We start from the raw sequence: 72,089 nt of genomic DNA on the forward strand, positions 1-72,089 counted from the left end.
TGGAGAGAGAAAGAATCCCAAGCATGCTCTGCACTGACAGCACATGAAGCCTAATGTGGGGCTCGAATCCATGAATTGCAAGATTATGACCTGAGTCGAAACCTAGAGTCTGATGCTTAACTGATTGAGCCACCCAGGTGCCCCAGCATGCTGGTTTTCTACTCAGGTGTTAAAAGACTGACAACCTCCTAATCTTGTTTTTTAGAAATTTTCATTCTTAGATGAGGTGCCTGGGTGGCTTAGTCCATTAAGTGTTCGACTTCAGCTCGGGTCATGATTTTGCGTTTCATGGGTTCAAGCAATTCATGGGTTCGAGCCCCATGTCAGGCTCTGTGCTGACAGCTCAGAGCCTGAAGCCTGCTTCCCATTCTGTGTTTCCCTCTCCTTCTGCTCCTCCACTGCTTGTGCTCTGTCTCTGTCTCTCAAAAATAAATAAATGTTAAAAACAAAAGAAATTTTCCTTCTTAGAGAGGGCAATCAATACCCATTATTGATGCAAACCACCATGTAAGATTTACCCTGAGATTATCATGCTGTGAGAAAGCCTAAGCTAGCCATGAGAGAGAATGAATGAAAAGAGAGAGATGCCCATGTAATTCCAGCTGTTCCAACCATCTTAGCCTATATAAAAGGCACATGAGTGAAGAAGCCATTTTAGACATTCCATCTCCAGGATTTGCAACATGAAGAGCTAAAGAAACCAGTTGATAGCCAAAACTGAAGCCTCAGATACATGACACTGAAGAAACTCTCCCAGCAGACTCCAAGCACATATCATCCCAGCTGAGGTCCTAGTTATCTTGGAGGAGAAACAAGCTATCTTCTCTGTTCCCTTCTCAAATTTCTGACCTGCGAAACTGTGAGCATAATAAAATATTTGTCTTTTTTGGAGAGAGAGAGTGTGTGTGTAGTTGCACGGATGCATGCACCCAAGCAGGGGAGGGACAGAAAGAGAGGGGGACAGAGGATCTGAAGTGGGCTCTGTGCTGACAGCAGAGATCCTGATGTGGGGCTTGAACTCATGAAACTTGAACTGTGAAATCATGACCTGAGCTGAAGGCTGATGCTCAACCAACTGAGCCACCCAGGCACCCCAAAATATTTTGTCTTTTTACCCCAAACAAATTTTGGGTGATTTGTTATGCAGTGATAGATAACTAGAACAGATTCTATGAGCCAGATATTTTATTTTTTTTGGACAGGGACTTTGACTATGCTGTTAATGGTATAAAGCTAAATATGTTAATCTACCCCTACACCCCTTTCTTAGGAGAAAAGAGCAGTAGAGATTGGCGCTAAGGAAGGCATTTTCCAAACATAGGACGTTATTCCTTTTTGTCCACTTAAGCTTATTATATTTGTAGTCCAACAGATAGTTGATGTTACAAGATTTATATTTAGTTTATCAATCAGTGAATTAGGATATTACTTCATTTATAACATGTTAAATGATGCATAAATGTAATACAATACAAATGAAACATAAACTAGAAACGTATATACAAATTTTATTCAATATGTTCACAGTTTCTTTTGCCCTCTGTCAGTGTGATTGCCTTTGTATAATCCATATCTCTAATTATCCTTTCCTCTGCTTTGCATATAAATAGCTAATTAGATAGTGTCCCTGTCAGCTACGAAGCATATAATATTCAAAGACATACTCCTTTAGAAATTTAATTTGGGATAACAGATTGTGCTAACCAGTTGAAAAACCACAAGATTCAAGTTTGGTGAATCATTTGATGATTTAATTTAAAGTCAGAAATGTCACATATGAATCAAAATATTTTGAAAAATTCTAAGGCTGCCTTCTCAGGTGTAAGGACTGGCAGGCTTGTTTATTAGCAGTATTGAATAAAGGCTTATATTATGTGAGGATCTTATCAAATGCTGTTTTTTATAGACACAACTCCATCCAGGAATTACTGCTTTTAAGAAATAGCTGCTCAACACGAATAGTGTAATTGGCGAGAGAATATCAAGTGATCAGTAAATTGTCAGGAGCAGTGCCATGGGAAGGCTCCAAGAATTCTAGAAATAAGAATGCACATTGTCTTTCTTTGTGGGAAGGGCCAAAGTGAGATTCTTTAATGAAAGCACACAAGCTTGGAAGCCAGCTAGATCTCATTAATGTCCAGGGTGTCCAGGGGTACAATTTGCCTTCTTGGTAACAAAATATCAGGAACTTGGTTTCATTTATTTAAGCAGAAAAGGTATTTATAAGAAGAGTTGGTGGGAAATGTTCATATTGGAAGTTTGGTAAATGAAATTTAAGTGGGAATCAAGGGAAGCCAAGCACAGTGAAACTCCAAAATCTGCTACAGAAACTATTACAGGAACTCTCACCACTGGTCACACATTGCCCTATAAAAACTAATGGACCTCAACACTCATTGCCATGCTTAAGATTTTGTGGATGAATTCCATATGACCTTAAGCCTTTGTGTGTCTACTTCACTATTCCAACTCCCTGGTAAGAGTCTACTTAGGTCATTTGACCAAATTCTAGTTACCTGCCAGGGAGAGGATCTTTTCTTCATACTTTTTAGTGAGAATCAGGACATTTTCAGCTATCAGAAATCCTCATTTCCACATACAGAGCTCAAGCAGGGTAGGGGTCCTGGGCATTTAATGAGCCCTATTCTATGCTTGGTCAAAGACTGTGCCGAATCTGATCTCTCAGCCCATTATCACTTCAGTCCTCCATTGATGAGGATCAAGAGTGACAACTGGCTTCTTCCAGAACTCTGTTCCATTATCCTGGTTACAGGGAGCATCAGGCTCCTCATATCTTTCTGTCAAGACTAATGGAACTTACTTGTTCATCCCCAGTGAAATTCTGTCTTCCATCTCTTCCTTGAATGCTCCCTTTCCCTTCTTGCTCCACCTGAATCCTGATTGCCCCTGGGGTGCTTTCCCTGCAGCCCTTCCTAACCAGCAGTGATTCATTTCCATCTGTTTTATTTCTATCCCTTTTGTCGTTGAGCCTATCTTTGGGGTTATTCTTGCCATTTCCAGAGACTTTTCTGTCTTTCTTCATTACAAATCTTCTCCTTACAATCTCAAACCTTTTAGATTATATTACCCACTATGCCTGATTATTGATATAATTCACCTGCCTTATGTCATCCCCCTTCATAATTTAACTTCTGTCTAGTCGTTTGCCTATCTGAATTTTTACTAATTTTAGTATATACATGGATGACCTTTGCAATACTTACTTCACAGTTACTTGATGTTTTTATGTTCTGATTATCTCGTTCACTACTCTGCCTAAGTCATGCACAGATTTTGTCATGTCCCCAAATTTCCACTGACTCATAATTTCAATTTTGTGCACAACCTAACCTCTCCACTCACCCCTCAATTACCCCAATTTCAAAAATACCTACACTCAATTGAAACCTTCAATCTATCTTGCCACCTCTTCTCTGTCCACTAATGTATTTCTTGATGTCCTTTCTTCTCTACTTATCTATCTTCAGTTCTGTGGCCAATCATTTTATTCATTTACTTGAGTATGCTTTTTACTCCATTGCCCTTTCTTTCAATTTTAAAACTTGACAAAATCACAGCTCTAGTAAATCCAAGTCTTTGCCAACTGTGCACCTGTACCAATGCAAATATACACGGTTGTTTAAAAACACTAAATCATGTTGATGGATCTCACTTTAGATTTATAACCACAAATGCCAAGTGGGCTCTGAATGCCGCTACACAATCATAAAATATCTTCCTGGTCAGTTCACTTCCCACTCCTTTAGAATTTCATTCATACCTTGTTTGTCCTTCCCAAACCAGTACAATTCCATCAGCTATATTCTCTAGCACTTTTCTTCGTTTATTCCTATATTGATGTTTTTATTTTTAATAGTTGATGTAGCAATGGTAGGTGATACAAATTAAAAAATAGTTTCTGCTTGTATGTAGGTACAGATCAGATTATTTTGCTTATTATTATTTAACTCAATTACTTTACTGCATCTTCTATATATTTAATAGCTGTTTATCTATTTGGAAATTTATAGAAAAAATAATAATAATATTTGGAAATATAAGTTAAATTCTTTTTGTCTCAATATTAAAAGTCTTTTCTTCTTATCATTATTTTTTAGTGGTTTGGTTGGAATGTGTCCAAAAATTGTTTGATATTTTTTGTAGAATTCTGGTAAATACCCTTTATCAAGTTAAGAAATTTTCCATCTTTATCTAGATTGACAACTTTGTTTTAACAGAAGAATTCATATCTCAGAGTACACATTTTGAAAATTAATTGGGAGGGAAAATTAATAATCTGTGTCTAGGGTGTAAATGCCCAGTTTGTACATAATAGGCAAGTTTAAATCAAACTGCATATGTAGACTTTTACTGAATCTCCAATTTTCAGGTTCTCTTAGAGTCTTGGGTCTTTGCTGGTCAATTTCTCCTGAAAAGAAACCTCTAATTTTATACCTAAAGTGATCTAGGGTAACAGCTGGATGGGATGAGAGGGTTAGATTGTGTTATATACTGGCTTTTAAATGAGTTCCCATAATTTCAGCCTTCTTTTGTAAAGAATTTCTGAATTCTACAGTATGAGATGTTGCAAGGCTTCTATAGTAAGTTATTTTCTTTGGATGTCCTCTGCAGCAGACACTCTGGTCTATGGCTTTCTCTGCAATTGTATGTCAGTTTTCACTCCTTTATTTGCTTTCCATCTTTAAAAAGTTTGTTTAAATCCCCAGTATGTAGATGACCTTGTTTCCATTCCTTTTTCTTGAGTATTGATGCCTTTTTAAAAATAAACAATTTGGTAGGGCACCTGGGTGGTTCAGTAGGTTAAGCGTCCTACTTTGGCTTGGGTCATAATCTCAGTTCATGAGTTTAAGCCCCACATCAGGCTCTGTTCTGACAGCCTGGAGCCTGCTTCATATTCTGTGTCTGCTTCTCTCTCTCTCTTCCCCTCCCCATTCATACTCACTACCTCTCAAGAATAAACATTAAAATTTTTAAAAATAAAATAAACCCTTTGGGGCTTCTGGGTGGCTCAATCAGTTAAGTGACCGACTCTGGGTTTCGGCTCAGGTCCTGATCTGAAAGTTCATGAGTTTGAACCCTGTGTTAGGCTCTGTGCTGACAATGCAGAGCTTGCTTAGGATTCTGTTTCCTTCTCTCTCTCAAAAGTAAATACATACATACTTAAATAAAAACACTTTGTGACATTGACCTTGTTTGTATGTGACTGTATAAATGACTGAATGACTGCATATGTGACTGTATCACTCTGATTATGTGTGTGTGGCAGGAGGAGGTGGGAGAGAGAATATGAAAGCATAAATAAATGAGTAAAACGATCACTAAGGATGCGTTCAGCTACAAATAATGAAGATTTCATTGCAAGTGACTTACACATAACAAGCACTCACTGGATCAAGTAATAAGATATCTAGAGGGAGAAAGTGGTTGTGTCAGATCAGTGGGACAATGGCTTTATCATGGACCTAAGGTTTGTATTTGTATTTCTAAGGATATGTGTTAAACTTGAATTTGTACTTCATTCACCTAAACCTTCTGAGTTTTAAACCTGGGATGACTTCTGTGTGAGTAGAAATATATTGGGAGGAACACCACAGAGAGGGTTGTCATCAAAATCCTTTTAAGTTCCACTGTAGACGCTATATTTCTTCTTTTCAAAACTATATGCCTTTTATTTCTTCTTTTTTTCCTTTTCAGATTTTTATTTAAACTCTAGTTAGTTCACATACAGTGCAAAATTGGTTTCATGAGTAGAATTCAGTGATTCATCACTTACACATAAGTGCCCTCCTTAATATTCATCCCCCATCTAGCCCATCTCCCACCCAACTCCTTCCATCAATCTTCAGTTTGTTCTCTATCTTTAAGAGTCTCTTATAGTTTGGGGGTGCCTGGGTGGCTCAGTCAGTTAAGCGTCCGACTTCAGCTCAGGTCATGATCTCACGGTTCGTGGGTTTGAGCCCCACATCAGGCTCTGTGCTGACAGCTAGTTCAGAGCCTGGAGCCTGCTTCAGATTCTATGTCTCCCTCTCTCTCTGACACTCCCCTGCTCATGCTGTCTCTCTCTCTTTCTCAAAAATAAATAAAATATTTTTTAAAAAAAGAGTCTCTTATGGTTTGTTTCCCTTTCTTTTTTCTTTACTGCTCCCTCATGTTCATCTGTTTATTTTCTTAAATTCCACATATGAGTGAAATAATATGGTATTTGTCTTTTTCTGACTGACTTATTTTACTTAACATAATACACTCTGGCTTCATCCACGTCACTGCAGATGGCAAGATTTCATTCCTTTTGATGGCTGAGTAATATTCCAGTGTGTGTGTGTGTGTGTGTGTATGTGTGTATATATGTATGCATGTATGTGAATGTGTGTATATATGTATGCATGTATGTATATATATGCTACATATTGTATATTCTTTATCAGTTTATCAGTTGATGAATATTTGGACTCTCTCCATAGTTTAGCTACTGTTGATAATGCTGCTATCAATAGCAGAGTGCATGTGCCCCCTCGAATCTGTATTTTTTATCCTTTAGGTAAATACCTACTAGTACAATTGCTAGATCATAGGTTAGTTCTATTTTTAACTTCATGAGTAACCTCCATACAGTTCTCCAGAGTGGTTGCACCAGTTTTCATTCCCACCAATAGGGCAGATGGGTTCTCCTTTTTCTGCATTCTTGCCAACATCTGTTGTTTCTTGTGTTGTTAGTGTTAGCCATTCTGACAGGTATGAGGTGGTATCTCATCATGGTTTTGATATGTATTTCTCTGATGATGAGTGATGTTGAGCATCTTTGCATGTGTCTGTTAGCCATCTGGATGTCTTCTTTGAAAAAGTGTCTATTCATGCCTTTTGTCCATTTCATAACTGGATTTTTTTGGGGTTATGCCTTTTATTTATTTTTCTTGCCTTATTGCACTGGATAGAACTGTAGTTCTACTAGGTTGAATATGAATGAGAGAAGACATCATTGCCTTCTTTCTAATCTTAGGGGCAAAGCATTTAGTCTTTCATCATTAAATGTAGTGTTAGCCTCAGGCTTTTTATATATGCTCTTTATCTAGTTAAGAAAGTTCTTCATTTCTATTTTTCTGAGATTAAAAAAAAAATAGTGGATGTTGAAGTTGGACAAATGCTTTTTCTGCACTGATTGATATGACCGTGTAATTTTTTTCTTCTTTAGGCTGTTTTGGTGAATTATGCTGATTAGTTTTCAACGTTAAACCAGCCTTGCATCCTTGAAATGTGAACCCTACTAGGTCACAGAATGTAATTCTTTCATGTATTACTGACTTCTGTGTGGTAATATTTTGTTAAAGAATTTTAAAATTTATATTCATTACTTATCTTTGTATGAGATAATAAATTTATCACACTTTTTAAGCCAGTTGAGTTAGGGCTATCTGTTACTTGTAGCCAAAAGCATCCTTAATGATCCATATGTAAATGAAAAGTGAGTTTTCCTCAGAGTTGAAAAATTCTGGCCCCACAATTCCCAATGACTGTCATTGGTATGAGCTGTAAAGTGTCTCTGTATTTAGTATTTATGGGATAGGAGTGGGAAGATGAATAATCTGATGCTACTGTCTGGGGAACCAGACTCCTCTGCTTACTTCAATCTCTGTGTCATCACCTGTTTCTTGAAAGTTTTACTACAACACTTTCAAATCTTCTCTCTTCCTTATTTCCACTACTCCATTACATCCTCTGTCTCTCCAAACAGATTAATTTGCCCTCTATTTCACAGAAATTGCCAGGTAGAAATTCAACATCTGCACCATTCTACCTTCTCCAGCTCTTTCCTTGCTCCCCTGTAGGGATAGATGAGCTTCCCTTTTTCTTAATTTGGTCAATGCCTGTTCCTACACCCTCTCCCATTTAATTTCTCCACAAATTATCTCTCTTTCTCTCTGTTTTAAAAAACTTCCTTCTTCAGTTCCTTCCCAGCAGCAGTCTCTCCTTTTATAAAATCCCTTTCTTTTTTTTTAAAAAAAATTTACATTTATTTATTTTTGAGAGACAGATTACAAGTGGGGGAAGGGCAGAGAGAAGGAGACACAGAATCTGAAGCAGGCTCCAGGCCCCCAGCTGTCAGCACAAAGCCCTACGTGGGGCTCGAACTCACAAACTAAGATCATGACCTGAGCTGAAGTCGGATGCCCAATCGACTGAGTCACCCATGCGCCCCTAAACTCCCTTTCTTAATCAATACTTTTCTCTCCAACTATTTCTCTATCTCTCTTTCCCACTTTCTCCACTTCCTTATGTACTGCAGTCTCCATAGTCCCTATAGTTGGCTTCTCCCCCAACCTGCAGAGCTCTACTCAATACCAACAATTTCTTTGTAGGTAAATGCTGAGATTATATCCCTAGTTCTCACCCCAGGAGAGCTCTCAGCAACATTTAACCCATTCCTCACCAACTCTGACTTATAATTCTCCTACTTTGGCTTTAGTGATATCATACTTTCCTTGTCTTTCTTCAAATTCTGGCTGCTTCTCCTCAGCCACATTTCCTAAATTTATTCTTCCCACTTCTTAGATACTGGAGCTTTTCAAGATCCTGTGCTGGCCCTCTCTTGACCATTTATATTCCCTTTGGGGTCTTCATACATTCCTATGGATTTATGGTCACATTCTTGCTGATTACTCTTGCATCAGTTTGCTAGACCTGGGTTATGCTATTGTAATAAAAGACCCTAAAATTTCAGTGTTATAATATCAAAAGTTTATCGTTCACTCATGCAATAGGACCAGCTTGGGTAGACTCAGCTACTCACTGAGATCCAGAATGATTTGGCCCTATTTAGAACATTTCTGGTCTCTGAGAAGAGAGATAAGGGTACATGGTGGACTATGTGCTAGCTCTTAAAGCTTCTGCTCAGAAATGATACATATTACTTCACTTCCGTCCCTGTTTCACTGGCCAAAAATAGTGACATAGCCAAGCCTGAGGTTAATAAGGCATAGATTTATAATTTACCCCATGAAACAGATTCCTCACTGTTGAAGATAAGAAGATAACTTGAATGATAAGGCTATCTGACATAACCTAAATTCACATCTCCAACTCTGACTTCAAAGACAAGGACAAACTAGCTTTATACTTGTGCATGAAAACCAGCTCAAATTCAGATCTAACCTGGACCACGTGATGAGCCAATAGCAACCAAAACTCTAATCCTAAAAGATTTCCTTGTCATCTTTTAAAAAAATGTTTTATTTATTTCTGAGAGAGACACACTCAGTTTGAGCAGGGGAGGGTCAGAGAGAGAGGGAGATACAGAATTGGAAGCAGGCTCTGGGCTCTCAGCCAGCTGTCAGCACACAGCCCAATGCAGGGCTCGAACCCATAAACCGTGAGATCATGACCTGAGCCACCCAGGCGCCCCACTCTTGCCATCTTCTGAACAATGATTGTTGGCTGAGATTGACCAGAGGAAAATCTCAGAAGAGCTAGCCTGCAGTGGGGAGAAGGCTGCACCATTGGGCCGCTCTCCATGGTTCTGAACACCACAGTCGGCTAGAGAAGAACAGTTTCTTTCATTCCTGGGACCTTGGTGAAACTTCTAAAGCACTTATGTGCCAGAGGCTGGCTCCAGCAGGTCCAAGGGTCCCTGAAGGATGAATGATGTCGGCGAGAGAGAGTGAGAGAGCACCGAGATTCTTTCTGATCACCAGGCAGGCATCTCTGTCCTGTCGGTTTTGGTGTCTTTCTTTAAAGGTCCAATGAAAACATGAGATCAGAAAAAGGAATTTTTATAATGGAAACCTCTTTGTGATAAGGTGCTTTGAAAAGTATACAAGAACAGGTTTTTCAGAAGTATTCTTATAGAATTACCCCAATCATAGTGAGGTTGAGAAAATCTTACAGCTAAGGAAATAACAGGATGTTCTTAGTGAAAAACAGGATGACATACATATTTGTTCTAAGTTAATAACGCTAAGATTAGGACTTACGTTAAGTTGTATATAGATAGGCTAGGAGTCATTCTGTTTGGCTCATATGATGACAAATGTTTTTGAGCTGGTTAATAAGTTGTTTGTGGAAACTTCTTTGAATTGATGCTAAATGTCTAAACACCATGGAGGCCCTAAAAGTGTCAGTCTTTGTTTTTGGATAATGTTTTAGCTACTCTTATCTATCCTTATCCCAGCTGCCAGGGTAAGGGAGCGTGTTTGTGGAAAGTAAGCCTTAGGGAAGGGACTGCCATACATCACCAGTTAGCAAAGGTAGAAGTATTAACTTAAGTTCTGCCCTTATCTGTTCCTTAACTCTAAATTTGGCTCTTTGTCTTGGGGCTAGGCTTAATTGTAACTTTTGTGTTCTTAACCCCCTTTATTATCTAAGTCTTGGATCTGAAAGGCCCATAGGAAGAGCTTTTTGACAATCATCCACAGTGCTTTCATCTAAAATCTCTTTTGAAAAGGCAGGAATATGCTTTTCCTTATGAGGTATCTGTGTGGGGAATATTGGTCTGATTTGGAATATTGTGAGGCCTGGTCAATACCTGCAGGCTCATTTCCAACATGAGCAGGTAGTAGCAGAAGGAGATACCAGTTTTTTGTTTCTCATGGCAGGAGCTGTGCAAACACTGCCATTTCCTCACTGTGACTGTCATCCAGCAAGGCCAGTGTGGCTCCCAGCACTTATGGTTGATATTTTTTTTAAATAAAATATTGTCACATTGCATATGTTGTAGAACAAATAGAACCATCTTATTTTGTATTAAATGTAGATATGTTATCACTATTTCTTTTTATTTTATATAAACTAAAAACAGTATTATGAGTTCTCTAGAGAAATGAGAGCAGGCAATTTGCCATTTTAAACTGAAATTGCTTCCATTCTATGAATTTCTTAAATGAATTATCCATATAATTTAAACTTAATTATTATAAGTTTTACTATTAATATGTTCTTTTGTCTTCTTCTTTTTTGGATTTAGTATTTGTTTTGCTGGAAAGCATACTTTAGTAATTAATCAAGAAGTAGTTTTAAGCCTCCTAATTTCTTGAATTTTGGAAAATGTATTTCTTTTGCTTTTATATTTGAATGTAATTTGGATGAGTTTAAAATATTTTCCATGAACACTTTGTAGGCATCTTTGAATGTTTTCTAAAATACTGGAAATGTTTATTTTTCTCTCACTGTCTTTCTCTCTGCCATCTTATGAAATTCTTTGTTATTGAGCATTAACAAATTCACCAGAATGTCACTGAGTGTCTTTTTCAATAATAATTTAAGCACTATCAAGTCTTCCTAATAAAATCATTCTTCAAATTAGAGATTTTAAAAATTATATTTTCTTATTACTTTGACTATTTCCCATCCATTTATCTGTTACATTTATTCACTACATCTTTTAATTTAAAAATATATTTATGGGGCACCTGGGTGGCTTAGTCGGTAAAGCATCTGATTTCAGCTCAGGTCATGATCTTGCAGTTTGTTAGTTTGAGCCCTGTGTTGAGCACTGTGCTGACAGCTCAGAGCCTGGAGCTTGCTTCAGATTCTGTGTCTCCCTCTCTCTCTCTCCCCTCCCTTACTCTCACTGTCTCTCTCTCTCTCTCTCTCAAAAGTAAATAAACATTAAAAAGTATTTTTTAATAAAATATATTTGTAATTTTTTATATTTCATGTAATTTAACACATTATTATATATAATTATTATGTACATATATATATATAATTTTCTTATTTTCTTTTGTATTTTGAGAAAATTCTTTGTCTTGACCTTTGTTTCACTAATTTCATTTTTAACAGAAGCCATTCTACTATTTGACCTTCAGTCAAGTTTCCACCTGTCTGCCTCATCCCCCATCCACCTGTGTGATTTATCATTTGCTTCATAATAAATTGCTCCAAAATCTAGGGGCTTACAGGAGGAAACACTTATTATCTCAGAGTTTCTGTGTGTCTGGAATCTAGGCATGGTTTTACTGGGCTCTTCTGCTTCGAGGTCTCATAAGACTATAGCTAAGATGTTATACAGAGCTGAAGTCTTATTTTAAGGAATATGTTAGATTGATGCAATATCTACTTTTAAGCTCACTCATGTGGTTGTTGACAAAATTCAGTTTTTCCAGGCTATTTGACAAAGGGACTTACTCAGTTCCTGACTGACTGTTGTCTGGAGGACTCTCAGTCCTTGCTATGGGGTCTTCTTTGTAGGGCAGTACACAGTGTGGCAGCTGACTTCCATCTAAGTGAGCAAGCAAGAGACAAAAAGAAGGGGAGGAAGATGGAAGACATGCTCTCTTTATAACTTAATCTTTGAAATGCTATCCATCAATTGTGTCATATTATATTTGTCAGAAGAGAATCACTAGGTCCTGTCCATACACCAAGGTAAGAAATTACTCCAGGGCATGAATATCAGAAGGTAGGGATCACTGAGAGGCATCTTAAAGTTTGCCTAACACACACACCCTACCCATTACATTGATTTTAATAACTAAAGATTGTTATTGCTGCAATAGTGATCTGTTAGTTTTTAATAAATGTGAAGTTCTCCTGAATTTCTCAGTGGATGCTAATTATAATTAATTTGAGTCTCTCTTCTGAATCCTGCAACAACTGTTTTGTGCAGTAGTCAGTTCTGATTGGTTAGTCTGTTTAGTGATTATTGCATAGCTTTTCACATTTATGATTAAAGGACTAGTTTGATCATTATTGCATGTCCCCAACATGAGAAAAAAAATCTATATTCTACTGGTAGTGAATACAGATTCTGATTTTAAGACTCTGGCTTGTGTGGTCATGCAGAGATGGGCTACGTGAAGAGTGAGTCTGGCAGGTCCATATAGCATTTGTCTCAGGAGCACAGTGAAAAAGTTATCTGAGAAACTCATCTTTTTCTCTCTAGAAGCAAACCCCGTACTGGGTCTTTTCTGCTTTAAATAGAAAAGACTCTTTGGGATTTACTCTGAAGGTAGGTACTCTAACAGGAGCCTCTCATAGCTATTCCCATGGTCTTTAATTAATTACACCAGAACTTGCCCCATGGTTCACTGCATTTTTCAACTCTAGCTGGCTTTGGTTTGAGGTTAGGTCATGGCTTTTCCAGGGAAACCTTCCTTTTTGAGGTTCTTTCTCTCTTTCCTATAGAGATTCTCAGATTGCTCTATTTGCTGTTTTATTCTGTTGAATTTCAATATACCCTCTTTTGTTAGCCAGAATTTCTGTAAATCTTGGTCTTTTAATGAAATGCTTTCTGAATTTCTAGTGACCAAGATGGTGTTAACATTCTCCTCAGCTTGACTGAGCTTTTAGATAGGCGTCTTACTCACCCACGGCTCTGAATCTCTCTTTTCTTAGAGCTTTACTTTAGAGTAGAACTCAATTAATTTTCTCTTGCCTTTCTCCACGAACTATACACACGACACTTGTATGTGGACAACATACACAATGGAAAGGTTTTACAGTAAAGCAAAACAAATACATTAAAATTTGTTAGATATTTATTTCCATGAAAGTCTTTAGATTCCTCACCAGCCCGAATTTTTCATAAGATACTTATATGTATTTTTTTAAGATTTTATTTTTAAGTAATCTCCACACCCAACATGGGGCTTGAACTCATAACCCGAAGATCAAGAGTCACATGCTGTACTGAGTGAACAAGCCAGGTGCCCCTTCATGAGAATTTAATCGTAAGTCTTCCAATTTTGGCCATTTTGTTCCACCCCACTCTGTCTCACAGTGCTTTTCATATAATTTCTGTTTTTCTAGGTCTGTATTCCTTCTAGTCAGGGTTCTACTCAATCCCCTTTCTGAGAAATTCAGCTCTCAACTCACTGTGCAGTTCCAGAATCTGTTTTGCATACCCAAGTCTCTATGGTCTCTAATCAGCCCTGCCAGCTCCCAGGCTCATCCTTAGTTAGTATGAAGAGCCAATTAAGGCTTAGACATTCTGATTTCCCATTCTACTCTTGAACACAAGCAGCTAAAAATGAACAAATCAGGAGACTATAGACGCTGGCGAGGATGTGGAGAAACGGGCACCCTCCTACACTGTTGGTGGGAATATAAGCTGGTGCAGCCCCTCTGGAAAACAGTATGGAGGTTTCTCAAAAAATTAACAATAGAACCTCCTAGGACCCAGCAGTAGCACTGTTAGGAATTTACCCAAGGGATACAGGAGTGCTGAGGCGTAGGGGCACATGGACCCCAATGTTCATAGCAGCACTCTCCACAATAGCCAAATCATGGAAAGAACCTAAGTGTCCATCAACTGATGAATAGATCAAGAAGATGTTGTATATTTATACAGTGAAATACTACATGGCCATGAGAAAGAATGAAATCTGGCCATGTGTAGCAACATGGATGGAGCTTGAGGGTGTTATGCTGAGCGAAGTAAGTCAGACAGAGAAGGATAGATACCATATGTTTACGAGTATAGGTGCATTAGGAGGAAGCTAACGGAGGGCCGTGGGGGAGAAGAAGGGGAAAAATAGTTGGGGAGAAGGAGGGAGGGAGGCAAACCATGAGGGACTCTTGAATGCTGAGAACAAACTGAGGACTGATAGGAGTTGGGGGAGAGGGGAAGGGGGGTGATGGGCATGGGGGAGGGAACTTGTTGGGATGAACACTGGGTATTATATGTAAACCAACTTGACAATAAACTATTTAAGGAGAAAAAAAGAAAAATAAACAAAATAAAAGTACCAGCAGGAAAAAAAAACAAAAAAACAAGCAGCTATAGTAAGCTTGGATTATCAGTGTTATTTCACTATGCTACAATTAAAATTGTCTAAATATTTTTATAAAATCATTTTTTAAATGCCTGGGGCTATAACTAAAGACTGGAGAATATTTCAGCTTTTGTTTTCCTGCCAGTTATTCTGTTTTTGAGTATGTCATGTTTTGATAGCATCAATATAACAGAATAGCCTACTAAATGTCCTTTCTCTCTGTATTTTTTTAAAATTTTATATGGTTATGTCCAGTAGGTCCAGTCAAATTATTTCTGCACATTTTTTCCAAGTGAAAATGTTTATTAAATATATTTAGAAATCAATCATTTCCGGGGCCCCTGGGTGGCTCAGTCAGTTGAGTGTCCACCTTTGGTTCAAGTCATGAACTCATGGTTGATGAGTTTGAACCTCACATTAGGCTCTGCACTGGTGGTGCACTGGTGGTGCAGAGCCTGCTTGGGATTCTCCTTTTCCCTGTTTTTGCCCCTTCCCCACTTGTGTACACACACACTTTCTTTCTGTCTCCCTCTCTCTCAGAATAAATAAGCTTTAAAAAATTAATTCATTTGTTACACCTTAAAATAAATGTAGGGGAAACAAGTGCCTTAAGACTGAAACAAAAATAATTCTATTATTTGAAAAGTAGAAGAATGAAAATAAATTAATTAAGCATTTATATCAGGAACTCAGGAAAGAAAAAGTACAACAAAAGAAAGCTAAGAAAAAGTAAACAAAAAAACCCTGAAACTTATAAAATAAAAAAAAGAACCAAGAGTACCCAAGGAAATAGAAGTAGAGATAAAAACTGAAAATAGTAAAAGAGGAAAAAAAGAAAAATGAATGAATTAATAAATAAACTCATAAATCTGATTCTTTTGGGAAAAATGCTAGTTGATAAATTAGCATTATTTTAATCCAGAAGAGAAAACACAGAAACATAAAATGAGAAATAGGAATGAGAATTTAATTATAGATTATAAGATGCTATTTTACTCAAATATATGCAAGTAAACTGAGTACCTGAGTGAGGGGCACCTGGGTAGCTCAGTTGGTTATGTGCCAGACCTTGGCACAGGTCAGGATCTCACAGTTCATGAGTTCGAGTTCTGCATTGGCTTCTGCACTGACAGCTCAGAGCCTGGAGCCTGCGTCAGATTCTGTGTCTCCCTCTCTCTCAATTTCTGCCCCTCCCCTATTTGTGTGCTTTCTCTTGCTCTCTCTCATAAAGAAATAAACATTTTTTTTAAAAAAAACATGAATGTAATAGATGATTTTCTAGAAAAAAAATTCTTACTTTTGAAACTTTCTCAGCAAGAAACAAATCTCTAAGGCTAAAAGGAAAATCTAAAAGGAAAATGTTGATATATTTGTCTACTTACATGTTTTTGAACAGTAGGAAAATAGGATAAAGAAATTCAAAAGACTATTGACCAATTGAAGAGAGAATACTCACAGCCAATAAAACAAACTAACAAGCAAAAACTATTTCACTGGGGGAAAAAATACTTGCAAACACAGGAAAACCTACTTCTTTTAATATATTAAAAAGTCATACAATCAGCGAGAGAAAGAATATTATCAACTAAATAGAAAATAGACAACACAAACTGGTAGCAGACAAAAAGAAAATCAATCTCACTATGAATTAAATAAATGCAATCCATTTTGTTTACAGACTGTTTATTTTTAGACAGAGATGAAGAGTATGTGTGCATGCATGAACAGAGGAGAGGCAGAGAGGGAGGGAGAGAGAGAATTCCAAGCAGACTTTGTGCTGTCAGTGCAGAGCCCGATGCAGGGCTGGATCTCACGAACCATGAGATCATGACATGACTGAAATCAAGAGTTGGATGCTCAGCTGATTGTGCCAGCCAGACACAGGCACCCCAATGCAATTCTTTTTTAATCTATGAGGTTGATAAGTAAAATAAATTAATTGACAAATCACAATTTGAAGAGGGTTTGGGAAGTAAAAACTTCAGTGAAAGGCATATGGAGGACTGTTAAATTCTCAACCTTCACTGCAGTTTGCAATACTATTTATAAAAATTTAAAAGATACTTATCCTTTGGCTACTTTCATGAGCTAACTGGTCTTCAGAGATGTTGAAGTAAAGTATCAATACAAAGTAGTTCATGGGAACATAGTAACAGAAGGGTGGTAGCAGCTTAAATGACTATAGTTGTGGAACTGATTAAATATGGAATGATATCGGGGCGCCTGGGTGGCTTAGTCGGTTAAGCGTCCGACTTTCGCTTAGGTCATGATCTCGCGGTTTGTGGGTTCGAGCCCCGCGTCGGGCTCTATGCTGACAGCTCAGAGCCTGGAGCCTGTTTCAGATTCTGTGTCTCCCTCTCTCTCTGACCCTCCCCTGCTCATGCTTTCTCTCTGTCTCTTCTAGAAATAAATAAAACATTAAAAAAAAAATATGGAATGATATCTTCATATAATGGAATATTTTACAATAATTTTAAATAGTGCATGAATATGAAATCACCTAAAGTATATTATTGAATGAAAAATACAAATTAGTGTTTGTCTAATTCTCCCATACTTGGAAAAAAATATGTCTTCAAAAACCTGTATGATTGTATAAACAGAATATCTTTGGAAGGGTACAGAAGAGATTGGAAATACCAGTTACCTTTAGAAAGGGAATTTGAAGAGGTTTTAACGGGGGCTGTAAAAATGAATAAAATAATATAAAATAACACAGAACATATTATTTTTTTTTTATTTTTTTCTTTTGAGTAATCTCTACACCCAACATGGAATTCAAACTTAAAACACAGAGATGAAGAGTGGCATGCTCTACCTACTGAGCTAACCAGGCACCCCTTAAATTTTTATTTATTTGTTTATTATTATTATTTTATTTTTTAAATATTTATTTTTGAGAGAGTGTGTGAGCAGGGGAGGGGCAGAGAGAGTAGGCAGAAGATCCAAAGCAGGCTCTTAGCTGGCAGCAGTGATCCTGATACAGAGCTCGAACTCATGAACATGAGATCATAACCTAGGGTGAAATTGGACACTTAACTGACTGAGCCACCCAGGTGCCCCTGCTTGTTTATTTTTAAGTCAGCTCTATGCCTGATATGGAGCTTGAACTCACAACCCTGAGATTAGTAATCACATGCACTACCAACTAGTCAGGTGCCCTTAACATAGAGCACATTTTACATCAAATACTTGTTCAGTGTTTAATACCAGCCATTCTGCATTTCCTAAAAACAGTAGTTAAGGACTTGTTAATCTAGCTGAGGGTGTCAAACTTCATATATGTTTTAAAAGAGAGACCCTGTAATTTGTCAGTTAGTTTTATCACTTAGGGTTTATATTATCTTAGTAATTCATTATGCTTGGGCAATGTGCTAAGGCTGGTATGTTATTATATTTTAAGTCAGGTTCAATTCATGTGGTCACATTTATTAATTCAAATGAATTTTAGGTCTGTTTGAATCCAGCATTAATAAAATTTATGAAAATATTTTAGTTCAAATGAACTTTCTAATGAGGAATATTTGGGGCTTGAATATTTGACTTCACCAATTTGAGTACAAAATGGGGTTTTATCCCTGTGAACATATGCTAATAATTTCAATATATATGAGTTCTAAGTACACTCAGAATTGGCCCTAAGCAAAATTGTGAAGTGTAGACTTTGTCCTCATCACATGGCTCATTTGCATTTCACATTTGCACTCATACATTTAGTGGAACTTCTCTAACTGTCCTAGATACTCTTTCAAATTCTATCCTCCCATCAAGTCAAACTACTAGAAAAATAGCTCACTGTAATAGTAATATCTAACTTTTATTGAACACTTCAATATATGCCAAAGGCTGCACCAGGCACATTGCCCACATTACCTTGTTTAACTACAGGAAATATTTCACTGCTGAGGGGAATATAAATTAGTATGGTCATTTTGGCAGAATATATTAAAAATAAAATGTCCTCAGCTTATGTTATATCAACCACTTTTCTTTGTTTTTATTTTAGAAAAACATTTTTATACCTGCATATTGAGACATGTTCAAGGAAGTTCTTTCAAATACAATTAAAAATAAAAAGATTCTAAATGTTTGTGATAGAACATTTGTGGATATAGAAATATGGAACAGCTAAAAAGAATAATATTTCTCTGTATGTACTTATCTGGATATAATCCTAGGAAATATGGTGAATGAAAAAGCAAGTTAAAGAAAATTACGTAAAGTAGAATACTATCTATATATTTTATTTTATTTTTTAAAATTTTTAATGTTTTATTTATTTCTGAGAGAGAGAGAGAGAGAGACAGCATGAGCAGGGGAGGGTCAGAGAGAGAGGGAGACACAGAATCTGAAACAGGCTCCAGGCTCTGAGCTGGCTGTGAGCACAGACTTCTAGCACACTGCACAGGCTTGTGTCATCACAGAAAGCTCTCAATTTCAGGGTAAATCAGACAGACTTGTGCTAGTCTCTCTTTCTCAAATGTTCTTGCTGCCCTTTGTCCATTGTCTTAAGTGATAACTCTAACTTTAATCCTTTGGTTCATGTTTAAAAGCACATGTGTTTGGAAAAGGCATCTCTTAAAGACTTCTCTTCACTTCTCTTCTCTTCCCTTCCCTTGCCTTCCCTTGCCTTCCCTTCTTTTGAGAGAGAGTGAGCAGGGTCGGGGAGGAACAGAGAGAGAAGGAGAGAGAGAATCTCAAGCAGGCTCTGTGCTGACTGAGCCAAAACCAGTAGTTGGCCATTTAACTGACTGAGCCAGTCAGGCATCCCCAAAGACATCAATTTTATGTGGTAGACAGACTCTGAGGTACTTCTCAGTGACCTTTGCCTCCTAAGTGTTCATATCTTTGTATAATTCCCTTCACTTGAGTATAGGTGGGACCTCTGACTTTCTTTTGACCAGTAGAAAATAACAAGAGTGAAGGGTTGTCACCACCATGACTGTGTTACCTTATGTAAGACTCCCATCTTGCTAGCTGACTTGCTCTCTATAGACTCTTTTTTATGGCTTGTGGAAGTAAGCAGCCGTGTTGGAGAAGTCTACATGACCAGAAACTGTGGGTGGCTTTTAGGAACTTGGGACAGCCTATAATTAACAGCCAGCAAAAAATTAGCCCTTAATCCTATGGCTACAAGGAAAAAGAATCTACAAACATACTGAGTGAACTTTTACCCAAATAAGAATGCAGTATGGCCAACACACTTGTTTTGCAGCCTTGTGAGATCTGAAAAAGAGAACCCAGTTAAGCCTAATGCCCAGAAACTGTGAGGTAATAAATGTGTATTGTTTTACGCCACTGAGTTTGTGGTAATTTGTTACACAGCAGTAGATAACTAATACAGTCAATCTTGCATAAATTACCATGAATCAGTTTGAAATCTGTGAATTAGACTTAGTAATTTTAAAGTGGAGAAGAAAGGGGAAAAGGGGTTCCCTCGGTATCTAAGATTGTGAACAGAGCTTCCCCTAAGTGAGGATAATATGTGTGGAAAGATGATAGTGACTGAAGATTTCTGGTGGCGATCATTGTTAGCTTCACAATTTTATCCAAGGCCATGTAGAGAATATTTATTGATTGGACTTCCCAATTCTATATTTGAACATGAATAAAAGCTTCTATGAAATACTTTTTCTAGGCAAGTATTAAACCTCTCAATGAGTTCAAGTCATCTGAGTAAAGATAGATGGCTAAAGGTTATAAAAGCATTTGCTTCTGAACCTGTTGTCAAGATATTACAAATCTGATATGAGTTACAATCACCAAGAGATACCATGGCCTATTGGTCAAAACTTTAATTATTTTCTCGTATCACACTGACCTCGATCATTTTATTCCATCCTTTCTAAGGTGATGTCTGTGCTCTGGGATAATTATCTGCCACTGTGGGTTTCCAGAACTGCTTCATTGAATCCCGTTCTCAGTGATGACAGGGAAATTATATTTGTATTAAGCTCTTCCCCCCTTCATTCCACAGTGTACTGCTACTGGGAGACTTTTTCCTTATCCTATGAAATGTCAGATAATCAGCTGCCTCATCCTAACAAAGCATCTCAAAGTTTAGACCCTCAGGATTCAGGGTTCCAGTTCTCTGCACTATTCCTTCAATTTTTAAGAAACACAAAAGTAATTACTGATGGATTGGGTGCAAGAAATGTTTATGTGTAATTTGCATTTAGTAAATACAAGAAGGATAGAAAGTATCATTTTTCTCTGTATGAGTCTGATCTACTAACTGAGGTAGTGTGAGGAACAAAGAACAGGGAATTTGCAGTAATGCAAACCAGGAATTGAATATTGGTCCTGCCACATGCTTTCTGGTTATAATCTCCTCAGACCTCAGTTTCCTTATATGTAAATGAAAACAATGTCAACTTCATATATTGTGAGTGAGGATTAATGCATAAATATTAATAATGTAGATGACTAGTTATAGTTCAGAAGAGGCTTTAGAATCCAACAAAAGTAAATTGAAAAGCATTGAATTACAGAAGATTCTAAAATCTCTGTCCTTTCTCTTTCTCTCTAAACCCTAAGTTGGAATTTACGTAGAGAATGCATTTTACTCAAGGCTTAATAACCATGATCCCCTTCTGGCATCTATTTAACATCCTTTAAGATGCAGACTACCTCCACATGTTATATTTTTCTTTATCTCAAAGAGGGGTTCTGATAGAAAACAGAAAGATGAAGAGTACTTATGTCATATATAAATCTGTACAACTTCACATTTTTTATGTGTATGTGTTAGATGATAGGGGAACTTAAGCACTGAAACAGTATGATAATAAGAAGTCAGGAATCTGGAATAGTTTAAGATTATAACTTAGTTGAAGATTTTTTAATGTTTATTTTTGAGAGAAAGACAGAGTGTGAGCAGGAAGATATTTTAAATCAAGGAATGGAATGTAAAATAAAATAAATCAAGGAGGAAGGGGGAGAGGAAAAGAAGGAAAGAAGGATGGAAGGAAGGAAAGAAAAAGAAAAGAAAGAAGGGAGGGAGGGAAGAAGGAGGGAGGAAGGAAGGAAGAAGGAAAGAGGAAGGAAGGCATCAAGGAACTGGCCTTGGAAAGTAAATGTGACAAACAGTTCTCTCTCTTGTGTTGAAGATTCTAGTTCCGTATTGAATGGGTGTGGGAGGGTGCATGGTTTTAAAGGTGATGGTAGGTTAAATGTGAAAGAGATAATTTTTAAAATCTCTGTTGGTTATCCTCCTTTGTCTCAGATCTGCCCTCCTCTGCCCTTTCTGTGCACTAGAGGCTAATATCCAAGGGCTGCATACGCTGGGCTCCCTGATACGGTGCTTAACACATGCTGGTCCCTTTTCCTCTCCTCTCCCGGGTCTAATTTTTTGTTGTCAGGAATAGTGCATTTTTTACAATAAAGTAACAAACTTCAGAAAAAGCAGTCTTCAGAGCTTAAAAATGAGAACCTAAAATGTGTCCAAGACTCACTTATTCACTAGCTACCACATCTGTGGTGTCACACACATGTTTCAGGTTGAGTGAGTGTTTATTTTGTACATTAACAAATAGCCTGTCATCTGAGCTTTAATGGGTTCTACATTTAAATGACAGGAGATCCAACTGACCTCTCTCTAGAAAAAGTTTAACAGGATGTAACTTAACCATATCTGATGCCATATGGCAAAACAGAACATTCATAAAAGCTGTCATGATGTGAATTGCCTTGATCTGATGTGAAGCTACATTCCAGTTGTTCCTCTTTTAAGTATTTCATCTACATCAGTTAGATTATATTATTGCCTCTTTAGATAATGAGAGATGGTGCTTCATACAAACATACAGAGACCCTGAGAAACATGGTCATGCACACACGTTTAGGGACATACAACATGTTATATAACATCAAGCAGTTGAAAAAATATTTTGTGTCTGATACCGTCCAAGCAATTTTAAGTGTGGGTGATTTAGTTCTCCTGACAACACTCAAAACTAAGTATTGTTTTCTGTTTTTCCAGATAAGGGGATAAATGTTAGGGAGGCAAAATGATTTAGCCACATAGTACACATGCAGAAGGGCTCATATCTGAATTCATGTCCTCTGACTCACTGCCCATTGCTTTTAATACAGCACTCATCTGCTCCCAGAGCTCTAAATAACCACCCACCTACATCCTTAAGATTCACAATAGGTTTGGGGGTTATTCATTATCTTCCTTGCTCTGATAATGATATCTTTGGAAGGCAATAATTACCCTCACTCACAGAGTCCTCATAACTTCTGTAATCAGAGAGTAGCTAGATGTAAATCTAATGAGAATGAACAGGTTGATTTAAAAACTGCCCAGGAAGGGGACAGGAAATAATCTATCTGTCTAGATTTGTCACCAGAGATAATAGAAAGAACCCAAAGAGCTGGGTTCAAGTTCTGGATTAGTTACTATAGTCACTCCTTGTGGGTCAGAGTGAGGCTCCCCAGAACATATACATGGAAAATATAGTTGTACTGAAAATTCAACTGCAAAACAAATATAGAAGCTATGAAAGTAAAATATATATATATAAAGTTAAAGACAGAAAGTGTCAGTGACTGAGATTTGGTGGCAACCTGTTGGTTGGGGATTAATCAGCCATGGGATGTGGATAAAAGAAAGTGAGAAGGTATATATTAGGTATCTGGATACCTACTCAGTTTCCTTTAATACTACTACCCGCCATTGGACCACATGGGCACCATCAGGGACTGACCAACCTTTTGCCCAGAGAGTACCAGGCTTTCTACTGTAGCTCTGCTGCATAGCTCTGCTGCTTCCTTCAGCCCAGGTGTCTGGCAGCTCCTGCTACACACTGTAGGATGAAGCACACACTGTAGGATGTGGGATCTGACCTCCCAAGTGGATTCCAAAATGGCCAGATGATAGAACCATAGAACTATGTGTAGGGAGAACTTTGATCAATATGAACCAGTCAGAAGGGACCAGGAAGACATATTCTCCCTTATTTCTCCTTACCATGGAGCCTCCAAGACATGGTTACTCCAAATACAAGCTCCAGAACATATGCTGCCCTGCCGTCAAATGAGTCCTCAAGGACTCACTGCCCTTGGGTTCCAAACACCCTGACTTTCTCTGTCTGTTTGCTTGGAATGTCAGTCATCTTTACCTGTAAGAGGGGATTTCTGTTTGTATGGTGACTGTGTACAGAGGAGGAAGCTTGTGGAAGTTTGTGTGCTTCTATACTATACAGTGAATTACAACCACATCTTCTCCAACAACATTTGAATCCTAGGCTTAGATTGGAGGTTGTCCTTCTACGTTGTCATTTTTTGGGGGTACTCTCCTTCACTCATAGGCTACCTTTAAGAGTATCTCTATATTTTTATATTGACTCCCTTGTCATAGTTACTAATTCTTGATATTAAACTTTTCCTGTTCAAGTTATTGTATAATTTCTTTCTCCTGATTGGACTTTCACTAATTCACCAGGTAAATGGTGACTCCTCACCATAACTCAACATCACCATAGGACAAAATGAAAATATAAGCCTATTTGAAACTCCTTTTCTGAGGCTGCCTTAATTTTGTCGTCAACAAAATAGGAACAATAATACCTAATTCAGAGCCGTAGAATTAGATAATATATACACATAAAGGGTTTATAATTGAAATACTCTATTCTGAGGAAATCTTGATCTTTTAGTGGAAATAAGAATCTCAACTCTTTACCCATTTAGGTTCTGGTTATCTTTCATGTCTCTGCTATTCTATCATTCAGGAAGGCATTCCTAAGTCATCAGAGATGGTTTAGGTGCTTGAAGGGCTTGTCCTGATCATAGCATGTAGTCTTCCACATTGTAATTGCCTTTTTGATAAATGTTGTAATCACGTTGAAGTCAGAGGATTGGTTTTCTTCACTTTTGAGTCACCAAGATTTATTGGTTGAATAAAACGCATCCAAATGGGTAAGTCAGTGTGTCACTGGGTTAAAAAATAAAAGTCTTGTAAAGATAATTTAGAAGAATTAATATAATTTCCCCCCTAAAAAAACAATAGTTCAGAATGCTATTGCAAGTACTGAGGAATTTGTAAATGGTGGCACAGAAGAATCAAAGTGCATGACATTTCTGAAAACCATGGAGTAGACCATTGTTCCCAGAGTTTATGGTGCCTGGGAGGTGGTGAGTAGGTCAGTGGGAAAGCAATGTTGGAAAAATGGACTAAGGTCAGGCTGAATGCTGAGTTACTCAGCCTGGAGTTAATCATTAGGCCTTGGAGGACCATCAAAGACTTAAAATTAGGTATGGCATAAAGAAAGGGGAAACATGAAAAAGAGGAGAGTTGGTAACTCACAGTGTGTAGCAATTTTCTTTGGAATAGAGAAAGAAGAGTGCTTTAAATGGAAAGTGATATGCTTTTTTTTTGGCATGTAGATTAAGGGTTGTCATCTTCTGCTATGTGCTAAATCAAGAAACCATTAGAAATAGTGACATCCTTCAAGACCTCAGGGACGGCCCTCTCTCCTCCACTAAACCAAAACCAAAACACACACACACACACACACACACACACACACACACACACACACACACCAGTGCTAGAATCCTGGACTGAAATAGTCATAATCCTATCAGATTCCCCCAGGAGATGCCAAGGCAGTTGGGTCTTGAGCAACATTCAAATAGAATAATGGTGTTTTATGGAGTTGCCTAACTTTGGGATTTAGGATTTAGTTAGTTTTCTTTATAATGTGTCACTATAATATCAATATTAACCATACCTAATCTTTGTTGCTTGCCAAGTACCATGAAAATGTATGGTATTTTGGCAACCTCAGAGCTCTGAGACAAATTCTGATGACAGACTTGCATGCAAAAGAGAGTCATTTCAAAGTTTTAATAGAGTCAAATTTTCTCTGTTTAAAGCACTAATCTGCAGTGTTTAAAATGAGCTATTTTGAGGTATCCTATATATGAAGTAGGAGGAGTAAATATCTGAAAATTCATATAGATTTTAATCTATTGAAATTTAGTTTTGAAAGAGCCTATTTCATGGTCTGTTTAACTGTATCATAGGAACAATCTAACAAGACAGAAAGTAAAAAGAACTGCTATGTTCACATCTTGCTTTGCACCCTAAAATGTAGCATTTAAAGCTGGAGGACCTCCAAGATTTTGCAATTAATATTAAATATTGGCATTGGGAAAAGAACATCTGTTTTCAATCAGCATTTTGGAATATTTTGTAGTGCACAAGGAAAAAGCAGATCTTTGAACTTGTAAAAATGTTGACATTATAGCAATAAATAGACAACAGGGTATGAATTACTAGGTCATTAATGCAGGCTTCTTGATTAAAGTCAATTTGATTTTATCATTATGAATTATCACATGCCTGAGGCATGCATTAAAGACTCAAATCAAACATGCCTAGACTTGTTTTATTGTTTAATTATTTATAACTATTATTGCTTGCTGTAACAAAGCGATCAATAAAATTTAATAGATATTTACAATTTTCTTGGTATAAAAATTGTCCTTCTTAAACTTAATCTGAATAGCTACCTGCTCTATGCCACTCACCAATTTATAATCTCACAAACAAACCATATTAGATAAGAAGAATGATGATACAAGTTTTCATATGTATGTACTCAGAGTCTCAAAGCAATTTACAAACATTGATTAATTATGTTGCAATGCATTCCCTTGGGTTATATAGCTGCTAATTTTTTTCATCTATCAAACAGAATGTATGAAACTTGTTTACACAACCTTTTTTATTCCCAGTTTTGCCCTTACTTAGAGTCAGCAATACTGTGGAGTTAAAAGGGGTTAAGAAGAAGATCATGTTTACTAAGAGAGGAGGAAGACTTTGGATACAAGTAAACAACTAGGGCAGAGTGAATTCTTGAAATATATATATATATATGCATATATATATGCATATATTTAATGCTCTAATTCCAAGTCCATGGACCAGATTTCTCTAAATACCATGCTTTCACAAAAAATCTACCTAACTTTATACTTGCCATTTTTCTGCATAGGATGCCTTCCTTCTTCTCCATCACTCCAATCCCTCATTAACTCAAACTTTTAAAAGACCCTTAGCAAGAAACTCCTTCTCAGTGGAGCTTTCTTTTACTTCTTCCCCCATAAACGAAACAACCATTGGTTTTTTCCTACATTAACTATACCTACGTAACTCAGTTTATAGCCTTATCTCAATGTACTGCATCAGTGAGTGATATCAGTGATACAACTGATACAGTTGTATCAGTGAGTATCTGGTCAGGAAAATATGAACAGAATGATTAAAATAAGGAATTAGAGTTGGAAAAGCAAAAGGGAGAAGAGAATTTCTCTGGAGACCAGAATTCTGCCACAGTTCCTCTTGGTAGCCCAGAGGCTGCCTTTGCTGCTAGACTAAAGGAATCCTCACTGCCATTTCTACCAGTCTGGCTCAAGTCACTGTTGTTGATGGTACAGCAAACCATTGAGCTAGAACTGCCCTTGTTGATAATGCTCAAATCACAAATGACACAAGAATCACCAATGATGGTGGAGTCCTCAGTTATCTGATGTCATATCCTGCTGCTACTGGAGGAGCCAGAAGCAGAGAACACATATTCTCCCTTTTTCCAAGCTGCTAAAATCCCACCAGCGTCTCTTATTGCCAGAACCCAAAAAGAGCACGATTAGCAAAAGGGATTTGCAAATGCAGTATTCACGCTTTCAGCCCAGTAACAGAATGGAGAAGATAGAATAGGAATAAGGCTAGGAGCCAACAGACAGATCATTGGCATATCTCTGTTTATATTTTAGGTGCAGGATGGCTTTTGCTAACGTGTTGCTAATAGAATAGGAAGCAAGTCAAGAGAGCTTACAGCAATAATTTAGGCAGGTGATTTTGGTGACTTGACAGTAGTGGAATGTTGAGAAGTGGTCAGATCCTGGAAAGATCTGAAGATAAAATAGAAGATTTTGATTGGTTGAAGATAAAATTGAAGATTTTCTCTCATGTAGTCATGAGAGAAAAGGATGGTGAGGAGATATACCTGCCATCAACTGAGTTGAGACACATTGCAAGAAGAACTGGTTTGTTGGGGGAAGGTGTGTGGATTGTGAACTCATTTTTGGACTTTGAGTTGGTTAAATGAATATGGAGTATAGGAGATGAATCTATGCCAAATTAAAGTCATAAAACTGATTGAGGTCACTAAGGAAGTGATGGTAGATAGAAAAGAGTCACAGACTGACTTCTGGGGCATCTCAACATTTTGAGATCAAAGAAATAAGGAGGCACCCATGAAGAACACAGAAAAGGAGCTGCCCATGAAACAGGAGTAAGTAGTAGAAAGGCAATGGAAAAAAGTGTTCTAAGGAGGAAAAGTGATAAATACTACACTTTTTGATAAATACTAGTCAAATACTACGGACAGGTTATGTGAGATGACATTTAAGAAATTGCTGTTGAGCAGACATGATAGCCAGTATCTGAACCTAAGAACTCGGACTCCAATGCTATCTGCTTAACCATGACACTAACTTTATCATCATCACCAGCTTCCAGACAAACTCTGGGGATGGAGATAGTCAATGATCTTTTCTCCACAGCATGTCCAGCATGAAAAGTATCTATATCTGTGAAAATTTAGGGAGTGCATTTTCCCCCCTAATTATCATTGCTTACTGTACCAGAGCCCAAGACAGAAAACCATAGTGAATTTTACCTAAGGAAATGGAGATCCAAGAACCAAGGTACACATTGCTTTTAAATCATAAAAAGATAGAAATTTCTACTTAATTAAATCATGGAAGGTTCTCTGTTTTATGAGCATCTTGAGTGATTGCATGCCCACAAGCTCTTTGTTTCAACATGATTTACTCAACCAGCAATTGACATGGCAGAGACTCAGGATTGGTATCTTACGCTGACAGAATGTCAAGCAATTTTGACAGCCAACTGCTATTTGCAAGGGAAATTCTTCATTTACCTCCTAGAACAGGATTATAAAAAGTGAGATCTAAAACCTGAATTGAATGTAGTCACTTCCACCCTCTGAAGTGAGTATCTCCTGTGAACATTGCCCCTCATCATTGCAACCTCCCGCTGAGAGTGAGAGGTGGGAGGAAAGAAGGATGGATGGATTTCAATGTTTGACAGCTCCTCTGTCCTGTTAAAAGGGAAATCTGGACATGTAGCCTCTATGTGGAATATATTAGAGTTTTTGAATGCTCAAAGGCAGGCAGAATAACGGATAGAAAGCAAAATTATTCTGTAGATTTGTTTAATGAAAATTGAGTAATGAGGAAGGAGAGTGGGGGTCCAAGAGAAGTAAGAGCAATTAAATGGCCAGTAAGAAACTCCCTAGTGTGGGGTTGTTAAAGAACTCTTGGGACGCCTGGGTGGCTTAGGTGGTTGAGCATCTGGCTTCAGCTCGAGTCATGATCTCACAGTTGGTGGGTTCAGCCCACATCAGACTCTGTACTGACAGCAGGGGGCCTGGAGCCTGCTTCAGATTCTGAGTCTCCCTCTCTCTCTGTTCCTCCCTTGCTCACACCCTTATTCTCTCAAAAATAAATAAACATTAAAAAAGGTTTAAAAAAGAACTCATTAATTACTGTTGCTCATATTTTTTATTTATATGAAAGAGAGAGAGAGAGAGAGAGAGAGAGAGACAGCGTGAGCAGGGGAGGGTCAGAGAGAGAGGGAGACACAGAATCTGAAACAGGCTCCAGGCTCTGAGCTGGCTGTCAACACAGAGCCTGATGCAGGGCTCAAACCCACAAACTGTGAGATCATGACCTGAGCCGAAGTCAGATGCTTAACAGACTCAGCCACCCAGGCGTCCCTGCTGTTGCTCATCTTTGAAGTAATATGCTTTTATGAGATGTAAACCCTTCCAGTCACACAAAGACTTCAGTAAAACTTGCTATTTGTGTTTCACTTAAGCATATATATTTCAATAATTATAGCGAAAAAAAAAGGCTGAGTGTTCTATCTGGGTTGGTGAACCACAGGCCAAAGAGAATGGCTGCGGGACATGATTGGTAACTGAGATCAATGGTCAGAGAGTGCAGAAAATCACGGCATGAAAACTAAGCCCTTGGCAATTTACAGAAATGTCAGTGGCCAGAACAATTTTGTGTAAGTAACAAAGGACAGGGTGACAATAGCTGACATCTGGATATAGACATAAACTCCTGAAGTTGTGTGTGTGTGGAGGTGGGGGGGGGGGGTTGTGTGTGTTGACTGTGGATGGGGATTTGGGGCTGGGAATAAGATGAAATGATCCTTCCCCAGCATTTCTGCAGCACAATATGAATAGTTATCATTGTTATGTTTGGCCTGGGTGTTAGGGTAACAGGTTTTGAATTTCAGTTAATTAACCAGCTCAGTTATTCTTAGCAAGTCTTTCACTGCTGGGGGCATAGTTCCTCAACTGAATAATCATGAAATTAGAGCTTGTTAAGTGATACGTAAGAATTTACGTAAGTCAGATCCTGTGACTTACAATTTAAGCTATTTTGACACAAATGCTTCCCCTGAGAAAATATAGAACAGAGTTAAAATCAATAATTTTAATTTTAGTTATGAAAGTATTTTTTAAACTCTGAGGCATTACATAAATGCAAAGGTTACTATGTTTTCACTGATTAATCACTTGTTCCTATCCCACAAAAAGCCCTCCCTTGATTTTTTTTAGATTGGTCATATAACAATAGTGTCAGGTAGAAAATTCCCCAGAACAAAATGGATGGTTTCCTTAGCCCACTCAGGCTGTGATAACAAAAATACCATGTCATTTAGTTAGCTTAAGTGACAAACGTTTATTCTCACAGTTCCGAAGTTTGGAAAGTCCAAAATCAAGGTGCCAGCAGATTCAGTGTCTGGTGAAAAAGGGCCTCCTGGTTCATAAATGGCTATCTTTTCACTGGATCTTCAAATGAAGCAAGAGTCAGGGAGCTCTCTGGGGTCTCCTTTTTTTTTTTTTTTTTTTTTTTTAAATATAATTTATTGTTAGATTGGCTTACATACAAACAAGTGCCCTCCTCAATACCCATTACCCATTTCTCCCTCTTCCCTACGCCCCTCATCCACCCTGTTTGTTCTCAGTATTTAAGAGTCACTTATGGTTTGTCTCCCTCCCTCTCTATTTGCAACTAATTTTCTCCCTTCCCTTTCCCCCATGGTCTTTGGTTAAGTTTGTCAAGATCCACATATGAGTGAAAACATATGATATTTTCCTTCTCTGACTGGCTTATTTCACTCAGCATAATACCTTCCAGTTCCATCCACGTTGCTGCAAATAGCATGGTTTCATTCTTTCTCACTGCTAAGTAGTATTCCATTGTATATATGAACTACATCTTCCTTATCTATTCATCATTTGATATGGGCACTAATTCCATTGATGAAGGCTCCACCCTGTGACCTAATCATTTTCTGGAGGCAACACCTCCTAATATCATCACATTGGAGGTTAGGTTTCGATATACTGATTTTGAGAGGACACAAAACTTCAGTCTATAACAGTGGTCCTACATCCTAGCTAGACACAGATATGATTCTGAGAACTCAATCAACAGAAGTGTGATTATTTTGAGATTCCTTCAATTTGTGTCAAGAAGCTTGGCCAGGAAGTTAAAAGACCCATTTACATTAACCAGCTGAGAGCTCAGGCAAGTTTTCATTAAACTTTCTAAGGCACTGTTATCCACAGAAGCAGTTAGAAAGTATCTGCACTGCCTGATCCACAAGTTTTTGGTGACTTTAAAAATAAGTAAGCGAATGTGAAAGCACATTGTAAACTAGAGCCTACTACATAAATACCAGAAATTATTACAGTGTTTTGTTTTAATCACTAATGTATCTCTTCCTAGTAAGTATTGCATACTCTGTTGATTGATGACATGGAAATATTGCTAAATATGAAGATGACTTAGAACAAGAGGGGTCTATTTATATGTAAATGAGACTTATATCATTCCTTGATTTTGTAATGTCAATAAGTACAGCCCTTGACAGTTGTGGTTTTCCTCATGGCATCTTTATATGGCTTGACTGACTCTTTTACTAAGATTTATGTCTGCTTGAGCAGGCTCCCTGAACCACAATCTTAGTACTCATAAATCTCCAGCATATTCACTCTGAGTGTAGCCACATCTCTTGACTCCTTAAGAGACTACAGACGGGTGTCTCGGATGCTGTGTTTCCTGTGGTTGGCAAAGATTTCTGTGAGTTTTGCTGTGTTTTCAGGGAGGACAGAGGTTTGGGGGAAAAACTGAAAGCACTAAATTAAAGTCAGTCCCAGTGCAAATGCTGATAAAAGCCAAATGGTCCTTCATGGTGATTCCTTGTACAGTTGGGACCTGAAAAAGTCAGAGGGATGTCAGACTTTTGCTTCCCCTCCCTCCCTATGACTTAGTGTCCCTGGTGTCAAATTAAAGAATAAAAGTCACTTATCTCTTGCTATAAGAGCAAAGTTTTGGCTTCAACAACAAGCATTGTACCAAGAAAACCATTTGTGTGAGGACATAATGGGTAAATCAATTAAACACTCAACCTTGGATCTATGCTTTGGAATAAACACGGGGCCTTTTCACTTTTATTGCCTGACAGGTTAACCCAGGGATTAATTATGACATTATATTCCTTTAAAAAAAAAAACACCTAGTCATTATTTAGGGAATATATGCCTAACTTTAACCGTGGTCTCAAACAACCTTTCCAGTTTAATTTTAAGCTCATCACATCATATGACCTGCATATTAAGAGTATCTAATTGGTGATACTTTATAAATATATGTAATTCTTGCTTCTATCATTTTTTTCTTTTAAAGTTTATTTATTTTGAAAGAGAGAGAGAGAGAAAGAGAGAGAGCATAAGCCAGGGGTGAGGGGGAGGGCAGTACAGAGAGAATACCAAGCAGGCACAGAACCCAAGGTAGGGCTTGCTGTCACAACTGTGAGATCATGACCTGAGCCAAAATCAAGAGCTAGACACTAAGCCGACTGAGCCACACGGGCACCCCATGCCTGCTTTTCTTTTATTATATGCTGTTCTATCTCCCTGGAATGTCTCTCCTCCTTGCCCTCCTCGAAAATTCTTATTCATCTTTTAAAATCCAACTTAAATATTATTTTGTCAGCTTTGCGACTTAAAAAAGAACAAACAAAAACCAAAAACAACCATAAAATTCAATGATTTGCAAAAGCAAGCATTTATTTGTATGTTCGTAGGACTGTCGGTCAAGTATTGAGTGATCTAGACTAGGCTTAGTTTAGTGACAGAACTAAGTTCTAGACTGCTAGTTTGCTCTGGTCCCTCTGCTGGATTGACAGCAGCTGTCCAGGGCATATTGTGCTGGTTGGAAGAGCAAGGCCAAATCTGTGAGCAAGTTTTTTTTTTGTTTTTTAATGTTTTATTTATTTCTGAGAGAGAGAGAGAGACAGCGTGAGCAGGGTAGGGTCAGAGAGGGAGGGAGATACAGAATCTGAAACAGGCTCCAGGCTCTGGGCTGGCAGTCAGCACAGAGCCGGAACAGGGCTCAAACCCATGAACCATGATCGTGACCTGAACCGAAGTTGGACGCTTAACCGACTGAGCCACCCAGGAGCCCCAAATCTGTGAGCAAGTTTGAGGCTTCTGCTACTCTTATGTCTACTAACACTTCCTTGCCCAAAGCAAATTACAGGATCAAGGTCAACGTTTTGGGGTCATCCACCCATCATGAGTTATGTCAAAGTGAATATATATACTTTATACATACATAATCCTATCACAGTGAAGTCTGATTGAGGACAATTATTCAATTTAGCAGGACTGTGAAGGTTTTCTTAGTCCCCATAGGCAATGTTAGCAATCTTTCCTCCTCAGCGTTCTCCAAATAGATTTTATAATGCTTACCACACTGAATCATTTTTGTGTATTAACACTTCTTTTTTTTCTAAATTTGTGGCAAAATGTAGTCTTCTAATTATTATTTTGTCAATGTGTAACACTGTACTTTGTTTGTCATAGAAAATCAATAAATGTTTGAGTAGATTAGCAAATGATCTATATCCCAAGCTCTCCCATATAAATTCTTCCTATAGAGTCTATTGGTTTCAGACAGATTTCACTGTTTCTAGGAAATACAAGAAAAAAAACATGAAAATCTGAAATGCTGCCACTTTTCTCTTTTTTTCTTTATTTAGAAGATTGATGACCTTACAATGAACAATTAAGTCTATCCACAGAGTCTGGGATCATTTCAAATGGGACTAGGTGATATTCTTCTTGAAACTCATGTTTAAGTATTTTAACTGACCCGCAAGTTATTTTATTTCCTTAGGCCACTCGGTGTGTGGTTCTGGATGTAAGTGTAGTAGTTTGCAAGATTAATATTTAGCCATACACTTCATGTCTGCACCCATAAAATATAATATTCACTAGTTGGTTTTAAGCCTATGAGAAATGCTAGCATGAAATGAGTATCTCCTTTCTGTAGCAATTTAAAGCAAATTAACAGTGACAGTAATGCCATTTTGGTTGGCAAAACACTTCTTCATCCTTTTTGTCAACAGCTTTCTAAAATCTTGAAGTTTAAACTGATTTTGAGACTTTTATAGAGGAGAGAGTGAGGTGGATAAATGCATTTTTCATCTTTATGTTTTCGACTGTAGTGGAAATATAAAAGAAAGAAACATTTACATTTTATTTACAAGCCCAACTTTTACAAAACTACCAATGACAAATGACAGGATATATATTATATCCATATTAAAGCTAGAAATATTTACCTTCAATAAGGCAAGGAAACCAATTTACAGTGGAAAACTGCTCCTAATCCCTTTGGAGGAAGAAGCTTGGGAATGAAAGATTACAATGCATGGTTTTCTAACAAGATTAGAAGAAGCTAAAAAGCCAGGCAGCTGCACTATTAATTAATCAGATTTGGGGAAGTGTTGTTACAATATAGGTTATGTGAAAGCTTGTGTGTGTGTGTGTGTGTGTATGTGAAAAGATGTTAAAATACCAAGTGTTCTTAATTCAGGTTTGGCTTAAAAGAACAAAGGGTTTACTTTTGGAATAAGATATTCTTCTTTGCTAACCTGATTTTCCTCTTCACACTACTCATTGTTCTGGTGCACACTGCAAAGCGTGTGTACTGCTAAATCAAAACCATACCCAATGATCTTTGAATTCAGAAACATGTTTCCATGCCTTTGCAAATGAGGGGTTTTTTTTGTCTGTTTGTTTGTTGTCTGTTGTCTGAAAACCCATTTCCTCCTTCTGCACTTAAAACTTCCACCTCCAGGTTCCTGAGTAGAGTAAGGTTCCCTTTGCTTTTTGCTCCTAGAGAGTGGCCTTTCCAGATCCCTCCTTCACAGCACTTATGGCAGGGGTATTGTAGTATCCATTTGGCATGTCTCTCACCACAAATGGACTCTTTTATCCCGTGTGCTTTGGTTCATGTCCACCACATAGAACCTCTCAATACAGTTTTTTGAATACATAAAGATTGATTAGAAACACTTCATTCCTACGATGAATTTCATACTGTTTCATGGTGGCCATGGCCTGAAAAGAACAGCTAGTGATGTCAGCCAGCTGTGTTCTCTCCTAATTCTCGCTCAGTGCTCTTCACAATAGTGTATTTCTCTTCCTATTTACCAACTTTAAAAATAGGATCTGTGCTGAAGACTTTGCTTGTCTTAGTTAAGCATGGCGAGATTCTCCGTAATTAGTGCTTGTAAAACACCGCAAGGTTCTCAGATGAATTAAAGTGTGAAATCTTATTACAAGCAGTATATTGCTGGAGTAACAAACCAGCATGGCAAATTACACAATTTCCTAGTCTCTATTGCTTTTAAGGAACAATGCAATTCATAATTATCCGGTAAGTATTGACTGGATTGCCTCTTGCTATCTAGACTGCCAGATTAACTCCCCTCCCAGCACTTAGTTCGTTTGAGGGTATGCAGGAAAGTTTCTTCTTCTAAATGTATTTTATTTGGCAGCCTCAGATATTCATGTCTATAGAAAAACCTTTCTGCACAAACAGAAAGAAATTATTGTGTTCGTCAGAGACAAAATAGTTTAAAATCATACAGATTTTTTCTAATTACCATCCTTGAGTACTCACAGGTTCACAGCAGCAATAGATATTTTAAGTTGCCTCCTCACCTCTGGAGGGAGGGGGTCTGGTAATTTTGGCTTCCAAGAAGCAGTTTGCTGTATTAAAACTATACACCATCCAAACACTCTGTAAAATAGCAACAGAGGAATTAGTTATGAACGAAGTTTTGCTATTAGCCTGGGTTGGGGGTGGGGGGGCAGATAGAGGAATGTGGAGCAAACCAACTGGAGTTTGCATGCCAGTTCAACTCAAATGCTAAAGCTGTAGCTGTATACAAATTTAATGGGGATCTCATGCTTGGAGGAAAAGAGACACACCTAAAACCCAGCAATAATGGATAAATTAATTTAGTAATTAGTCTAAAGCACATCAAGCTTGTAATGATTAATAGGCATAAAGGCTTGTTCCCTTTGTGCAAATAACCACCTGTGTCAACAAATTTGGTAACAGCTATTTTATCAAAGAGTAGAGGTTCTTGGATATCTTCTGCTTTCTTTTGACTCCCAGTAGTCATAATTAATATAATAAAACCCCCATTATAAAATCATTAGTGTGAATGCAAATAAGGTCTTGCATTGTTAATGCCCCCACCAGGCCCTTAATCACTTGAAATGTCACACTGCATTAAGTATAACATCGATTACATATGATAAAAACACGAAATACAAAAAATATTAAAGTGATATTTTCAAGCTATTATCTAGAGCAGAAGGGCTTTAAAAATTAATTTCTTTTTGGAGCTTTGAATATATTAGAAGCTAAAGACCTCATTAATTTATCAGCAAAAGCCTTGGGTCCCAAAAAGACCTTTTGACCTTTTCTCATTTTCCTAACTGTATCCCTAGCCCCCACCCATTCATTCTTCTTTCCTTTTTAAAGGTTTTCTCAGTAAATGATACATGTTTGAAGGGATGTTTCTACAGCATTTTAAAGATACTAAAGTAGCTGAATCTTGAAGATGTAGTCTAAATGCCTTACTCTGCAATATTCTTTATTTGAGGGGTAGATGAAATGTGTTGTCAGATATGGAAATTGGAGAAGATACAAAAATGTGATGGCAGTAGTTATTCCAGAGTGAGGACTTTGCTAAGAATTAAAAAGCAACAAATACACTGCACCGAAGGTAATGATTTTTAAATATAAGACATATTAGAATTTATGTAGCACTACCTTCTACTTATCTTATTTGGCTACTAGTGAGGTAAATCAAAACACAACTATTTAAAAGTTTAACAAACTTTTCTTAAGTTCATTGGAAAGTTGTTAGGAAAAATTATGAAAAAAAGAAAAACAAAGAAAAACAATCACAATGTGTCCTGTATTATGCATACTTCTAGGTGATAGCCACATTTCCTTGTGTTTGGACCAACTTACAACTCCATAAAGTGGTTAAAGCAAAATAAAATAAAAACAACCTGAAAATAGTTTCAATGATTTTGATCCATAAAAATGCAATGAGGTGTGTGACTAGCGGGATGCAATTCAATTTTTTTTTAAATTTATTTATTTTGAAAGAGAAAGTACAAGCATGGGAGGGTCGGAGAGAGAGAGTGGAAGAGAGAGAATCTCAAATAGGCTTCATGCTGTCAGCACAGAGCCCGACACTGGGACTCTATTTCACAAACTGTGAGATCATGACCTGAGCTGAAACCAAGGTCAAACGCCTAACCAACTAAGCCACACAGGTGCCCTGCAATTCAAATTTATTTCTTTTTTAATTGCTATTTATGTCTCTATAAATTAATTTCAGCATTTCTTAAATTTTTATTGTGTGTGGTTCTTTGAATTCCCTTTTGAACCTATTATAACACCCATCTGCTTCCTCATTAATTAATGAGTTAAAAATACTTGATACTAATCTGTTTTACAGTGGTATGAAATTCATGATTATATCTTTACAAAGTAACTTTTTGGGATTATATTCATAGTAGAGAGCACACCAATGCAACATACTAATGGAACTCCAATGAAGACTTAAATCCTTATCCTATACTATATCCTGGCTTTATACTCCTTTGCTTTTCACAGTGCTTCTGTAGAAAGTTTCTGCTCAACAATGAATTTCATCCCCTATCACCCCATGATTTCTATGTCTATAAAAGTCATGAGACACTGGATAACCCAAACAAATACTTAGAACATAATGGTGGAGCTGCTGTCAGGAATTTAGAGACGTGCTGTCAGGAATTTAAAGATACTGCCTCACCAAAAAACCCATCACTCACTCTTCTACAACTTTAGCAATCAGAATTGTACTTATACTTTGTCAGGGATCAATGACTTTGACAGCAGTGATAACAGAATGCCAAAAAGGTAGATTCAAATGACATTATGCTTGGTGCTTCTTTTTATTTCATTGGTTTTACAAAATTTAATTCTATCATTTGACCTTGTATTATCTAAAATTCTTATAGCTCTTCTGTGGAACTCACCAAGTCAGGAGCAGAAAACAGATAACTTCTTCCTTACAAAATTGGAAGAGGCCATTTTCTAGGGATTTTCAAGGAAAAGCAAAATTGATAGGATTGGAGTCCTCAACTTCTTTTCAGGACATATTCCTAAATTAGCCCTTTGTATAGAGGTATTTATTCTTTCCATGCCTTTATAAGGAATGGGAAACCCATTTATGGTACAGGTAAAATGTTTCTTACACAAACATAAAGCTTTGGAGATCTTGGTATGCCATGAGGTCCCATATTGAGAACAAAATTGCACCTCTCTATTAGATATGAACCATGTCAAGGAAATATTATTCTTGGTATCCATTTCACAAAGCTGCTTAACTCTCAGACTGAAAATCAGAACTGAAAATGCTTATATGAGTAGAGGATATATATATTACCTCGTCTTCTGTTTTTAGCTGAGAATGAGGTCAGAATGTTGAAGTGTGTCATTCTAGATGTGAGTTACAAGCAACTTATGAGGTTGGGCAGTAACTGAACAAGAGAGAACTTAGTAAGACTCTTTTCTGAAAACTTGCTAGCTAGTACAAGAGTAGACTCCTACAAAATTTGTAAGCTAAGTGGTTTAGAGTTTTTGGAGTGATTGTATTTATTTCGCTTTTGTTATTTCTTTGTGTTTGGAAAAGTCTTCTTGGTCTTCTTGAAATTTCCAGAAATTTCAATCACAATATTAAAGGCCTTGAAGTGAACTCTGGGGCCAATGTGCAATGGCAGCAGGAATATGAAATAGAAAAAAAAAATCTCATGGAAAAGTGAAAGGATGATAGAGTGAATACCTGTTTGTTAGCCATTTCTTCCTACAAATATTTTTTCCTACCAGTTAGAAAATCTGAATTCATTGAATTAAGGAGGTTCTTCTTAACTACTAGCATCTTTATCAGAATTAAAAAAGGGGGGTTGGTAGACAGAGAAATGGGCAATTCTCTAGGATGTATATATGTTTATATCATAAATATTTTTAGAAGAAAAATCATAAAAATACATTTCATCCACATTGAACATTTCCCTTATAACATACACGTAATTAGGCATGAGTCAGAAAACAAATAGCCTCAGTGCAGTTTCTTGGTCAGTAGATGTTAGTGTTCCAACACAGGAGATGCCATTGGAGTCAGGAGTGCTAGATGAAGGAGGGTCTTTAAGGAAACAAATACCTTTCTTAAGAATATCTTCTCTTAAGGAAGGAGGAAAGGAAGGGAGGAAGGAAGGAAAGAAAGAGGAGAGGGAAGAAGGGCAGGCAGGCAGGGAAGGAGAGAAGGAAGAAGGAAGGGAGGGAAGAAAGGAGAGAAGAAAAAATATTATTTTGAGGGAGCAAGATGCTACAAAAGTGGAAGTCACTTTCATTCTTTAGTTCTCTAGTTCTAGGATTCTTTGGTGAAAAGCGGGTTGCACAGTAATGTGGAAAATCAAAAAACACAATTGAGAATATGCTCAAGTGGCAGAGTTCACTGTGGATGCTGTAATATTTTGTAAATTAAGCTTTTTACTAAGCCCTTAAAAAACAATTGGAAAAGGGTGCCTGGTTGGCTCAGTCATTGAGCGACTAGCTCTTGATTTCGGCTCAGGTCATGATCCCAGGGTCATGGGGTTAAAGCCCCACATTGGTCTTCCTCCCAAGAGTGGAGCCTGCTTAAGATTCCCCACCCCTTCTCTCTCTCTCTTCTCTCTCTCTCCCTCTGCCACTCTCTTCCCCTAGCTCTCTCTCTAAAAATAAAATAAATCTTAAAAAATAACAGTTCAAAAGATATCCCAACTTTTCAGCACAAGTAAGGTGAAGGAAATTCAAAAGTTTGGAGTGGGGTGACCCAGAAATTTCCAGCTTTTATATATCTCTTACAAAAGTATTCATTTTATTTCCCATACTTTTCAGTACTGTTGCATTCACTCTAAGAGACAAAACATTTGTACAAAATATACCTGTATCAGGTATCAAATATTTTTTATAATTTTGGAAACCACAAATCAAGGCAATATTTTAAGAGGTAAGCTATTAGAAAAATTCTTAGAAAGGTGCATGGCAGCCAACATCCACTGCCTTTGGTTTGAGGTTATGATGTGCTGATCAGTATGTCCTACTCAATTATGAATGCTTGGAAAAAATAGACCAAATTTTATTCTGCCACCCTTTAATAGTATTGTTGACAATATTGTTAACAGTATTGTACATGGAAAATATTTTTAATGTACATTTTTGAGAGAAAGAAAGAACACAAACAGGAAAGGGTCAGAGAGAGGGAGACACAGAATCTGAAGTAGGCTCCAGGCTCTGAGCTCAGCACAGAGCCCAATGCAGGAACCATGAGATCATGACTCTAGCTGAAGTTGGATGCTTAACTGACTGAGCCACCCAGGTGCCCCTGTACAAGGAAAATTTTAACCAAATTTTTATGAAACACCAAAAGATATATCATACTGTGTACCAACTTGATTGTGGTACAAATATATGCAATGTAATACACCCATTTTAAGTGTACCATTTGATGAGTTTGAGAAATGGATATATCCCATAACCACTACCACAATCATGATATAGGACATTTCCTTCCTTCTTCCCTCCCTCCCTCGTGCACGCTCGCTCGCTCTCTCTCTCTCTCTCTCTCTTTCTTTCTTTCTTTCTCTCTACATATTTATTTATACTTTTAGGAGAGAGAGAGAACAAGCCTGAGCACGGAAGGGACAGAGAGAGAGGGGACAGAGGTTCCAATGCAGGCTCTGTGTGGACAGCGGACAGCCCAATGCAGGACTTGAACTCATTAACTGTGAGATAATGACCTGAGCCAGTCAGACACTTAACTGACTGAGCTACCTAGGGACCCCTAGAATATATTCTTTACAGCAGAAAGTTTTCTTATGCCCATTCTGAGTCAATCACCCTACATATATCCTGACCCCCCAGGAAACTGTTGAATTTCTACTACTTTAGAAGTGATTGACTTTCTAGACTTATAAGGAGAGATATGCAGTACATACTCATTTATGTCTAGCCTCTTATGTACAGCATGTTTTTAAGAATCAGATATGTTACTATGTTTTCTATTAGTAGTTTGTTTTCTTGTATTTTTCATAAGTGCCCCTTTTATAAATATACCAGATATATTTATACATATCTATCTTGTTTACCCATTCATCTCTAATAGACATGTGGCTTGTTCTAGTTTTTATCTAATACAAATAAAGTTGTTAGGAGCACTTATGTACAAGACTTTTGTATAGAACACTGCTTCATTTCTGTCGGCAAATGCTTAGAAAAAGAATGGCAGTGTGGTATATTTAACTTTTTAGTAATCTTCCAAAACATTTTGAAAAAAAAGTTGTAGCATTTTGCTTTATGTATTTTGGGTTGTTTTAATATTTATTTTTTTGATAGAGAGCACAAGCAGGAGAGGGTAGAGAGAGAGGGAGGCAGATGATCTGAAACAGGCTCTGTACTGACAGCAAAAAGCCCAATGCGGGGCTTAAACCCACAAACTGCAAGATCATGACCTGAGGGTCTCATAAAGCAATGCTCAACAGACTGAGCCACCAAGTCTCCCATCGATTTACATATTTTGAACCTCTCTTATTTGGTACACTCATTTAGGATTGTTTTCTTCTTCTTTTTTTTTAAAAAATTTTTAAATGTTTTATTTATTTCTGAGAGAGAGAGAGAGAAACAGCGTGAGAGCAGGGGAGGGTCATAGAGAGTGCTGAGCTGTCAGCACAGAGCCTGACGTGGGGCTTGAATCCACAAACCGTGAGATCATGACCTTAGCTGAAGTCAGACGCTTAACCGACTGAGCCATCCAGGTGCCTGAGGATTGTTTTGTTTTCTTAATGACTTAACATAATGTCATTATAAAATGTTTATCTTTATTTCTGGTAATATTTTTCGTTTCTATAATTTTGACCTTAAATTCACTGATCTATTTTGCTGCAGTCTACATTAATTTTACCCAGTGGAATATTGATTTCAGATATTTTGTTCTTTTTTTAAAAATATCTTTTCTGTTTCTTCTTAACAAGTTTATGTTCTCCTTTAAATCTTTTAGCACACTGAACGTATTTATAATAGTTGATTTTAAGTCCTTTTCTATCATCTTTGTCATTTCAGGTTCTATTTCTGCTGACTGACTTTTTCCAGATGATGCTATATTTTTGTGTTTCTTGGCACATCAAGAAATTTTCAATGGATTATGCTTCATGAATATTACACTGCTTGGTGTCTGGATTTTGTTGTCTTCCTTTTAAAAGTATTAGGGTTTGTTTTGACAAGTAGTTAAATTATTTGCAGATCTGTTTGCTCTATTCAAGGCTCACTTAAAGCATTACTAGGGAAAGTCTGCATTAGCCTTAGCCTTTATTCTAGAAATAAGCTACCTAGATGACTATGGTGTGAGAAGTCTGGGATATCACCTGAATAGCTCAGGTGTTAAAGGAGAATGCTCCTTTCTGGCTGGCTGAGGTAAATCATCTCCCTGTTCTGTGTGAGCTCTGTAAATTGTTCAGATCGCCATCTCCCAAATGTCCAATTGTTCTTCACCCAGTTTCAAGGAGCTTGACCCTGTGCACACATACCATATTATTTGGCACAAATTCATGGAAACCCCTATGGAGATTTTTGGAACCCCCAGTTATACTTCTTCCCCATGGCTCCTTTCTCTCCAGAATCCTGCCCAGCAATTTCCCACTGCACTGAGATCTAACCTCTGTCTCCTCAAAGGAGCGAGCCTTGAATGCCTGCTTGGATCCTGTGCCTCACACTGTAGTCTGGGATGTGCCTCTAGGCAGAAAGCAAGAGCAACAGGACTCACTTATTCACTTTTTTCCCTTTTAGGATCATAGTCATGAGCTGCCTGTTGTCCACTCTCTGAAAACAGTTGTTGATGTATTTTCCCCCAGCTTTCTTGTTGTTTACAGTGGGATAGTGTTTGTTTCTTGTTATTCCATCATGTTATTTCATCATTTGAGATTTGTAAGAAAATATAATCAAGCACATTAATATAGGCTATCATTGAGGGATGGACATTAATATTTTAATTTCCCTATTTCAAATATGGCTAAGAATGGTCTTAAAGCAGTCAACTGATAGTAAACATAAACTCTTCCAGAAAACAGAAGTATAGTTGTCTGATTTTTTTCAGCAGAATTTTATTTTACCAACTTCCCCTCCCCCCAATTCGCATAGTTTTCTGGTTTGAGTATGAGATTAGTTGAGGGGATAGGGTAGTAATACCTTAATTTCTGGACATTAGGTACAATTAAGACATCAAGGAAGAGTGGCAAAAGCAGCTTTTGGAATTAATATATAAGTGACTTAGACTTTAGCTTAGTTGTTCATTAGCTATGAAATTTTACTCAGTTTCTCTGAGCCTCAGTTTAATTCCATATTATACAGATACAATAATACTTGAATTATATAGCTTTTACAAGCTTTACTTGAAAAGTTACATAAATAACCTCCAACAGTTCTTGGAAGTGTTGTAAAATGCTAGTTTCCTTCTATTGGGCTGATTCAAGAGATTTATTGAGATTTATTAAAGATTTATTAAACTTTGCAGAGAATATTTCCTTCAAAGCAGAGAAAACTGAAATTTAGGAAGGAGGAACATGTTTTTGTATAGTGTTTCAGAGAATCATAGATTGTTAGAAGTAAAATAGTTCCTGGAAATAATCTCCAGAGGCTTTATTCTTTTGTTTTTCCAATACATTTCTTTTTAAAAACTAAATCTTATTTGGCTCTTATGCAGGTTATTCTCCATTTGACTTCTCCCAGACATTGTCTACATTTCTCTGCCCTGCTCTGACCCCAGGGGGCAGAATCCTATGGGATGTAACCCTCGGGTTTCTTGCTCTTTGCTTCTGGTTGTATTTGGACAATAAAGGGAACCACCACCACGTGCCTGGAAGACAAGGAGAGGAGAGGAGATGCCAGTACATCTTCTTCATTTCTGCTCTAGGTCCTTTCTGCTTTGATTTGTGTGTTTACTTTTTTTTTCTTTCTTTTTTTTTTTTTTTTGAGAGTGCACATGAGAGAGGCAGAGGGAGATGGGAGAGAGATCATCTCAAGCAAGCTCCATGTTCAAATTGCAGCCCAACATGGGGACACCAGGCTCGATCCTGTGAAATCAAGATTCAGATGCCCAGGGCACCTGGGTGGCTCAGTCAGTTAAGAGTCCGACTTTTGCTCAGGTCATGATCTCGCCGTTTGTGGGTCTGAGCCTTGTGTCAGGCTCTGTGCTGGCAGCTTGGAGCCTGGGGCCTGTTTCAGATTCTGTGTCTCATTCTCCCTCTGCCCCTTCCCCACTCATGTTCTGTCTCTCTCTGTCTCAAAAATAAATAAACTATAAAGAAAAATTAAAAATTCAGGTGCCCGCTGACTGATCCACACAGGGACCCCTGAATACTTCCTGACTTGATTCTGCACTTCTGCAGTGCTGGTGAGGACCTCCACAGTTCACTCTGGCAGGTCTTCCTGCATAGATAGCACCAACTCATTTAGCTCCCTTAAAGATAAAGCTTTTTCTTCCTTTTGCCCTTTTAGATCTAGAGGTAGAAAAGCTTCCTACTTGCTGTTGCTTGTCCCTGAGTGCTTAGATTCTTCAACTTTACCCATACCACTTTCAAAAATACTCTAATGAAAAAAAAATACTCTAATGAAATTGTCGTCACTGAAATCATTTGAGTAGAGTTCTAATATCTGTCAAAACCTGACTATAATCATTTCCTGTGGCCATGGAAACAAATTACCACAAACTAGGTGGTTTAAACAACAGGAATTCATTTTCATAGAGCACTTCTAGACTCCAGACATCTAAAATCAGGGTATGGATGGGGCCCTGCTCTCTCTCAAGGCTCCAGGGGACAATCTTTTCCTGTGTCTTCATGCTTCTGGTGGTTCCAGGAGTTCCTGGGCTTGTTGCTACATTACTTCAGTCTCTGCCTCCATCTTCACATGGTGTCTTCTCAGTCTTCTCTGTGTCTTATAAGCACATGGTCATTGGATTTCAGGTCCCTGAGGGTAATCCAGGGTGATATCTCAAGATCCTTAACTTAATTGCATCTGTAAAGGCACTTTGGTCCAATAAGGTCACATTTACAGATTCTAATACATAAACACATCTTTCTGGGAGCCACTAAGACCCATACAAGATCCTAATGCTTAAAACAGATAATAGCTAACCTATTCTAATTGAAAAGAGTAACTGGACCACACCCTTCTCCTTACCTATGTTACATATAAGGAAATAGAAGTCCAGCAATCAGACATGATTTGCCTAATATCACAAGCCTAGGTAGAAGGACTTAGATAGGGCTCTCTTCATTCCTGGTATTTGGGTGGCTTGAGAGACTAATCATATGGTCAGTATCATTTACTATGCTAGTAAGAAAATTAGGCAATTGTGGCAAGATTAATTTTTGCCTTTCAGGTGTTTTCTGTTTAGTAGGGGAACACGTTATTATTATTATTGCCTTTTAAGCTAATGATTTTTTAAGCTATGGCTAAGGTAAATAAATATGGGAGGTTTTCCTGAGCTGAATTACCATCCAATAAAGATGGTTAGGCATATTACTTTCACTCTCTTAGTTCTGTAAACTAAAGCAAATTGAAGCGAAGACTATCAACCTCCAAAATATGTTTTGTTAACAGACACCAGGGCTTCTAAAGTTGTATGAAAGAAATACCCTCTCATTGTTTGATGGAATGATTCTTTACACATGGTGCTTACTGTTTCCAGTGGGATTTCTAAAGCTTAAAATCAGGAAAAGTGGCAATTTTTTGGACTGTCCAGATGGCTTGAGTATGAAGAATTGTCTCCTCATCTGGTGTAACATGTGTGAAAACAGGGAGGTGGGAGATTCTTATTAGTCTCTCCTTAGTTTGGTTCACAGGAGTGGCACTTCTGGTTTATCTATCCTAAAATATTCAAGTCAACTTTCTGGATCATGGTCTAGTAATCCGGGCAAAAACAAATATGCATATTTTCCCCAAGGAATTGTCAATTTGCTTGGACTGGACTCCGAGGACTTCATATTCTCCTCATTATGCTTCAAAGTCTGCCAGGCTAGAGTCAGTTGATCTTCAGTGCCCTGGTTTTGGATTTTTTGATGTGCTCTGGTTCAATAGCACATTCCAACAGACTGTGCAGATGGAAACTCATTCGTTAAAATATTCAGGAGAAAAGAGAGAATTAAGCCTATAATAGCATTTTCCAAACAGACTAGGAAAGGCTAAAAATAAAATTTTGTTGTGTTTTTTCTCCTAGTAATTTTATGTGGAGTTTATGGGGAAAAACACTAACACTTATTGAATGTGCAGGCCACTATTTTTGTCAGCACTTCACCATAATTCATTAATTTCTCAAAGGCTTATTGGGAGTCTTTTATAGCAAACCATCTTCTAGGTTCTGGGGTTACTGTGGTAATCTAAAGAGACATAGCCTTTGCTCTCATGGAAATTACTTTATAGAAGTAATAAAAAGAAGGTAAACAACTAAGTAATTAAGCCAGGGAGAATAAAATAAACAGGTAATGTCATAAAACAAAACAGATTAGCAGGTTACTTTTGCCTGTGTGGTAGGAGTAAATATACTAGCTGATCCCTTAAAAAGAGTTTGGAGGTTCTTTGGGACAGCCTGAGCAAATAGGTCAGATTTCCAGTGCATGATGCTACTTCTGTTTCATCTCTTATGAGCTGATAACAAAAATTCTAATCTTCCCTCAACCATAGAAGGAAGGACCCAATTTCTCTGTTATCTGATAGGCTGTTGGAACAAAAGACTCCATGGGTATACATTATATTCCATGAATGGCAAGAATGGAATCTCTTTACTATCTTTTATCCTTTTCTCCTTGACTAGATCTTAGGGATCTAGGACATGGAATTAAATTTAGGCTTGCTTCACCCATAGGTTGTGGATATATTTTGTCCTCAGAGCAAATTTGTCTTTAAACTGCTTGCTACATGCTTACTTACCTCTTTTCTTGGCAGCTTTTTCTTTTTTCTTATTGCAGCTTAAATATGGAAGTTATTCCTTAATAGGCCTAATATGCCCATGTATCCGAGGAAGGACCAACCTAAAACACTTTACAACAATTGAACTAATGCAATTAGTCTGGTCCCATAAATGTGCATCTCCATGCTGACGGATGTTCTCTTTTTAATTAAAATATATTGATCATGGCACATTTGTCTTTATCAGAATGACCATGTATGGTTTTTTGAGGAATTGTTGTTTATTGGTTGAGAAACTAATAGGCAGCTTTAAAAGAATATGTAGTTTTTCAAATTTATTTTCTGCTTTCTAAGTAGTTACATATTGCTTTTAGTTAAAATATGCTGTCTTATCTGCTTAAAGCTTCCCCTAGAAGATATGTAGGTGGTAATAAACACTAATTAGTTCATGTGGCCATTCAGCAAAGTGCTTTGGAAGAATTCAATGATTTGCCATACAAATATCAGCTCTTTAATGGAATGTCTGATGTGAAGTGATTACAGATTTATAAAGAATGTAGACTTAAACCAAAGTTATTAAGTCTCTTGTGATCAATTCACCTGATGTCAAGGGGAAACAATTTAAGGAGAAGCTGTCCTAAATTAATTTTAGCAGGGGTCATACCTACTGGAATTTGCAATTCCGCTTGAGGTATAGTTCATTCTTTAAGTGGCAACTGGCTAATAAGAAGGAAATTATAATTCACTTTTAGAAATAATTCTGAAAAATAAATGCACGCCTAACATATTTTCTGAACAAATTAGCATATAGCTTGAATGTTCAAATATCAAATGAAACGTCTTCCAAGTGCACTATCTAAGCTATATAAATATTTCAGGGTATATTAAACATGCATGGTGAGCTGTAAGCTTAAATATAAATCATGACCAATTCTTAGAGACTATCCCAAAGCACTATCTGAGAAATTTACCCAAGTTTTAAGATGTCCCTTCCTAAATAATTATCCATTATATCGTGATACAGACTATCATACACCAAAAGAAGCAATCTGAAATGCTGTTAGAACAGATAAGGGAATCTGATAGAGCTGAGGGTCAAGAAAGATGTCTCTGAAGAAGTAACATGATTGAGAGATAAAGCATCTCAACCCTGGCTAAGTCAATCTCTGTCTCAGGTTTATGTAGTAGTTATGGAGTTTTCAAGTAGTAGTTATGGTTTACTGGTTACCTAAAAGCCATTTAAAACCCTTTCTTGTTTGCTGCCTCTCTTATACTGAGAGGTAGGCATGTAGCTCAGCTGTAGCCTATGAGGCAAGAATATCAAGACAAGAAATCTGGGAAGATTTGCTTTCCTAATCAAAAATAAAGATGTAGCTGCTCAAATTCTCCCTCTTTCTTCTGGTTTTCTGCTTTTAACAGGTAACAGGTCCTGAAGCAACATGTAAGGGGATATGGCCAGGGAAATCACAGAGACGTTAGCTAGACAACTATTGAGTCATAGAAAGAACAGTGGTATCTACCTGCCTCTAAATTTTATGTTACTGGTCTTTATTCTCCTATTTAAGCCATGTGTTAGGTTTTCTGTTAATTTGCAGCAGAAAGCATTCTAAAATGTTACAACTACAAATCCAGTATAAGTTATAGTGTGATTGACACTAACTGTCTAATGCAATCTTGGGCTGCATAAGTAGAAATAAATGTGTCTAAATGACAGATATTAATATGCTAATAGATACTCACCAGTTTTCCAGTTCAAAATTGCAGGAAAGAAAAGAAGCCAATAGAATATGGGAGGTGGGGTAGGAAGGTAGGAATAAGAGGGTGAACGCCATTGCACTACGAACTGAAATGCTTCAGCTGAAGACTCTTAATGATGGAGGATAAACAGATGGGGAAGTGGGTTCCGGGATGGGTGAAACAGGTAATGGGGATTAAGAATACATTTAATCTAGGTGGTTTAATCAGTTAAGCCTCCACCTCTTGATTTTCGCTTAGGTCGTGATCTTTTTTTTTTCAATGTTTTATTTATTTTTGAGATAGAGATAGAGACAGCGTGAGCAGGGGAGGGTCAGAGAGAGAGGGAGACACAGAATCTGAAACAGGCTCCAGGCTCTGAGCTAGTTGTCAGCACAGAGCCCGACGTAGGGCTTGAAACACACAAACCGTGAGATCATGACCTGAGCCGAAGTCGGACACTTAACCGACCGAGCCACCCAGGTGCCCCGCTTAGGTCATGATCTTAAAGTTTGTGAGATCTTGTTCCCCTGTTGGATATTGGGTTCTGCGCTGACAATGTGAAGTCTGCTTGGGATTCTCTCTTCCCTCTCTCTGCTCCTCTCCCACTTGTGTGCACTCTCTCTGTCCCTCAAAATAAACATTAATTTTTTTAAAAATTTGTTTTAATGTTTATTTATTTTTGAGAGAGAGAGAGCGCATTAGTGGGGGAGGTCAGAGAGAGACGGAGACACAGAATCCAAATCAGGCTCCAGGCTCCGAGATGTCAGCACAGAGCCTGACGCGGGGCTCAAACTCACTGACTGGACCATGAGATCATGACCTGAGCTGAAGTCGGATGCTTAACTGACTGAACCAGCCTGGTGTCCCAAACATTAAAAATTTTTTAAAAAAGAATACATTTATCCTGATGAGCACTGAGTAATGTACAGAATTGTTGAAACTAATAGAACTAATGCCTGAAACTAATAGAAAACTGTATGTTAACACTACTGGAATTAAGATTTTAAAAATTAATAAAAATACAGAAATGCTTCAGTTGAAATTTAAGATGTTTCTTGTGAAAATATTTTTAGAATGATATTTTCATGAGTTGTGTTTTAGAATCACAGGTATAACATAATTTTTGTTGTTTTGTTACTGTTGTTTTAACAAGAAAAAGAAGTGATTTATATTTTATGTTTCTAAGTTTCCTGCATGTTGGGGCATTATAGTACCTTTGGGGTCAGGCCAATCAGAATTAAAAAAAAATTTTTTTTAATGTTTTATTTATTTCTGAGAGAGAGACACACAGCATGAGCAGGGAACGGTCAGAGAGAGAGAGGGACACACAGAATCTGAAGCAGACTCCAGGCTCTGAGCTAGCTGTCAGCACAGAGCCCAATGCAGGGCTCGAACCCACAAACTGTGATATCATGACCTGAGCCGGAGTCAGACGTTCAACTAACTGAGCCAACAAGGCGCCCCTGAGCCAATCAGAATTTTTTGTCTGATTTAATCATTAGTTTTGGAATTTAGGCAAGTTACTTAACCTCTTTGAGGCTTAAGTGTTCTCATTTGTAAAACTGGAAGATTAAGAGTACCTCACTCTGACCATCATTATGAGGATTACCTGAGACTAATTTAGTCCAGTCAATGCCTACCACACTGTCAGTGCGTACACAGTGTCAGCTGTGATGACATGATGCTGTTAATGACCAAGAGCTGCTTTCATACTTATAGGGTAGCAATGTTGTAATGGCCTTGCTTGTTCAGGGGTCAGTGTCAGTAACTGCCTCTGTCTGTTCTCATATATCTGCTCTTCTAGATTTGTGATTTTTTTTTTTTAATTTAGGAAAGGGAATTAGTAACCAAGCGTTCAAGTTAAAAAAGTGATGAAACTCAAAATATTCAACCACACATTATCTGTGCTTTAGTCTATCCCCATTCTCAATAAATAAATTTAGGCTTTATTGATTTTTCATCCCAGTGTTTTTTGTTGTTGTTGTTTTTCCTCCATCAGATTTCTTTATCCTGTTTACTGAGTCCACAGTCTACCAAGAAATCTTCTAGAATACCAGGGGGAATAAATGTATAGAAGATATAGCCTGTGTTTCCTAGAACTTACAGGTAACTAAGAGACACAAGATAGGTATATTAATAACTTCAGTGCAAACAAGGATAAATACTAGGTGCCTAACCCCTAGCAAGTGCTATAGGAAGTCAGAAGAAAGAATTGATACCAGCAAGGTTGGCCTCAGAAAACCACAGAGAAGCTACTTAACAGTTGAATCACAGTGATAACAGTTTCAGTAGACACATAGATTTGGAAAACAACAAAAAACCCAAACACTGTTGACAGAATAAAGAAGAGAGGGAAAAGAGTGGAGAACAGACAGAAAAAAGGCAATGCCATAGTGGTGACTAATGTTCTCCCTCAGGGACTTCCTGACAACTTAGTGTGGGGAGAAGTGAGCAGACCTGTTTTGCCCTCACAACATCTGAGATTTTCCTCTGAGCAGATGACTCTTTCACAGAGCTTGCCACATGCTTACTTACCTCTTTTCTGAAGAATTTTCCCCCATTGCAATTTTCCATTGTAAAGCAAGAGAGAGTTGATGAGGCCATTTAGTTAGTCAAAAATCTATCTAAAAAGTAGAAATTGAGAACACATCTGCTGAAAATGCAAACTGAAAGAGTTTAATTAGATAAATTATTGAGTGATGAATCTTTTGCATTTTCTGGGAGAAAGAGTCTAATACTGCACTTGGCTGTATGTCATTGTGATTTATTCACAGTTTTAATTTCTGAAGCTTTATTTATAAAGGAAAGCCAAATCAATCATTTTATACTTTTTGTTTTTACAGTGTCTATTTTTCTTCTGGGAACATTTGTCAATTTATTTCTTGGTATGTAATATACAAAGCAATATTGACACATGAATAATTGAAATTAAATATTCTACCCTCAAGAAGCTTACTTTAAGTAGAAAAGGTGAGCTAAAACAACACCTTGTCAGGGCACATGGGTGGCTTAGTCTGTTAAGCATCTGACTTTTGATTTTGGCTTAGGTCATGGTCTCACAATTTCATGAGTTCAGTCCTCACATCAGGCTCTGTGTTCACCCATAGAGCCTGCTTAGGATTCTCTCTCTCTCTCTCTCTCTTGTTCTTTCTCTGCCCCTTCCCTACTTGTGTTCTGTCTCTTTCAAAATAAATAAACTTAAAAATATTTTAAAAAATAAATAAAAGAACACCTTGTCATGTTTTCAACAATAAAAATTTCAAATATGCAAACATAATATGCATGATCTTTGCAGCATAATCTTCTTTGGAGGGATGATATATTGGTGGATCTTGAATGCCATCTTGAAGGAGGTTCTAACTGAGCTAAGTTTTGAAAGGTAAATAAATATTTTCCAAACAGCAGAGGAGTCATAAGAAAGACATTGAATGGGCATATGGTCATATAAAAAGGCATGGAGGAACTGAATTTTAACACTTCTTTTGGAAACCATAAACAGTTTAGAGCTGAGAACCAAAATGATTAAGAAAAGAAAATAGCAGCAAATGAGGCTGAAGAGGTAGACAGAGCCCCAAGAACAAAGAGACAATTCCATGGGCAGATCTTTCTATATACTTAAAATGGGTAGGCCAATTAAGTCAGCCCTATTGAGTTCTGGACTCATAGTAAGATACTAGTTCTGGATAAGGTGCTTTGGGGAGGACTCTGGTATTTCTTGATTATTAAACTCAGATGAGCTTATGGAGTATATGTGTGTATGGTTTTCATTTAAGAATGAATCTTAAAAAGCCTTCATTGTTATAAATTTACATCTAAATCAACTTCATCAACATATAACAAACAATGTGGTGTTCCTTTTAATGGAGGTACCATAGTTTAGTTAAATATCCCTCACTGTTGGACATGAAGGTTATTCAAACTTACGTTATTATAAATAATTATGTGATATGTACTTTCCAACTTTGTAATTATTTTCTTGAGGATCCACTTTTAGAGGTGTATTGCTGGGATAAAATTTTGAGATTGTTATAATATTGACAAATTGCCATTTATTTATATTATATATCAACTTACATATCTACCGGCAATATGTCTAATAGAATTTATAGAATTTCTTTTCAATTTCCAAAATGAATCATTGCTTTATATATTAACTTATGAATAGGCAGGCATAATTTATTTTCCTAGTTTATCTCATAAACATTTGCACAAAAATCTACTGATGAAGAAAAATGTTATTAAAAAGGTCTTTTAAATTGGAACCTCTTTAAACACCAAAAACAATTTCATAGCAACAACAAAAAAGGAATAAAAAATATTCCATGGCAACTGTCTTCGAAAATACAACTAAAAATACTTTAGAAAGTAAATATATTTGAACTTACATTTACTAGAATAGATTTTAATCACAATTATTAGATGAACAAAAATGTTTCTTTTTTAAAAAAATAGTTTATTGTCAAGTTGGTTAACATATAACACCCAGTACTCATCCCAACAGCTGCCTTCCCCCATGCCCATCACCCCTCTTCCCCTAACCGCCACCCCCATCAGCCCTCAGTTTGTTCTCAGCATTCAAGAGTTTCTCATGGTTTGCCTCCCTCCCTCTCCCCCACTATTTTTCCCTTTCTCCTCCCTCATGGTCCTCCGTTAGCTTCCTCCTAAACCACCTATATGTGCAAATATATGGTATCTATCCTCTGCCTGACTTATTTTGCTCAGCATAACACCCTCTAGTTCCATCCATGTTGCTACAAATGGCCAGATTTCATTCTTTCTCATTTCCATGTAGTATTCCATTGTATAAATATATCACATCTTCATGAACTATTCATCAGTTGATGGACACTTAGGTTCTTTCCATGTTTTGGCTATTGTTGAGAGTGCTGCTATGAACATTGGGGTACATGTGCCCCTATGCATCAGCACTTCTGTATCCCTTGGGTAAATTCCTAGCAGTGCTACTGCTGGGTCATAGGGGAGTTCTGCTTTTAATTTTTTGAGGAACCTCCATGCTGTTTTCCAGAGGGGTTGCACCAGCTTATATTCCCACCAACAGTATAGGAGGGTGCCCGTTTCTCCACATCCTTGCCAGCATCTAGAGTCTCCTGATTTGTTCATTTTAGCCACTCTGACCGGCATGAGGTGGTATCTCAGTGTTACAAAAATGTTTCTAACACAAGTTTCAGTTTTGTAATTAATTCATGAGTAATACAACAAAATCATATAGAATATCATTGTTTTGATCAATTTTTCAAAGGCATCTCTTTATCTTTTCTTATTCACTTTCATTCTTTTTTCAAGTGCCTGTCTTGTAGAAAATATTGAGTTTCTTCTCTTTGATTATTGTCTGATATAACTTTCTAGATTCTTATTGATTGTTTCTAATAGATTAATGATCTAGATAATAATATTGAGGAACTTGTTTATTAATATTTTTACAGGTGATTCTAGCAGTTCTCTATCACTTCCTTTACTTGCATAAAATCTTGTGTCATTGACTGAATATTTCTCTTGGTTATTGTTTGATATTGTATTTGTAACATCCAGCAATCAGCAAGAGATTTTTCCAGAGAAACATGGAATGAACTGATGGGAACAGACACTAGTGTGACGGTGGAATATTTGAGTGGTACTAAGGGACCAATTAAATGATCAGTGTATTTGAAAATATTTTCATGTAATGAAAACCTTTGTTTCCCTACAAAATGAGGGAACCATCTGGCCATATGGCATCTTTGTGTCATTTAGAAAAAGGTACCCACTCGAGGTAGACACAACTCCCAATTTGCATGTCTTGGATTCATGCAGAGAATAACCTGCCAACCATACATGGTGGCCAAGCTATTGGACCCAATTCCAAAATTCTATGGTAATATGAAAACAAATAATTGGACAATTTAGTTCATAAAAAATAATGATGATATTAGTGGTGAAAATTATTGATTCAACATGGAAAAACTCTGCAAAAATTATTGCAAATAGACAAGATGCAAGGCAGATTAAATGTCACTTTAATTCAATCACTAATGCAGGTGGTCCGGTAGTAAAGTATTGCATTTATTGGCAGAAAGAAGTCTCATGCCTGCTTTTATGCAGATGAATAAATAAGGTTCTATAGCTTTTCTTCTATTTGACATATTTTCTCTTTTATATCTATCCTCAAATTTCTCTTTAAGTCATATATCATCTCTAAAGTGTGCCTTTGCTTGTCCCCTGATGTGATTTTTCTCTTCACTGAGCTTCTGTAGTTTCTAGATAAGACATTCATTATACCACTTATCACAAATTTTGCTTTGTATTAAACTCACAAATGTAAGTCACCCCTTCCTATATAGGGCAATAATGACATTTTACCTAATGACACTTTTCTTTATACCTTTTCTACTTCTTATTTTAAGCCAAGTGAAATTAATATTGAATAAATAAAGGTATTTCAAAAAATAGAAGTCAAGTGAACTGGTGAGAAACATTTTACATTTTGTATTTAAATTATTTTACATCATTATGTTGCCCATGATACAACATGTAAAAGCAACAACAAAATGTGTAAAATGATGCATGACTATCTGACCTTTATCCCCTCACTCATACAATTCCCCTCCTAAGGGGCAGCAGTGTTTCTGTAACTTACTCATTGTTCCAGAAATAATATTTATAAATATAAGAAAAAATATATATAGTCTGCCCTCTTAAGCCCAAATTATAGTAGCATATTATAAACATTGTTCTGTACTCTGCTTTACTCTATTAAAATATATTGTGGAGACTTTTCCATAGATAGCAATTTCCCAAAAACTTCGTCATTATTTTTTAAACCAATATTATTCTGATAGGCATTCAAGATATTTTGAATCTTTTGCTATTACAGAGAAAAAATGTTGCAATTAATGACTCTGGATGGATGGATGGATAGACAGAGAGATAGAGAGAGAGAGAGAGAGAGAGAGAAAGAGAGATACTTGTATATTGGTTAAATCCAGAAATGGAATTTCTTCATCAAAAGATGAGTACCAAATTGCCCTTCATAAGATCTATAATGATTAATAACCCCCATTCCCACAGTGGAAGAAAGTTCCTGTTTCCTGCCTCTCCTCAGTCTACTATATTACCTTTCTTTCTTTCCTTCTTTCCTTCCTTCCTTCCTTCCTTCCTTCCTTCCTTCCTTCCTTTCTTTCTTTCTTTCTTTCTTTCTTTCTTTCTTTCATTTTAATTTTGCCACTACTAAAGGTGAAAATGGTATCTGAACATTCTTTTGACCTGCATTAAGAATGAAAATGAGCACCTTTCCATACATTTCAGAACAATTTATATTTCCTTTTCTCTTAACCCTTTGTTTAGATCTTTAGCTCACTTAAATATTAGACTATTAGTCTTTTCTTATTGACTTATGAGAACAATCTTTACATATTAAGGAAGAACATAAAACAACATAAAAACCATTTTTAAAATATTTTTCTTTCCCCATGGACAGCCTGTGGAAAATTAAGCATGAACTATAAATGCAAGAGATTTGCATTAGGCATAAAGAAGTTTTACAGGAAAAAGGTTATCATTTGAACTGATTTTGCAGAAGTTTGTGAGTATCCTTCTGCAGAGACAGATAATGGCAAAAGACTGGTCATCAGGGCACCTGGGTGGCTCAGTCGGTTAAGCTCAGGTCATGATCTCATGGTTCCTGGGTTCGAGCCCGCATCTGGCTCTGTACTGACAGCTGGGTCAGAGCCTGGAGCCTGCTTCCAATTTTTGCTCTCTGACTCCTGCTCATGCTGCCTATCTCTCTCTCAGAAATAAATAAAAAAAATTAAAAAAATAAAAAGAATGGTCATAGTCTTTGAGTATATCCAGCATGAAATAAGCTAGATTAGATGAAGTTTTGTGATACTATGTGGTCCTATGGATAAGAATAGTATTCAAATGAATACTGAATAATCCAGCACCCTCCCAAAGTTCCACAGAGATCATTTGGTTTATTTTTCCCAATGTTTCAATTAGGAAATGAGGGATTAATTTGTCACACTTCTCACAATGAATAACTGGTGGCCTGGAGACCAGCTGTCCAAGACATGGCTGTACCGCCAGTACCATCAGCAATATCTTGGCCCACACAGAGTACTTTCTCTCAAGCTAAAACCAGCAATACGTAAAACAGCGCTGAACTGAACATCTGCTGAGACCCAACTGATTGGAAACTCTCTCTCTTTTTAAAGTTTCATGTGCTTTGTCTTTTTATGCCATTCAAATCAACAAAAGAAAATCGTGTACAGAATGAACTTGAAAAGCATGATTTTCAAATAAAGGTTCCTAAGCAACACATTGGTGTTTCCATAGCATTGATCTGTCCTTTTTTGGCTAATTAGATGACATAGATAAGAAAACACTTCTAATAAAAATGTATGAATAGAAAATAAGTTTTAAAACAGTTAAGACACTCAGGACTTCATTTACCTCTGGATTATGAATCAAATCCTAGGTTGAAAGTCCTAAAGTGACTACACATAACATATACATGCATACATAAGCTTGAATATGTCTTTAAAAATATACATTAAAAACGATAGACTTGATATTAATTATAATAATATCACTAACACTACTTTATTTATTTACTTTTTATTTATTTCTGAGAGAGAGAGAGACAGCATGAACAGGAGAGGGTCAGAGAGAGAGGGAGACACAGAATCAGAAACAGGCTCCAGGCTCTGAGCTGGCAGTCAGCACAGAGCCTGATGCGGGGTTCAAACCCACAGACTGTGAGATCATGACCTGAGCTGAAGTCAGACGCTCAACCGACTGAGCCGCCCAGGTGCTCCAACACTACTTTAGGACATAGCTACCTTTAAGGAGTAAACATACAGACTCTAACATTTATTCTATAACAAGTGAGGGATAGCCTCACTATTAAATTTATAACTGAGTCCTATGCATGCTAGGAATCTTGCAACAAACATTAAAGAAAACCGTTATTTCCTCTATAGAATTCATTTACCATTGAAAATAAATTAAGAATGCCCATGAAACTCTAGCTCTTGTTCAAGGCTGCTGAATTCCTGAAAAATTTTGTTCAAAATATGGAAATAGATCAATGTAATGATTCAGTGGACAGAAGGAAGAATGGAAGACACTATAATAGAATGAAGCCATAACAGATGGTTAGTAAGAGATGTTCTGGTAAGGAAATTGGAACAGTATAATTGGAAGCTGACTGGTGGGGAATTGGTAGTATGTAGGAGTTATAAAAAGGGTGGGGGGAGTTATATATAAAGCACAAACTGAAAAAAAAAAGTTTAGTGTTGTGGTTGTACCTACTGGTAAAGGCCAGAGTAATAGAGAATAGGTTAAGAGTTGGTATACATGTATAAGTGGGAGCATGGATGGGAGGAAGGGGTTCTCAAGGCTTTGTTGTCTACTTTTCTTTCTTCATGGACAAACACCAGCAATTTAGTGTTCCACATACAGTTCTATTCTTTGCTGCCTACCATGCTTCTTTTTTTTAATTCTCCCATTGCATTTTTATTTCCTTACAATTCTATTTTAGCCGAAGTAGTCTCTTGACTTATCTGACTACATACTTCATATAGACTTCTCTATATATTTGGTGGATACCAAGTCTTGATGAAGCCACTTTTTTTAAAGAAAAAAGTCTCAATATTAAAATTATATTAAGGGATATTATCTTCTCATTTTTAAGAGTGATAAGGGATTTTCCTTGTTCGACAGTGATTTTTTTTTACAAGCCTAATGCCGAATATTTACTTATTCATCATCACATAAGAAGTAATCTTTTGAGACTTAATGGTCAACATTTGAAAGAGTACATGGATTACTGTTTAGCTTCCTAAGTAATTAATGTGATGTAAATTAAAACCACAGCAAAGTATCATTATACACCCATCAAAATGACAAAAATCTAAAAGCCTGACAATGGTAAATATGGGATATGAAATAATGGGAACTCTTTGATACTGCTGATGTAGTACAAATTGGTATAATTGCCTTAGAAAATACATATTTTCTGATAATGTTGATCAAGAACCCAGGGATTACAATTGTAGATATAGAAAAATTTACCTACCTGGTTATGTATCATATTATAAGCAAAAGATTGTTTATAGCCATATTCATAAATAGTCCCAGAGTTGAAACAACTAATATTCTTTAACAAGGAGAAATAGGGGCACCTGGGTGGCTCAGTTGGTTAAGCATCCAACTTCAGCTCAGGTCATGATCTCATGTTTCGTGGGTTCAAGCCCCATGTCAGGCTCTGTGCTGACAGCTCAGAGCCTGAAGTCTGCTTCAGATTTCCTGTCTCCCTCTCTCTGCCCCTCCCCTGCTCATGCTCTGTCTCTCTTCCTCTCAAAAAAAAAAATAAATAAATAAATAAACATTAAAAAAACTTTAAAAAATGTAAGGAGGAATAGACAAATATTTCCAAGTATATATCTCAACAATAGGCTATTTTCCATTGATAATATAAACAAACTATATTCATGAATAACAACATTAATGAATCATACAAGTAATATTAAATAAAAGAAATAAAGAATGTGTACAGTATGACTCCATTAACATCAACTTTATTTTTATTTTTGTTTTTTAATTTTTTTTAATGTTTTTTATTTATCTCTGAGAAAGAGAGTGAGAGAGACAGTGTGAGCAAGGGAGGGTCAGAGAGAGAGAGGGAGATACAGAATCTGAAGCAGACTCCAGCCTCTGAGCTAGCTGTCAGCACAGAGCCTGACGTGGGGCTGCAACCCACACACTGTGTGATCATGACCTGAGCTGAAGTCGGACGGCTAACCAACTGAGCCACCCAGGCGCCCCTAATATCAACTTTAAAACAGGGAAATAAACTAAATTTTTCAGTGATGCATACATTGGTGACAAACCTCTGAAAAAGTAAAGAAATGACTCATCATAATGCCAGGATAATGGTTACTTTTGTGGGAATGGGGAATGGGAAGGCTGGAGACTTTTGAAATACTAGCAATGTTCTATTTCTTTTTGTTTGTTTGTTTGAGAGAAAGAGCAAGAGTGTGATCAGGGGAGGGGCAGAGGAAAAGGGAGAGAGGATCCCAAGCAGGCTCCATGCTCAGCACAGAGACTGAGGTGGGGCTCCACCTCACTCATGTCCTGAACCGAAATCAAGAGCTGGAGCTTAACTGACTGATCCACCCAGGTGCCCCTGGTCTATTTCTTTTTATAAGTTATTTAAATATAAGTATAAAATATATTTATATTATTATATATAATATATTACGTATGTTACATATAAAACATATAACATTCATATATTTACATATAAATATAATATAAAAGTAAGTACTTTTATGTAAGTGATTGTAAACATAAGCATTTATAGTCACTAAACTGACATATCTTATGTACTTTTCAATATATAAAATACATTATAAAATAAAGAGATAAACTAAGGACCTATTAGAATGTCCACAATCTTGGGGGCGCCTGGGTGGCTCAGTCGGTTAAGCGTCCGACTTTCGCTTAGGTCATGATCTCGCGGTTCGTGGGTTCGAGCCCCGTGTCGGGCTCTGTGCTGACTGCCAGCTCAGAGCCTGGAGCCTGTTTCAGTCTGTGACTCCCTCTCTCTCTGGCCCTCCCCTGCACACAATCTCACTCTCTCTCTCATAGAAATAAATAAAAATATTTAAAAAAAATGTCCAGAATCTTGAACAATGATAACACAAACACTGTGTATGTGGAGCAACAGGAACTCCCCTAAGTTACTGGTGGGAATGCAAAATGTCACAACCTCTTTGGAAGACAATTGGGTGGTTTCTTATAAGACTAAACATACTCTTACCATGTGACTTAGCAGTCATGTTCCTTGTTATTTACCCAAAGGAGTTTAAAATTTTCCACATGAAAACCTGCACATAGATGTTTATAGGAGTTTTATTCATAAATGCCAAATCTGGAAAGCAATCAAGGTGTCCTTCAGTTGATGAATGGATAAATAAACTGTGGTTCACCCATACAATAGGATATTATTCAGTGCTAAAATGATATAAGCTATCAGGCCATGAAAACATATGAAGAAAATTTAAATGCATATTACTGAGTGAAAGAAGTCTATTTTAAAAACACTATATAGTATATGATTCTAAGTATATGGCATTCTGGAAAAGTCAAAGCTCTGGAGACAACAAAAAGATTAGTAATTGCTCAAGGTAGGGGAGAGGGAGAGATGGATAGGCAAAGCACAGAGGATTTTTAGGGAAGTAAAAATACTTTATATGATATTATATTTATGGATGTATGTTTTATGTTTTCATCTAAACCCTTAGAATATACAACACCAAGAGTGAACCCTAAGGTAAGTAATGGACTATGAGTGATGTTTCAAATGAAAGTTCATCCATGGTAAAAAGTAATAATGATGATGATGATGATGATGATGATGATGATGATGATAAAGGTAAATAAATACCACTCTGGTAAGTAATGTGGATAATGGGGAAGGCTATACATGTATGGGGGTCGGGAGTATATGAAAGACTCTGTACCTTCCTCCCAATTTTGTTGTAAATGTAAAACTGTTCTAAAAGAATAAAGCCTTTACAATAATGAAATAAAGGGAAAGGTGCATATATTTCTTTGGTCCCATTTATTGTCAAGTTAAGAGACATGAACAGACAGACTATATCAAAAGGGAAAAGGCAATAAGCAATGCAACAAATGGTTATTATTTATTGATACCTTCAGCTTTGCCAGTGAACCTCACCAGACACTGACTTGGAGTTGAGTTTGATTCATGCGTTCACCTTGGTGCCTAACCCTGGGCCTTGTAATGACCACTGGTCAAAAATATTTGTTAAAAGTGTAAACAAATAAATGACTTATTGCGGAATTCTCTATGGTCAGCTACTATGAACCTTAGAAAGTGTTTGCGTTTGGTGAGGGGGTGGGGGAAAGAGGTAGAGAAGGGAGAGGTTTGTTATCTTTGTGATGGTAACAAGATCTAATTTAGGGTATAATAATAGCTAATAAAGTAAGAAGACTGCAGAATTGTCAGCAAGTCTTACATAACATAAAACAGTTGCATTAATAAACAAGTTCTATTATATATATGTAGGAGGGGGGTAGATAGAGATGTCACATAAGTGAACATACCTAGAAATAAACTGAAAAATCACTTGAGGAAGAAAGAATTTGGGAGGTCATCTGCAGAACTGGGAAGTTTGGATGGGTAAAGCAACAGGGAACATATGTTTAGCTAGACAAGTTCAGAGGCATTTTCTGCTAGGTAGTGAACATATCCCAATGGATAGCTTTGGATACATGCAGACAAGTGTTTACTATGGCTTTTCAGTGAAGAAGAAGAATATAATGGCAATCGTTCCAATTTCACTGGCTTCTGGACAGCAAGTCTCATGATAACTGGGTTCTAACTGTAAATAATACATAGAGGAGTCTGTATTAATTTACTGTAAATACTCAGAAATGTTCTGGAATAATATTTATTGATCACATCTCTCTTCTCCTTTCTTCTTGAACATTTGCACCCTAAAGTTAGTGTATGAAGCAAAGTAGACATTGGTTTTGGGTGAGGAGAAGCACAGCGACTTAAAACAGGAGAGAAGGGGGACCTCTGCAAGGTGGGACTGACTAGCATAGATACCATCCTCCTGGGGGGCAGCTTGGTGTTGAGGGTCAGAGTACGAACAGGATGGGGAAAGCAGTTCTACAGATGAGAGATTGGGCAGGGGATCAACATCCAAGCAGGACAAGGAGAGTGTCCATGGGGAGGGTGACCAATCTAGTGTGTCAGAGACGCACAGCTTGAGGAGGGTATCTGCATCAAGTCATGAGAAAACAGATGAACCCCAGTTGAGGGACATCCAACCAAATAACTGGCCTGTCTATTCAAGAATGTCAAGGATATGAAAGCCAAAGAAAGACAGTGGAACTGCTCCACACAGAAGAATACTAAAATGATATGATAACAAAATGGAACAATATGACAGCAAGTTTAAACAGTTTGCTACTGTCATATTGTTATTATCAGGACACTTGGTGACCCTTGAATGGAATCTGTGGATGAGATGTTACTACACCGACATTAATTTGCTGTTTTTGGTGGCTATATTGTGATCATGTTGGAGAATGCCTTTATTTGTAAAAAAAAAAAAAAAAAATGCACACTGTCATATTGGGGTGGATAGGGCATCAGGTCAGTATATGCACTGCTGATGAAATTCAAACTCAGGTAAATTTAATTACTCAACTGGTAGTTGAACTGGTATTTAAACCTATGCTGTCTGATTTTTTTCATTCGATCTCACCCTGGCTTCTCTAAGTTTCAGGGAGTCCTCTGAGGGCTCCTTGCTTCTCTGGGTACATTGTAGCCACTCTGTATCTCAGTGTCTCCAATTGGGAGTGTCCAGTATAGAGAAAAGCTGAATCTGTAATGTGAGATTCCTGTGAGAACATTTACAAAATGGCACTCCTCCTTAAGGTAGCCAGGCTCAGCCCAGATGTGACCACTCAGAGAGCTCTCTCCTGGTGTCTTTTCCCTCCGTTGGATGTGAGCTCTGTGAGAGCTGGCACCTTGTCTTTCTGTTCATTTGTGTCTTCCATAGCCAGCATGGTGTCTGGCACAGAGGAGGTTCTCCAACTTGTTGGATGAAGACAAAAGGAGAGTACGGTTTACTTCAAGACCTACTCCATAATTCTCTAGGTATCCCATGTTGAAGTCATCCAATATCAAATGATCATTTACCAGAAGTCTTTCTGGAATGACATGGGCTTTTGTGCACCTTCCCAGTTTCAAACCCCCAATAAGGCTGTCATTGACCCTGTCATTTCAGAGCTTTGAATTGGAGAAATTGTCTTACCCTGGCTCTTCCTCAAACTGGTGCAAGAACAAAGCTAAATATGTTATCACATATATTTTTAGTAATAGCAGCTACTCTCTTTGGTCCTCTCTGATCTACATTATGCTCAACACAATGATGGGAAGGGTAGAGGTGGAAGTCAGACAGATAGAGGAGCCCAGCTATTAACATTCATTTTCTGCAAGGTTAACAGTGTTCTCATTTGCAGATTGGAGAAAAGAGACAGAATTTTGTCTCTCATTTAGCTGGATTCACAGAGAACAAGTTGAATTACTGAATTTCATGAGAGTATAATCATCCCCATGGCAACAGAACTCTATCTGTGATGGTGATTTCACTATTGCATCAAAGATTCACATATAGTTTTTATTTATTTTCTAGAAGGTGACAGATCCTTATTCTTAATATTCCATATTGGCATCAGAAAAAGGAAAAAAAGTCAAAAGTTAGTGATGAGGTAACAGACGTTTTAAATTCAGTGTTCTCTTTTGTTAGTCAGCCCCAGTGAGAAAGTTGCTCTCTTTTAAGATTTAATTTTGAAGCTTTCCTTTTCTCACATTCTGATGTGGTAAATGGCTGCATTCTATTTCTATCAGACTGACATGATCAGTCAGCCTTCAGATCCCAAACATGTTTGCAAACCATCTGTTACATTTACTAACAGAGTGAAACAAAAGATCTGGCACTTGACAGTGTTTCAGATATTAACTTTGAAGCCTCATGAATTTGCTTAAATCTGTTGGTATGTTACATTCAACTATCTACATTCCAGAAACTTGCACAGAAACCTCTACCCAAAGCCCTGTGATTTCTTTCCTAAATGCTATCATTAGAATGCAGAAGGCAAGCTGAAAGCATCCCATTGCCTTTAACATAGAACAGTATATTACTCTTGGAGGGGAAAAGGATTTGTAAATATTTTATTATATTCTTCTTGAACATAAACATGCAATTATTCAAATCCACACCCTATGCTTATACACTTGAACTGTGTTATTTGCCAGAGATCCATAAAGTGATGTCAGTTGAATTGAATTAGGGGATTAGAGGGTAAACAGCATTTAACAGTAATTTGGGGGTAGATGCTATTTTGTGCTTAGCTAAAGGGTTCTCTAGAGTATGGCAGAAAATATTGTTCTGATTGGAAAGAGATGAGCCATTGGACAGAGCTTTTCATCATTCCATGACTGTTTCTCTGCCAGAGAGTCCAATTGAGCAAAGTATAGGACAAAAATATTGTTAACATTGAGTGGTTAGGAGTTACAATGGTAGCAAACCCGTACATTTGTATAGTGTGTCACTGTGTTTACCTGATCACACTTATTCCTTTCAATCTGACCCTGTGAGAGATGGAACAGGTATTCTCTACTTCCTGTAAATGAGGAGCTAGACTCAAACAAGTAACGGGTTTTATTTAAAATCCTAAAGTTAACAAGAGGGAGAGCTGGAGGTATGGTGACTAACCATTTTGCTTAGAGAAGCCAGGATTCTGGGGACAGTGGACTTCCATTTTAACACTGAGGGGGTTCCTAGCTTGTGAGGCTTCCTTTGTTAAAACTAGGAAAGTCCTGGACAATTCAGGACAAATTAGTCACCTTAGCTAGAGGAAGTCTGAACTCAATCCTCTTTCTCTTCTGGAAAACTTCAGAGTTCATTGGTCTGTTTCAAAACTTTGGTTTACTCAATGTACCTTTGATCTCTCAGCTGGAAAACTGAGGCTTAAAAGGTTGAAATATCTTGCCATGGATTTCCACTGCACACAACAAAAAACATGATTTATCCTCAGTTTTTTGAATTGCACTCTTCCTTCCCATGAAACCTCAGCCTCTGTGCCAGGGGAACACTGAACCTCAGAACCTACAGTTAAAATTTATAATTAATCAGAGAAAAAAAAATAGTTTGTAATGCACAGCTTTCATTTGGAAACAAACTACATTATCTACACATTGTTTGGTCTCAATGAAATATTTGTGCTGCCACAGGCCACTGCATATCAATAGTTTACACTGTAAGCTGCAAATTCCAGTAGAAGCCTTAATGTCCAGATTCTCATTTTTCACTGCCATCTATACTTTTGATGTCAAAAGCTCTGCATCTAACCTACTTTCCATCAGAATGCTGTCCTAGCATAAAGTGACATCATCAGGAGTCTTGAAAAATACTGAGGTCTGGCATTGCATATAAAGTGGGGCTCAGAAAACTAACATTTTGGATCCAGTAATGCCACTAGAAATCACCTGTTGATGAGAACAACTGGAAGGGAATGGACTTGATAAAATGCAATTAATTTGCAACTTTGGTTTCTCTGATTATGTCAGTGACAGGAGCAATTTTTGACATGTTTGGTTCAGAAGATATTGTTTCTAAATGATAAACATAGATTTTAAAAAAAAAATTAAGAGAGAAGGACAGATACCAGATGTTTGCATGTATAGGTGGATTAGGAGGAACTTAACAGAGGACCATGGTGGGGAAGAAGGGGAAAAATAGTTGGGGAGAGGGAGGGAGGCAAACCATGAGAGACTCTTGAATGCTGAGAATATACTGAGGGCTGATGGAGGTGGGGGAGAGGGGAAGGGGGGTGATGGGCATGGAGGAGGGCACTTGTTGGGATGGGCATTGGGTGTTATATGGAGACCAACTTGACAATAAACTATTTAAGGAAAAAAAGGAAAAAAAAATTAAGAGAAAATCCAACTAATAAACACTAATTACATGGAAGCATTGAGACAAGAATGATTAAAGTCAGATCTCCTCTCCTTGGGGCACCTGAGTGGCTCAGTCATTTGAGCAACTGACTCTTGATTTCAGTTCAGGTCATGATCCCAGGGTTGTGGAATCGACCCCTGCATTGGGCTCCATGCTGAACATGGAGTCTACTTGGGATTCTCTCTTTCTCTCTCTCTCTCCCCCTCTACCTTGCTCTCTCTCTCTCTCTCAAATTAAATAGATAGATAAATAAATAAAAGCCAAGTCTCTTCAATAAAGAAATAAAGATCTTTTTAAAAGTTTATTTATTTATTTTGAGAGAGAGAGAACACAAGCAGGGAAGGGGCAGAGATAGAAGGAGAGAGAATCTCAAGCATGCTCAGCACCATCAGCACAGAGCCTGATGCAGTGTTCAAACTCAGAAACTGTAAGATGGTGACCTTAACCAGCTGAGCCTTCCAGACACCCAAGAAATAAAGATTTTTATTGCATTCTGCTTTTTTAAGAAACAAATCCAGGTATAAATCTAACAAAACATATAAGAAATTGTATGCTGAAAACTATAAAATACTGCTAAGAGATTAAAAATGTAAATAATGTAAAAAATGTAAATAAACAGAGAGACAAACTGTGTTCATGAAATGGGGGGTTTAACATATTAATATCAAGTCCAGTGCAATTTTTATCAAAATCTCAACAAGAAATTTTATAGATATAGACATGATGATTTTAAAGTGTATATGGAAATACAAAGGAACATAGCTAAAATAATTTTGAAAAAGAAGACTAAAGTAGAAGGAAAAATACCCTGTCACATTTTATGACTTATTATGGAGCTACAGTAATAAAGACTGATACTGGTGGAAGGAGAGACATACAGATAATGGAATAAGAGGACTTCGAAATAGATTTACATAAATATATACTGCTGATTTTTGACAGAGGGACAAAAGTAATTTAATGGAGGAAATACAGCTTTTTCAGAAAATGGTACTAGAACAACTGGACATCAACAGGCAAAACAAGCAAAAAAAAAAACAAAAAACCAAAAAAAAACCCATGACTGAACCTTCATAATTTTATTTAAAAACCCAAAATGCATCACACACTTAAATATAAAAGTAAAGCTAAACACTTCTAGGAAAACAAAACAAAGAGAGAATATTTGGGATCTATGGGTAGGTAAAAAGTTCTTAGACTTAACACCAAAAGCACAATTTGTAAAACAAACAAACAAACAAAACTAATAGGCTTTCATATAAATCAAACTTTTGCTCTGAAAATGATCCTGTTAAAAGGCTGAAAGACAATACACAGAGTGGGAAAAAAGGATCTGCAAACCACATATTCAACAAAGGACTAGTATCTAGTATATTTGAAGAATTTACAAGAATGAAAAGGGAAAAAAAACAATCCAATTACAAAATTGGAAAGAGATTTGAGAAGATACTTCAGTGAATAAGATATAAAGATTGAGGTGCCTGGGTGGTTCAGTCAGTTAAGCATCAGAATTTGGCTCAGGTCATGATCTTGTGGTTCATGGGTTCGAGCCCCTCGTCGGGCTCTATGCTGACAGCTAGCTCAGAGCCTAGAGCCTGCTTCAGATTCTGTATCTCCCTCTCCCTCTGACCCTCCCCTGTTCAGGCTGTCTCTCTCTCTCTCTCAGAAATAAATAAAGCATTAAAAAAAAGAAGATAGAAAGATGTCCAATAAACACATGAAAGGATTTTCAACATTATTAGTCATTAGGAAAATGCAAATAAAAACAACAATGAGGTATCATTGTCTCTATTCAGAATGGCTAAAACAAAGAATAATGATAATACCAAATGCTATCAAGCTATAAAGGATGCAGAAAAATTGAATGTCTCCTACCTTGCTAGAGAGAATGTCAAATGGTAGTCTGGAAAATAGTTTGACTATTCTTAACAAGCTAAATATACAACTATCATATGGCCCAACAATTGCACTTTTTGACATTTATCCCAGAGAAATAAAAAAACTTATAAAAACAAAAAAACAGACAAAAAAACCTTATCTTCTCACAAAACCTGTATGCAAATGTTTATATCAGTTTTATTTGTAATAGCCAGAATTGGAAATAAGTCAGATATCATTCAACAGGTGAATGATTAAACAAGCCATACCATGGAGTACTACTCAGCATTAAAAAGGAACAAACTATTCTAGGAATCTTCAGAAAATTACACTGCACGATAGTATCAGTCCCAAAAGATTATATAATATAATCCCATTTGTATAATATTCCTGAAATGACAAACATTATAGAAATAGGGAACAGAACAGTGTTTGCCAGCAGTTATGTAGGGAGTAGGGGCAGGAGGGACATAAAAGTGGCTATAAATGGGAAACATGAATGACCCTTGTGGTAATGGAAGTGTTCTGTATCTTGACTCTTATCACTAGTAATATCCTGGTTGTGATACTGAAAGATAATTTTCCAACTTGTTCCCATTGGAGGAAACTGGGTAAAAGGTACATAGAATTTCTCTATTATTTTTCAAAACAACATGCAACTCTATCATTATCTCAAAATGAAAAAAAAAAAAAAGAATCACAAAAAAAGTCCAGTCATAATCTTAGAACATGTTTCATAGTATAAGTAGGTGATGTCTTGGGTGATTTTGGTCACTCAGAATTTGCTGTGAGTTATTTTTTACTTACAATTAACTGAGTAAAGCAGTTTACCCTCCATTGTATGGATGGGCCTCATCTAAGAAGTTGAAGGCCTTCTGAGAAAGGATTGAGGTACCCCAGGAATTTCATTTCCTGATCATTTTCAGACCTAAGACTGCAACATCAACTCTTCCTTGCATCTCCAGCCTGCTGGCCTGCACTACAGATTTTGGGCTTACCAGTCCCTGCAACTGTGTTAGCCGATTTCTTTTTCTTTTTTTTTTTTTTAATATTTTTATTTATTTCTAGGAGAGAGAGAGACAGCGTAAGCAGGGGGAGGGTCAGAGAGAGAGGGAGTGACAGACTCTGAAATAGGCTCCAGGCTCTGAGCGGGCAGAGCCCGACGCGGGGCTCGAACCCACGAACCGCAAGATCATGACCTAAGCGAATGTGGGACGCTTAACCGACTAAGCCACCCAGGCGCCCCTGTGTGAGCCAATTTCTTAACAACAATCTCCTCTCTGTCTCTGTCTCTGTTTCTATCGCTGTCTCTGTCTCTGTCTCCATATCCCATTGATTACATTTCTATGGAGAACCCTAACTAATAGAAAGCAACCTAAGGGGAACTTTTGTGAAAATAAATATTTGAACTCTCTCATTTACCTCTGTGACTGCAATGTCTACTGTTTCTCTGAGGCTACCCCATCCCCTGGCACACACATGCTCTCTTGCAGGTGAGTTCTTTTGGGTCAGGAAATGACTTCATTTGGGTTAGAAAACAGTCATCTTTGAGGAATTTGATCATCCACAGCCAACACTTGGAGATATGGAGAAGGCCAGTTATTCTCTAGAAGTATTGATCTTTTTGTCAGATTTTTCTAAATAGCTTTCTGAGTTCAGTAATATTTCTTTAGGGAAAGAGTAAGTCCTCTAAATAATCAAAGTTACAGAAGGGATTATTTTGACAGGATGCAAGACAGGAGTAGAATGGGAAAGATCAACCAGGCATGTGTTTTTTTTAAGACATGTGCACGTGAACACACATTCACAGTTGTGAGGACACAGGAGGAGGAGATGCTGTACAATTAGCTAAGGCCTTGAGAAAGAACTATTTTAAAGTGAAGGACACTTCTTCCTGAAAGAAAGAAAAACACACAGGGCTATATACAAAAACCAAGAGATCCAATAAGTGTATTTCATTTAAATGCGGATGCTCTCTCTTCTCTAGTAGGTGGCAGTAAAGGTTATGTGTATATTTACATATATATATATATATATATATATATATATATATATATATATAAACAAAATGTTGCTAAGAAACATCTTGTTTCCAGATCATCTTGCCAGTTGGTTCTGAAAGAAAAAAAGTCAGGCAACTCTGGAAGAGTGGGTAAGACAACAAAATCAAGAGGGATTTTATCCATGAAATAATTGTATAAATACACATTCCAGAACTCATGTATCTGTATAAATGTTTTCTTCAAGCTGACTGCTTTGTGTATGGGTATCATGGGTAGAGGAATAAATGGTTATACTAACTACGTTTTGGCTCCTTTTTGGGAATCATAGCTCCAAGCAGTTTACAAATAATGCCAGAGTGGTGGTCCCATTATTTATTGTATGATGTACTACAAAGAGTATAGATTTGGCAATTAGTAACTTCCATGGATCTTTGTTTCCTCATCTGTAAAATGAATCTAACACATAACTTCACGGTGTTATTGTGATAGCCATAGATAATGATAGTTTTGAGTGCTTACATCAGGCACTGGTCTCAACTCTTGATACACATTTGGTTGAACCTCACAATGTCATGTAGTATGTACTATTAACAATCTCCATTTAACAACTTGGGAAAATGAGGCTTTACACAGTTAAGTTTATCCAAGAGCACAATTCAGTAATTGGCAGAGCCAAGAGTTAATTCCAGTTATCTCTGACTCCTATCCTAAGTTCATATTCTTTTTTTTTTTTTTTTCAAATAGTTTATTGTCAAATTAGTTTCTACATAACACTCAGTGCTCATCCCCAAAGTGCCCTCCTTCATGCCCATCCCCCCTCCCCCCCACATCCATCAGTCCTCAGTTTTTGTCAGCATTCAAGAGTCTCTCATGGTTTGCCTCTCTCCCTTTCCCCCACCATTTCCGCCCTTCTTCTCCCCCTTGGTCCTCCGTCAAGTTCCTCCTAATCCTCCTATACGTGCAAACATATGGTATTTGTCCTTCTCTGCCTGACTTATTTCGCTCAGCATAACACCCTCAAGGTCCATCCATGTTGCTACACATGGCCAGATTTCATTGTTTCTCATTGCCATGTAGTATTCCATGGTATAGATAAACCACATCTTCTTGATCCATTCATCTGTTGATGGACACTTAGGCTCTTTCCATGTTTTAGCTATTGTGGAGAGTGCTGCTATGAACATTGGGGTACATGTGCTCCTATGCCTCAGCATTTCTGTATCCCTTGGGTAAATTCCTAGCAGTGCTATTGCTGGGTCATAAGGGAGTTCTATTGTTAGTTTCCTGAGGAACCTCCACACTGTTTTCCAGAGGGGCTGTACCAGTTTACATTCCCACCAACAGTGTAGGAGGGTGCCCGTTTCTCCACATCCTCGCCAGCATCTAGAGTTCTCTGATTTGCTCATTTTAGCCACTCTGACTGGCGTGAGGTGGTATCTCAGTGTGGTTTTGATTTGTATTTCCCTGATGAGGAGGGATGCTGAGCATCGTTTCATGTGTCTGTTGGCCATCTGGATGTCCTCTTTGGAGAAGTGTCTGTTCATGTCTTCTGCCCATTTCTTCACTGGGTTGTTTGTTTTTCGGGCGTGTAGTTTGGTGAGTTCCTTATAGATTCTGGATATTAACCCTTTATCTGATATGTCATTTGCAACTATCTTTTCCCATTCCGTTGGTTGCCTATTAATTTTCTGGGTTGT

Source organism: Hyaena hyaena, unplaced genomic scaffold (assembly GCF_003009895.1).
Source record: "Hyaena hyaena isolate Hyena2069 unplaced genomic scaffold, ASM300989v1 scaffold_1057, whole genome shotgun sequence".
Classification (NCBI taxonomy): domain Eukaryota; kingdom Metazoa; phylum Chordata; class Mammalia; order Carnivora; family Hyaenidae; genus Hyaena; species Hyaena hyaena.